Raw genomic sequence first — 69,811 nt, 5'->3', positions numbered from 1 at the left:
AGAAGAGCGACAAGAATGATTAAAGGTTTAGAGAACATGACCTATGAAGCCAGGCTTCATGAACTGGGCTTGTTTAGTTTGGAAAAAAGAAGATTAAGGGGGGACATGATAGCGGTTTTCAAATATCTAAAAGGGTGTCACAAGGAGGAAGGAGAAAATTTGTTCCTCTTGGTTTCTGAGGACAGGACAAGGAGTAATGGGCTTAAAGTGCAGCAGGGGAGGTTTAGATTGGACATTAGGAAAAAATTCCTAACTGTCAGGGTGGTCAAATATTGGAATAAATTGCCAAGGGAGGTGGTGGAATCTCCCTCTCTGGAGATATTTAAGAACAGGTTAGATAGACATCTGTCAGGGATGGTGTAGACGGAGCTTGATCCTGCCTTGAGGGCGGGGGGCTGGACTCGATGACCTCTCGAGGTCCCTTCCAGTCCTATTATTCTATGATTCTATGATTCCCTTTGGGATTCCCTCCCCTGCTGTCTCTAGTGCCAGTGCAGCTGGGCAACTTCTAGACTGGCAGGATTTTCCGCAAATGCTTTTAACAGAAACATTTTCCGTTAAAAGCATTTGCAGAAAAGAGCATCTAGATTGGCACGGACACTTGTGCAAAAGCACTTTTTGTGGAAAAGCGTCCGTGCCAATCTAGACGCGGTTTTGCGCAAGAAAGCCCCGATCGCCATTTTCGCCATCGGGGCTTTTTTGCGCAAAACAATACACTGGCTACACTGGCCCTCTTGCGCAAAGCATTTGGGCAACAGGGCTTTTGCCCGAGCGGGAGCAGCATAGCATTTCCGCAAGAAGCACTGACAATCTTCCATGAGATCGTCAGTGTTCTTGCGGAAATTCAAGCGGCCAGTGTAGACAGCTGGCAAGTGGAAAAACTTGCCAGTCTAGATGCAGCCCTGGAGTTGGATCCCCTCACTGTGTAACCAGGAGGCTTTTAAAGGCCTCCGGCAGGTCTGAAGTGGCATCAGCTGGCCCAAGTTTGCCTGGGCCAGCTCCCTGCCAGCTGCTCCTAATTGTCCTGTAGCCCTCAGCCCCTACTTGGCAGGCCTCTTACCCATTCTGGGCACCTTCCTCCCACGCTGCAGCAGCCCTCTGGCCTGACCGTGTCACACTAGAGAGAATAGATAGTTATAAAAACTGACTCTCGGGATCGCTGCTCCAGCGAGGGCAGGCGAGGCAGCTGAGAACTCACTGCTCAAAGCAGAAGAGAGAAATAAAAATTGCAAAATGCACAGACCCATCACCAAGCTAAAGAAGTGCCGTGATTTGTGTGACCCCTTGAAGAATGCTGATCGCATTCTCTGGGGAGATGGGCTACAAGGGTGGAGGGGGGCAGACCCACCCGACCTGGGCAGCAGGCAGGAGGTTCCTAGGAGGAGCAGCTCTAAGGCAGAGGGCAGGAGCAGCACAGCAGCGGGGGAGAGATGAAATGCCAGCGCTTGATCGTCTCCCAGCCAAGCCAGACAGGATCCCCTGCCAGAGGCTCCAAGATTGACTGGTAGATCCCGATCGACTGGCTGGAGACCACTGGCTTACGTGGCTTACGTGGCTGCAGAACATAACGAGGGGTGTCCAAGGCAAAAAGCAAGAGAAGAGCCCAGGTATCCTACCTCCCAGGGCTCTGCGTTGGCTGCTGTATCTAGCCAGCTCCTACCTGCTCCAAGTAAGGCCCTTCACTTGTTCTGCATTACACCAACTTTGAGGGGCAGCTCATGTGTTTGTTTAACTCGCTGCTGTAATTAGCACTGGGGACGAGAGACGGGGCATGTTGGGCCATGGCTCCGGGCAATAATGCACCACAGCATGAGTGTCCTGGGGCCCGGCACGAGGCCTTTGCAACGTGTTCACAACGAGCAACGCGGTCAGAGCCTCGGGCTTGGCGTGTCATTGCAGGGGACTGAATAGGAGACATTATACGGCAAAGCCAGGACGGTTCTCGTGTTCCACTTGAAAAGGGCCCCCCTCCTTTTTTCTTTGGCAAGGAAACTGGCCCTGTTCATTTCTCCGCTCTGCGTCAGCCACCTCTGCTCCAACTGCGTGGCATCAGTTAGTTCCCTTGCATGCACGTGCTTCCTGTGCCAGCCAGGCTCATGCCATGCTGCTGGAGTTGGCGCAAGTCGCTGAGGTCAGAGAGGACATCTCCCCATTGCTGATGCGAGGCCACACATCATACATGCTCCAGCAAAAGCGCCGCATCCATGAGAAACTGCAGCTACCAGCACCTGGGGGAGACGGGGGAGCTGCAGACTTTTGTCTTGGAAAGGACAGGTGAGGGGGGTGACGGGGGAGGGCCTCAAGTTATGGAAAATCCCGGTTGTTATGGAAATGAATTTAAAAAGCAAAAGCGCCCAAGCATTCCCCCTGACAGCAGGCAGAGGCAGGATGGCATCAGGGCTGCTGATGCTTCCCCCACTGTGCCCTCAATCCAGGCCACCAGCACCCACGCGAGACAGGCAGGGAGCCGGGTTTCCAGCGCCGCTAGCACACGGGCTGTGAGCAGACGGCTGCGGGAGCTGCACGTGGGAAATGCCCTGGGGAGCTCTTGGCAGGTGATGGGGTTGGCCTGCTCCATCTCCCAACGCAGACCAGGGCGGACGGTACGACCTCGCCAGCGGCTGTGGAGAAGGGAACAGGAACCGCCTCAAAGGGGACCCAGAGAGCAGACTCCAGAGCCAGAAGAGCCTGTTACGCTCACCTGCTCTGAGATCCTGTATCCTCGGCCAGAAACCTTCCCACCAAGCCCCAAACCCGGCCCCACACGACTGCGCTTCTCCCCCTGCGGGGCCGCGAGGCTTTGCCTGTCACCCTTTGTACTGGTGGAGCCAATGGTGCAGTTCGGGTGTCAGCGCCCTCCATGTGGTGCAAAATGGCACTGGGCCCAGCCGCATGCCAGGCCTGGGAAAGGAAGCGGGGACCAGCTCAGAACCAGCCCGTGGCCCCGTTCCCAGCAGAGATCCCACGGGGGTGCTTGGACTGCCCCATCCTCAGAGCATCCTGGGGCGTTTACAGAGCGAGCGCCCGGTGTCTAGCGGTCACGGCGCAGCGGAGAGCGGAGGCCATCTCTCCAGCCGCCCCTCGGCCGGGGACAGCGTCGTCGTGGGCAGAGCAGCCTCTGGAGTCCAGGGCTTAGGAACGTGGGTGAACTCGGAGGCAGCAGCACAGGGCTGCACCTCTCGCGCAGGGTCTGAGAGGGGTTCTCCGGAAGTGGAGCCGTGCAGCTACCGCCTCAGAAGCTGCTGGGACTGCGGGCAGGGAAGCTGAGCGGTGCTATTTGCAGGGCAGGGGTAGCTGTGTGTGAAGAAAAGGCCCTGGGGCAGGCGAGCCTGGGGAGCTGAGGGGTGGCATCGGAGGACCAGTGGCCTTCGACTGTTGTGTCGTGTTGCTAGCCTGCACACACGATCAGGCAGCGGCTCTCAGGGGAAGCGACACAGCACAAGGGTTGGTGTGTGTGGATGGGGCTCGAAGTGAGGGGAGTGCTCGAGCAGCAACGTTCTGTGAATTCGCTGGAGACGGAAGTCCCCTTCGTTCGGCTGCCTTGTCCGTTCGGGTGGCTCAGCAGAAACGTCCGTCTGTATTCCACAGCCATCTTAGGCAGGCAGGACATGGGGACGCTTCATCGCAAGATCACCTTGCTAAGCAATCACCGGCCAAGCACAGACCACCTGCCGCTTTTGAACGGACCCTGACACCTTTTTATGTCCATTACTACCATGGCTGTTGGGTTTAATTATTTTCTCTGTAATCGGGACCTTGACTAAGTCGGGAGCAAGACATTGGGCCCATGACAAAAAAAAATTGACCGCCTCATCTGACTTGCCATAGGAGAGAGGCCAGAAAACTTCCACAAACTTCCCCCAAATCAGCCCTGACAGGGACAAGAAAAACTGAGCTGTGAACAACAGCTGGAAGAATTATTTCTCTTTAAAAAAGAAGGCTCTTTTCAGAAAGCGTCTGTGAAGCTGCAGCCACCTGTGTGTGTCACAGGAGCATGTGCAGGAACGAGGTTGGCTCGCCTGCCTCAGGGAGCTGGTGAAGATACAGTCTGTTCCCACTCGGATCAGCTGTTATTTATAGGCACAGATGTTCCTCTACCCAGGTCCCAGTTTGTATTTTTTTACAGCTAGGCTGAAGGTAGAATCCGCTGCCTAGGAAGCAGGCAGAGAGAGATCAGCAGCTCCTTACAGTGGGTGTCAAAGCAGGTCATGTTTGAGTGCCAGTTCCATTGGCTCTTCTCTTTTGTGCGACAGTATTGTGGTAGCACCTACTGGCTGCAAAGTGAACTCAGGGTCCCATGCGCAGAATAACTTTTTTATGTGCACCAAGGCAAGTGTGAATGTGCACCACCAGCAGAAACAAAACCGAGCGGTGGGTGCTCTGCTAATCAACTGGGCGGCATCAGACTCTCCTGAGTGGCCACACCAGCACCCAGCTCGCAGAGACACTGCTGGCCACAGTGGGGACTGGGACCTGAGACGGTAAATGATTTGCCCATGGCATGCAGTACCCAGCTCCACTGACCTCCACAGGCCGGCCTGCCTCGCCTGGAGTCCGTGGAGCTGCCCTGTGCTCCTAAAAAGGGAAATTCCAGACCATCCACAGGTCCCACGTCCAGGACAAACCTGCCCTGAATGTCAGCGCCAAGCCAGGCGATGGAGCAGGCCACTGCACGGGCTCAGATCGCTGCCGCTCTGCGTAACGAATGTCTGACATCGCGATAAAACCAACTGGCGAGTAGCATGGCAGAGCGGTATTGGCCCAGTGGCCGGTGCCGCGGCTCGGTGGTGGGCTGGCCGGGTGATGTGCGGTTTGATTCGTGTTTGCGGCGGGAACACCTGTGCAGGAGCGTGCTCGTTTCGGGTGTTTGCACTGTTTTTAGAATAACGGGTCTAGGTCTCGCTTACTGAACCAGGCTTCTCCCGTTGCTGTGAAGCAATAACACGGCGCACGTCCAGCGCTCCGCTCAGCATCGGGTCCCAAAGCACCTCGCTCTCGTGGCCCTGTTACTTATGCTTTATGACACCTAGAGAATGCGGGTCGGTGTGACTGCCTGGCGGCCGCCAGGGATAACTGAGGCACGCCGAGATCGGCTGCTCTCCCAGAACAGGCAAACAGGCTCCTCCTAACACTGGAAAGCCTGGCGGGTCCTAGAAGCAGCCAGATACCAGAAGTGGACTCTGAGCAGGGAGCGTCTGTCGTTTGCTGGCCTGCGCCCTTGCAGTGCTGCACTGACTCACATTGGCGGCTGGGCCGGGCCTGGTTAGCTCAGCCCTGCGTCCCCCGCAAGCCAGCCCTCGGCTCTCACGGCTGCAGGCGCCAGACGTGTCCGGGACCCGCACTGGGATCCGACTCTGCTACTAAAGTGCAGCTGCGGCAGAGCCTGGGTGTGCATTCAACCCGGGCTCGTGACACCCCATCTCTGGGCCTGGAGATGTTTGTCTAACTCCTCTCCTTGGCCCCAGGAGGTGATTTCAGAGGCAAGGTCAGCTTCTCCAGCCCAGTGCTCCTGCCAGCTCCCCCAGCACGTCCGCGCCGGCTCTGGCCTCCTCCCCACTGCCAGCTAACGAGCAGCCTTGTGCTACAGCAAGGGGCAGAGGGCCCCGCTAGGGTGTGGTTGCAGGGGGCTCAGCACTGTACCCGAGAATAGTCCCTGCCCCTCGTGGCTTGGAGGTGACAGGAGTCCCGGCCCCTCCCCGCTGCTGCAGACCACGGTGGAGAGACGGGAAAGGGCCCGAGGCGGGGAAGTGGCTCCACGTTTCGAAGGGAGCCACGTGTGGCAGCGTTCGGAACCAGCCTGGCTCTAAATGCGCCGCTTGGACGCTGCCTTTCCCCGGAGAGCTCTCGGCATTTTAGGGGGGCGTGAAGGGGGACACGTCACTGGCCCCAGCTCCTAGCAAGCCGCAGAAGCCCCCCTCTCTCATTGCTGTGAGACGGGGCAAAGGTACCGTGCCGGGACGGCTTCAGGCCCCAGACAGGTCGCTCTTGTCAGCTTCCCCCCTCGGCATGTCCTGTGGGGAAACCCCTCCGCTCTGGCACTGCCCCATACTCCGGGCCCTACCTGCATCAGGGCAGTACATGCAGCTGCCAGCCTGCATTTTCTGGGGCCCGCCTGGGTTACCTTCCACAGCCTCCCCCCCCCACCCCGGAGCCAAGCCCATTCCCACAACAGGGGTTGGCTTCCACCCCAGGCTACTGCCCCCAGCTCCTACACATCTCCAGGCTCCTTAGTTTCCCCCTTCCCAGCAGGTAGGGTTCCCAGATGATTGAAACACCCCCCCAAAAAAAGGGGGAAAAAAGGGGGGGAGACCAAAGTTGTTGAGAAAAAAAAACGAGCGTGTGCAGGGATAGGAACAGGGGAGTAGTTGAGCACTAAGACCCAGGGAAAGCATTGCTTCCCCTAGGTCTTTTGGCCAGCAGCCATTTTGTGCCGGCAGCCTTGGGGAACCAGGTAAGCATGGGGGCTGGGGTCGGGGGGTTGGGGGTCAGAGGGAGGTTGGGGGGAGGCCAGGCATTGAGTGTTTTTAGGGTTGCCCAGTGCCCGGCATTTTCTCCTACTGGCTGGGGAAAAACTCAGAAAATACCAAACATCTCAGGTGTCCGGTATTCTCTGCATTTTTTTACCGGACAGGAGGCGAAAATACCGGCCTGTCCTGGTGGATACCGGACACCTGGCAACCCTACGCAGCAGGTGGTTTGGCCCAGCTTTCCCAGCCGCTGAAGGCAATACCTCCCCTTGCTTATGTTACTGCTGCCCACGAGGTGCTCCTGACAGCCGCTCTCCACCCCGGCCACTGACCCCGGGATCTCCAGAGCAAAAAGCACAAGCTGCTAAACTTGGGCCACAGAGCCAGGCCTGTGGAGCAGGGGCTGGGCCAACTCACAGCCTCTGCACATTAGTGCCGCGGGGCCCCTGTCACACACGCTGCTGAGAACAGTACACAACAGCCAAAGAAAGACAGGGACCCTGCAAGATGCTGCAATCACCCTGAAATGATTTTTTCCTGCTGCTTTATCAGCTCTGATCCCCCCCCCCACACACATACTCCAAAAACAACAAGAAGTCCGGTGGCACCTTATAGACTAACAGATTTATTGGAGCATGAGCTTTCGTGGGCAAAGACCCACTTCGACAGATGCATGTAGCGGAAATTCCAGAGGCAGGTATAAATATACAGGCGTAAGAAAAGAGTTCCAATCGAGAGTAAGGTTAGAAATAATGAGTCAGTCAAGGAGGATGAGGCCTCCTTCTAGGAGCTGATGTGGAGGTGTGAACACCAAAGTAGGAGAAACAGGTTTTGTAGTGAGTTAGCCATTCACAGTCTTTGTTTAATCCTAAACCAATAGTGTCAAATTTGCTGATGAATTGTAGCGCTGCAATTTCTCTTTGAAGTCTCTAAATATTTGTTGAACAACCAGCTGCCCGGAGGTAATACCCACTGCCCATTACAAACACACACCCTTGGGCGTCAGCTTTCTGGCTCCAGTGTAGATGTATGAGGTCAGGTTTTAGCTTAGATGTAAACGTAGCAAAAACAGGTCCAGGAGAAGCCAGGCCGGATGCATGCCAACCCCCATGGGGCTAAGTCAGCCAAAGGAACTGCCACTTTGTCTGTGAAGGGAAGCATTTGCTTTGAAGCCTGGCCAGTGACTTTGCTCCGTAATTAATTATACCTGCTCCAAAGTCCGTCTGGGAGATGTTGAATGGCTCCAGATGCTGCTCGCGAGGCTCTGTGTGGTGCTGAAAACATGATCCCGTCCAATTTGGACTTCTCCTGGTGCCTAATTTCAATGAACTCTGTAAAATTCCTCCCCTCCTCTTTCAAGAGAAAGCGTCCCCATCACTGCAGGTCTGCCTTTCGCACAATCCGGCGCCACCTGTCGGGGGGCTAGGCGCACGCAGCCGGTCCTTGTGAGGACACGGTTTCCTATCTCACGCAGCCTTTCAGCCCATCTCGGCATGCCTGGCTGCAGCACGTTTCCCTTACGGTGTCATCTGCCTTTGTGTGGGAGGGTCATGCGCTGGGGGAATAGCTAGATCAAGGCTCGACCGCAAGCAACTCCCCATTCTGGGAAGTTGCCGCATGGCTCCCAGCTGGCCAGGGGATTTCTTCATCTCATCCTGTTTATAGATGACAGGATGCTTGGCTGAGGGGAGCCAAGCATGTGCATTGTATTTACTTATAAGCAGGACTTGCCGAACCGCGGCAAGCCCCGCGGCGAACCCCGCTCATCAGCCGCGCTGTCCGGCGAGCTGCGCATGTGCAGATCACCCGAACCCGGCTCTTCCGGGTTACAATCTACGCGCCATGGACAAGTAGATTGTATTATTTGTTGAGCCCTGCTTATAAGCAATTGCAGGCACACAGGACCCCAACTGGGGACAACTCAGTTAAAAGCTGTAGCCTGGCCTGAGCAAAAGTGAACTTTATTCTGCTGCGGTGGATTTGAGATACCTGGTCCCGAGGCTGATCAACCTTAGTCCCATTTACCTTTTCTATGTGGCACCTTTTGCTGTCACTTTGTTTTTCCACAGTTGCATGGTTGAAATGCACTAGCGGGAATTCCAGCAGGAGCCTAGCCTCTTCATTGCCCTAAACCCACACTCGGGGTGATGGCAGACTGTAGCCACGGAAACATACAGGTGACACATTAACCCCCAGAGGATTTCTCTGTAGTTCCCCAAGTACAACAGACCTATCTGGAGAACTGCAAGGATGTGGAGTTTGGGCTTCTGATCAGAGCTAGGGTTGCCAGATGGTTTCAACAAAAATACTGGACACACTTGACATTGCATCACCATCCACATTCCATCGCATGTCGAAAATACCGGACATTTCTGTTTTCTCATTTCTATTTTCTCAATTTGTTTCCCGAACAGAAAGCTCAAATACTGGCCTGTTCGGTTCAAAACCGGACACCTGGCAACCCTGTTCAGAGCACAGGGCTGGCGCAGGAGGCATGGGCCTGTAGGTCTGAGTCTGCCTCGGAAAGTCACTTCGGTTCCTTGTGACACGGGAATGACACTAAAATACTGAGTGGCCTTTGCAAAGCCCTGTGAAACCCCGCCGGGAGGAGTGCGCTGCTTCATCCGATAGTAAGGTGTACAGACTAGGGAGTTCAAATAAGGCCTGTTCCCTAGATCAGGCCACGGTCTCATGCGAATCAGCCGCCATACACAGTGGGTGCGTCTAGACTGGCAAGATTTTGTGCAAAAGCCCTGCCCCCACCCGGAAGCCCTTTGGTGCAGCTGTCACTGTGGTGGGGGATTCCTACTCCCGGCTAACTACTGTTAACCCCTTCTCTGCCAGGCTGCCTGCCAGCTGGGTAGACGCTCCATTCAGAAGAGAAGCAAAATGCCAGTGGCAGCGAAAGCAGCCTGCAGTGAAATCCCGGCTGCATTTGGGCTCTCATAAGAGAAAGTGAAAAAATAAGGCCGCTCCCTGCGGGACTGTTGCACTCGGAGCCCCCTACCGAGAATAAACCCACGAGGGCTCTTGCAGCAGCGCTGCGACGCCGCACACCGCTATTTCTTAGACGGCAGAATGAGAACGCAGAGCCCAAACCGGAGAGTGACTGCGGGCGGCTCCCGGAAACTGGGGCTACCAGGCCCAACCCCTCTTCCCGTGGGCTGAGGTTCTGCAGGCAGAGGTCGAGATAGCACATTGCCCTCCAGAGCCCCGACCAGCCTGCCGGCTGCCTCCGAAAAGCCCTGCGTCTTTAAAGGGACCACGCAGGCCCCATGGTCTCTTTTACAGGGCCTGCTTATTTAGAGCGGCGTCTCACGGCTTCCATGCAGCTTTCAGCTCGGCCCCAGGGCACCACGCCCACGTGGGAAGGGACAATCGGATTGTATTGACCGAAGCGTCCCACGTGGGTGGGCGGCTCAGGAGGGAACAAACGGCTCATTCTGCCCCTGGAGGCACAGCAGAAGGCTCCATCTGTGTAGGGCTAGGTGGCACCTCCCGGCGGGGGTGAGAGCCTCCCCCTTTCCATTAACCAGTGGGGCTGGGCAGCTCCCCGCCTGCCACGAGCAGGGGCTGCTCTAGCCCCACAGCAGGGTGGGGGGAGGCCCACAGAGAGGGGCTGCTGCAGCCCCATGGCGGGGTGGGGGGAGGCCCACAGACAGGGGCTGCTGCAGCCCCATGGCGGGGTGGGGGGAGGCCCACAGACAGGGGCTGCTGCAGCCCCACGGGGGGAGGGAGGCCCACAGACAGGGGCTGCTGCAGCCCCATGGCGGGGTGGGGGGAGGCCCACAGAGAGGGGCTGCTGCAGCCCCATGGCGGGGTGGGGGGAGGCCCACAGACAGGGGCTGCTGCAGCCCCACGGCGGGAGGGAGGCCCACAGACAGGGGCTGCTCCAGCACAGCCTGGGCCTGCGGCGGGAAGGCCATAAGCAGGGACTGCTCAGGCCAGGCTGGAGCAACTCCTGACTGGGGCAAGGGAGGGAGACGTTCCAGCCCAGCGGAGGCAGGGGGGCCACTCTAGCCGGGCTGGAGCAGCGCCCCCCCTTCAGCCCCCTTTAAGTGGTCGAACAATATGTGTAACCAGTTAGCCAATGAACTGGGATTTTACATCTCCCACAGCCGGGGCAGTTGGCAAGGGCATTTCCACGACTCAGCAGGTCGGACAGTTCTGAGTCTGGGGGCCCCAGGCAGCGCACGAAAGAGCTGGGGGGCTCCAGGCTGCAGCCAGAGATCAGCAGCAGTGTCCTTAAACGCCCGCCCGCTGCCAGGGGAGGCAGCCAGCAGTCGGGAGGCTCTGGCCAGTGGTTAGGACAGAGCGGGGAGGGGGGGGGGTCTAGGTGCTGGGCCCTCAGGCAGGGCTGGGCGCAAACCATCAGGGTTCCTGACCGATGCCGGGCTGGGTGGGGGGTGGCAGGGATGCAGCCCTCCCGACTCCACCGCATCCAGCCCTGCGTCTGCAAGGAAATGCTGCTGGCCAGCTGCCAGTCAGCAGCACAGCGAATTATATGCAGCTCCCGTGGGTACTTCCTCTGCTCCTGTTTGCGGGGGCAGGAGGGGTCCCTGGGTCGTCGTCCTTCTCGCGGGGCCAGACAGCTCATGGCAGCCCCAGCGCCCCTCGGAGTCGCTGGTTGGGGTTGCCAGATGGTTTCGACAATATACCGGACTCACCTGACATCGCAATCCACGTTCCATCGCATGTCGAAAATCCCGGACAGTGATATTGTCTCATTTCGATTTTCTCAATTTGTTTCCTGAACAGAAGCTCAAATACTGGTCTGGCAACCCTACCTCTGGCGACCGGCCGGTGGCTCTGGCAATCCTTCCCTCCCACGGCTCCTCTCCTGCTGAGCAGGAGGGCCACCTTCTACACTGCTGGTCCTGTCCCGCCCCCTGCTGCCACCTGGGCAGATGTGGGGATCCCAGCTCTGCCCACCAGGGGGTGGTCACAGCCGTCCCTCCATCTGTCTGCCATGCGCCTCCCTATGCAGAGCCACAAAATCACCAGGAACACAAAGCTCAGCCAGGGTCTCCTTGAACCCCAGGCCTCCCTTTGCAGCCCCCAGGCCAGTAAAGAGCAGCAGGAGAGAAGGACGCATTGCATACAAGCTGGAAGAAACCCTGCCCACCGTGAGACCAGCCAGACCATCTCCACACTCCTTGGGGGCTGGGTTTGATCTCGGTCACACCGAGTGTGACAGGCCGTCTGCCCCACACTGGCCCTTTGAAGGTTAAAACCCAGCTCTGGGAGTGTGTGGTGGGGGTGGGGGGCCATTAGCTGAGGCCGAGACAGCCAATTAGGGCCCAGCTGAGGGCAGTATAAATAAGGCTCGTAGGTCTGAGGAAAGTCTGACACGCACTCTTGCTCCAGCTGTGGAGCAGGATTGGCCTAGCTACCAGGGAAGCTAGAGGCTTCCTGATGCAGGGCACTGCTGGGGAAAGGCAGGCACAGCTGGGCTGTGTCTAGACTGGCCAGTTTTTCCGGAAAATCAGCTGCTTTTCCGGAAAAACTTGCCAGCAGTCTACACTGGCCGCTTGAATTTCCGCAAAAGCACTGACTTCCTCCGGTAAGAAATCAGTGCTTTGTGCGGAAATACTGTGCTGCTCCCGTTCAGGCAAACGTTTTGCACAAAAGGGCCAGTGTAGACAGCTGAGATTTGTTTTGCACAAAAAAGCCCCAATCGCAAAAATGGCGATCGGGGCTTTTTTGCGGAAAAGCGCATCTAGATTGGCCACGGACACTTTTCCTCAAAAAGTGCTTTTGTGGAAAAGCGTCCTGCCAATCTAGACGCTCTTCCGAAAATGCTTTTAACGGAAAACTTTTCCGTTAAAAGCATTTGCAGAAAATCATGCCAGTCTAGACGTAGCCCTGGAGAGCTCTGGCCAGGCAAGTTTCCAGGCTGCAGGGCCTGAAGCAAGGCAGCCAGGGCAGTAGAAGGCAGCAGGTCCACACCCCTGCCAATGCTGAGTGGCCATGTCAGACTTCAGTGTGCCCTGGGGGCAGGGGCTAGATTGAAGACTGGCAGCAGGTCACTGAGGCATGGGGAGCATGGGGGCTGGAGGTTCCCTGAGGGGGAGGTGTGACGGACCGGGCCGGGTCTGGGCATAGCTAAGGGGCTATGTCTACACTTGTGGCTTCTTGCGCAAGAATCTGCAGAGCGTCCACACTGCCCGCCCGCTCTTGTGCAAGGAAGTGTACAGTAGGACGTAGTAAGAGACGGCTTCTTGCACAAGCGCTACGCTCTTTTTTATCAGGCGTAGGCCCTCGTGCGCAAGAGGCCAGTGTAGACAGGCAACATGAATTTCTTGCGCAAGAAAGCCCGATGGCTAAAATGGTCATTGGCACTTTCTTGTGCAAGAGAGCGTCTACACTGCCACAGATGCTCTTGCGCAAAGGCACATGCCAGTGTAGACGCTCTCTTGTGCAAATACTTTAACACAAGAACTCTTGCATTAAAGAGTATTTGCACAAGATCTTGCCAATGTAGATGCAGCCTCCATGTATCGAATCACCCAGTTCTCGATGCAGACTCTTAGCAGAGATGTTATAAACGGCTATCTTAAAAGTCTCCGGTGTACATCCTATGTCAGGATGGGTCCACGGTTCTTTCTGGCTCACAGTTCTCTGCAAGGCTGCATCTGGGATCAGGAGCAAAACTGAAGACAAGATGGAGGGTGCCACATGGCACATATATACCTCCCCTGGCATCTTCCAAGCTGCAGGTCACATGGTCCATCGACCTATCCTTGTGTCCCAAGTCAGTCACATTCCTGAGGTGCAAATTGGCACCTAGAGATTCATTGTCTCCTTGGTAATTAGCATAGCCACTGGCTGAGCATTCTTTTCCATTGCTCTGCCTCAGACAGAGAATCTTCCAGCATCAACACAGAGTCCATAATTATAACTCCACATACAGACATTATACAAGTACATGAATAGCATATGTAGAATCGGTAGAACATACGCTTTCGCTTGACACCTCACATGGCCACCTTTGTCCCAACTTTTGGGGCAACCCTCCTGTGACGGACCGGGCCGTGTCTGGGCACAGCTGAGGGCGTCCGCTCAGGGCGAATTGCTCAAATCCGGGGCTCCTTACTGCCCCCAGACTGGTGACCTCTCCAAACAGGCCACACACCAGTCCCACAGAGCGCTTCAGCTGCCTGCCTGAAGCCCCACGAGCAAAACCCCTCCGACACCCCAGCAATATCCGTGTCCCAGATGGCCCCAGACCTCATACACCGGTGGGGGTCCTAGCACCCAATCCCATTTACCCCAAAAAAGTTCTGTCCAGTCCCAAGAAATCAGCCACAGATCCCTGGTCAATTTACCCTCTGGACCTTACCCACAAATCATGCTGGGCCAATCCTTTAGCACCTGGAGTGCCTCTCGACACCAGCGGGGTGCAGGAGCTCGGCCCTTCTGACAAGCAGGTTCCGTTGGGCTGGTACCCGTGTCTCTCAGAAAGCTGGGGGGGACAGCCACCCGCTCCCCGCTCTGCAGCGGAGTCTGGGAACATATCGAGCAGGCCCCTGAGTTCGTGTCTAGCACCACGGGTCCGTCGGGGGCTGGGCCTGAAAGGCGCCCACAGGCTGCAAAGCTTCTGGGTTTGAACCTGCATCCTGAGGTAGAACTCATGGCATCCACGGCCAGGCGGCCCCCTCCAGCCGTCAGCACCCCGGGAGACAGGCCCGGCGATGGGGGCGTTCTCTGGCCTGTGCTGTGCCGGGTCAGACTAGGTGGGCTCAACCGTCCCTTCTGGCCAAAAGCAGCGGGGATAGAGGCCAGTGAAGGGCCAACCCAGCACCAAGCATCAGGGCTGGGGTGGCCTCATCTCTTCCCCTCGCTGCTTTGCCCTTCCCCGCTGTCCCTCTGCCACCTGGTGAGCCCTCCTCGCCGCCCTCTCGGAGCCCGGCGGCTCCCCCCGCCTGCAGGGGGGAAGCAGCAGCAGCAGGCGGGGGTCTTGTGCCGGGCGGGGGGTGGGGAGGGACAGGAGGCGCGGGACGGGCCCTGGAGCAGAGGGGTGGAGCATGTGCGGGTCACGGGCTGAGGAGGTGGCGTCGGGAGCTGGCCTCCCCTGTGGAAGCGTCACCTCCCATCCGTGCTTCTGGCCTTGGAGTCCATGTCTCTGCCAGCCGCTGCCTGGTGGCTTCTCTGAGCATCTGCCGGGGGAGGGGGTAGCAGTTCTGTGCACCCCACACTCCCCAGGCCAACTGTCGAGCAGGAAGAGGGGCCCCGCAACACGGTGTCTCCCCGGGGTGCAGCCAGGGGCCTCTGAGGGCAGAGAAGCAGCTGGAGGGTTGTGTGTCCATTGAGCTGATGGGAGCTAATGCACTGGGCCCTGCTGAGTTCTCAGTGGAGACCGCTCGGGCCTGGGAGCCTATTGCACCTCACTGTGGCCCCGGTGGCGTAAAGGACAGGGCCCCTTAGCCCCCAGCGAACCAACCCGCTGCCAAGCCAGGGCGTCGTGTCTGCTTGCGACTGCCAGCAGGGTTCTGTGTGGAAATCAGCGCTTCAAACCCCAGCAGATAACCCGTCTGGCGCTCACCCTGCCTGGCCCCTGGGCACCCCAGGCTGGCCTGCACTCCTGCTGGCTCTGTGGTATGCACGCGCACACACAGAGTGGCACTGTGGTACACACGTGCGCGTGCACACAGAATGGTACTGTAGAACGCATGCATGCATGCACACACATAATGGCACTGTGGTACATGCACACACACGCACAGTGGCACTGTGGTACACACACACACACAGAGTGGCACTGTAGTACTCACACACACACACACACACACAGTTAAATGTAGTGCCTTGCATGTAGAATAGTGATAGAAATGTAACACACACACATGAAGTGGCACTGTGGTACGCACGTGCACACGGACAGAGTGGCACTGTGGTACGCACGTGCACACGGACAGAGTGGCACTGTGGTACGCACGTGCACACGGACAGAGTGGCACTGTGGTACGCACGTGCACACGGACAGAGTGGCACTGTGGTACGCACGTGCACGGCTGGCCGTGTGGTGCACACTCCTGCATAGACCTGCCACATCTGGCTGTTGTGCCCATTCCTGGACAGCATTTTGGTGCTCTTGCACCACAGCTCCCTTCCTCCAGGCTGCAGCCCGGCCCGTTCCCAGCTGGCACTGCCGTGTGGCTGGGCGTGTGGGGTACTGCCCAGGGCATGCGCCCTCGTGGCAGTTGGTCCATGCGCAGCCTCCTGCAAACAAAAAGGTGCCGCTGTTTTCCTGTGCCCCTCCCAGCCCTGCTCCCAGCCTGTGCAAAGTGCATTTGCCTCTCCATTTAAAAGCTTCCTGCAAAAGGAAGCGGGGCTTGAGGGCAAGGAGCGCGGAGCCATCGCCAGCACAATTAGCATTTCCTCTGCCCTCCTTAGCGAGCCCACGTACAATTACAGCAGCATTCCGCCCGCAAAGCCCCCCCAGAGCCTCTGGCCGCCCCCTCTCGTCACTCAGAGCCCCTCTCGGCAGGAAGGAAAACAGCCCTTGTGCTCCGGGACAAGGGATTTGCCATCCAGAGGGTTCCCGCAGCCAGAAACTCAGGGAGCTATTCCAGCCAGTGTCTGTCCCTCTTCCTCCCGCTCGCCCCCGGCCGGTGTCTGTCCCTCTCCCTCCCGCTCGCCCCCCTGGCCGTTGTCTGTCCCTCTTCCTCTTGCTCGCCCCCGGCCGGTGTCTGTCCCTCTTCCTCTCGCTCGCCCCCGGCCGTTGTCTGTCCCTCTTCCTCCCGCTCGCCCCCGGCCGGTGTCTGTCCCTCTTCCTCTTGCTCGCCCCCTGGCCGTTGTCTGTCCCTCTCCCTCCCGCTCGCCCCCGGCCGGGGCCAGTCCATCTTCCTCCCACTCGCCCCCCTGGCCGGTGTCTGTCCCTCTTCCACCCGCTCGCCCCCGGCCGGTGTCTGTCCCTCTTCCTCTTGCTCACCCCCGGCCGGTGTCTGTCCCTCTCTCTCCCGCTCGCCCCCCTGGCCGGTGTCTGTCCCTCTTCCACCCGCTCGCCCCCGGCCGGTGTCTGTCCCTCTCTCTCCCGCTCGCCCCCAGCCGGTGTCTGTCCCTCTTCCTCTCGCTCACCCCCGGCCGGTGTCTGTCCCTCTTTCTCCCGCTCGCCCCCCTGGCCGGTGTCTGTCCCTCTTCCTCCCGCTCGCCCCCGGCCGGTGTCTGTCCCTCTCCCTCCCGCTCGCCCCCCTGGCCGGTGTCTGTCCCTCTCTCTCCCGCTCGCCCCCCTGGCCGGTGTTTGTCCCTCTCTCTCCCGCTCGCCCCCCTGGCCGGTGTCTGTCCCTCTCTCTCCCGCTCGCCCCCCTGGCCGGTGTTTGTCCCTCTTCCTCTTGCTCACCCCCGGCCGGTGTCTGTCCCTCTCTCTCCCGCTCGCCCCCCTGGCCGGTGTCTGTCCCTCTCTCTCCCGCTCGCCCCCCTGGCCGGTGTTTGTCCCTCTTCCTCTCGCTCACCCCCGGCCGGTGTCTGTCCCTCTTTCTCCCGCTCGCCCCCCTGGCCGGTGTCTGTCCCTCTCTCTCCCGCTCGCCCCCAGCCGGTGTCTGTCCCTCTCTCTCCCGCTCGCCCCCCTGGCCGGTGTCTGTCCCTCTTCCTCTCGCTCGCCCCCCTGGCCGGTGTCTGTCCCTCTTCCTCTCGCTCACCCCCGGCCGGTGTCTGTCCCTCTCTCTCCCGCTCGCCCCCCTGGCCGGTGTCTGTCCCTCTCTCTCCCGCTCGCCCCCGGCCGGTGTCTGTCCCTCTCTCTCCCGCTCGCCCCCCTGGCCGGTGTCTGTCCCTCTCTCTCCCGCTCGCCCCCCCGGCCGGTGTCTGTCCCTCTCTCTCCCGCTCGCCCCCCTGGCCGGTGTCTGTCCCTCTCTCTCCCGCTCGCCCCCCCGGCCGGTGTCTGTCCCTCTCTCTCCCGCTCGCCCCCCTGGCCGGTGTCTGTCCCTCTTCCACCCGCTCGCCCCCGGCCGGTGTCTGTCCCTCTCTCTCCCGCTCGCCCCCCTGGCCGGTGTCTGTCCCTCTCTCTCCCGCTCGCCCCCCCGGCCGGTGTCTGTCCCTCTCTCTCCCGCTCGCCCCCCTGGCCGGTGTCTGTCCCTCTCCCTCCCGCTCGCCCCCGGCCGGTGTCTGTCCCTCTTCCACCCGCTCGCCCCCGGCCGGTGTCTGTCCCTCTCTCTCCCGCTCGCCCCCCTGGCCGGTGTCTGTCCCTCTTCCTCCCGCTCGCCCCCGGCCGGTGTCTGTCCCTCTTCCTCCCGCTCGCCCCCCTGGCCGGTGTCTGTCCCTCTCTCTCCCGCTCGCCCCCCTGGCCGGTGTTTGTCCCTCTCTCTCCCGCTCGCCCCCCTGGCCGGTGTCTGTCCCTCTCTCTCCCGCTCGCCCCCCTGGCCGGTGTTTGTCCCTCTTCCTCTCGCTCACCCCCGGCCGGTGTCTGTCCCTCTCTCTCCCGCTCGCCCCCCTGGCCGGTGTTTGTCCCTCTTCCTCTCGCTCACCCCCGGCCGGTGTCTGTCCCTCTTTCTCCCGCTCGCCCCCCTGGCCGGTGTCTGTCCCTCTCTCTCCCGCTCGCCCCCAGCCGGTGTCTGTCCCTCTCTCTCCCGCTCGCCCCCCTGGCCGGTGTCTGTCCCTCTCTCTCCCGCTCGCCCCCCTGGCCGGTGTCTGTCCCTCTCTCTCCCGCTCGCCCCCAGCCGGTGTCTGTCCCTCTCTCTCCCGCTCGCCCCCCTGGCCGGTGTCTGTCCCTCTTCCTCTCGCTCGCCCCCCTGGCCGGTGTCTGTCCCTCTTCCTCTCGCTCACCCCCGGCCGGTGTCTGTCCCTCTCTCTCCCGCTCGCCCCCCTGGCCGGTGTCTGTCCCTCTCTCTCCCGCTCGCCCCCCTGGCCGGTGTCTGTCCCTCTCTCTCCCGCTCGCCCCCGGCCGGTGTCTGTCCCTCTCTCTCCCGCTCGCCCCCCTGGCCGGTGTCTGTCCCTCTCTCTCCCGCTCGCCCCCCTGGCCGGTGTCTGTCCCTCTCTCTCCCGCTCGCCCCCGGCCGGTGTCTGTCCCTCTTCCTCTCGCTCGCCCCCGGCCAGGGTCTGTCCCTCTTCCTCTCGCTCGCCCCCCCCGGCCGGTGTCTGTCCCTCTTCCTCTCGCTCGCCCCCTCGGCCAGGGTCTGTCCCTCTTCCTCTCGCTCGCCCCCCCGGCCAGGGTCTGTCCCTCTTCCTCTCGCTCGCCCCCCCGGCCAGGGTTTGTCCCTCTTCCTCTCGCTCGCCCCCAGCCAGGGTCTGTCCCTCTTTCTGCTGCTCGCCCCCGGCCGGTGTCTGTCCCTCTCTCTCCCGCTCGCCCCCGGCCGGTGTCTGTCCCTCTCCCTCCCGCTCGCCCCCGGCATGTGGCTAGGACACGAGAAGCGGGTTTGTCAGACAGGCTCGTTTCATGCTCTGGTCTGTTTCAGGCCAAGGGGACCGAAAACCAAACCTGCCAAAGAGTTGGGCGCCAACGCGCGCAAAGGGCCCTTTTAGCCCAGGGGGCTGGGAAATCACGTTTCAAAAGAGCCGGCATCTTTCTAACAAGGTGTGAGGCAGTGGGGATACCTTGCTGGTTGCTAGGCTTGGGCTGTGGGTGACTCCCACTGGTTACTGTCTGTACCACGGCCCAGCCAAGTAGCTGATGGGACAGGGAGGTGCCTGTTCTACCAGCTACCCCCCAGGGAGAGGAACAAAGGAAGGTGGATGCTGCCCCTGGCTGGGGGGCAGGGCTGGAAGGGACGGTTTTTAGTTTCGGTCTGGGAAGCAGGGGAGAAGGAGCTAGGGAGGGGGCTGGGATTGTAGGGCCCAGCCACCCCCCATCTCCAGGGGGGCACTGAGGCCTGCTAGCCCCAGTTCCTGGAACCAGATTCCATCTGTGCTGTGCTGTATCCTGGAGAAGCAATAAACTCCCTCTGTTCTACTGGCTGGTGGAGTCTATTCGGGCCACTACGGGGGTGCAGGAGGCGGGGGACCACGACGTGGCGCCACACAAGGCTTCCCGCTTCCAGCCAAGGCTGCACGCCGTGGCCTGGCGGAAGGCAGCAAATGGCACTTGTCACTCACAGGGCTTGTGCGCGCTGCAAAGACCCCCAACAGCCCGGCTGCACGTCCCACACGCTGGGTCTACAGGTGGCGCTAAAAATCCGGGGGCGGAACAGCTGCTCCTGCTGGAGCTCAGGCTCTGACACCCCTCCCCCAGCGGTAGGGTTAGCGCCACGGCATGGTCTGGAAACCCAGTGTCTGAGACTTGCCACTGGGAGGTTTTTTTTGCAGTGTAGACAAACTCCTAATCTAGTCCGATTTCCCAAGTGCACCAGCCCTGCTCAGCCTTGGAGACCAGGCCTCTTCGGGGTCGCTGACTCAAGCAGCGAGCCTGTTTGAGCGCCGCTGCCATGTGCTTGGGAAAGAATAGCCCCTTCGGGAGCAGGGCTTGGGGCTTGGCTGAGGGGTCTGCCTGGGTGCCCGTGGTGGAGGTCTGTCCAGCACTATTGTGGACGTGCAGCTAAAGCAAGTTGCATCCAAAAGGGCCCAGAATCCACAGCTAGACCTGGGCAAAATCATTTTGACCATTTTATTTTGGGTTAAAATCTGCATTTTTGGTGGCCCAGAATTATTTGGGTCAAATTCAGCACATAATTGTGGACGAGGCATTGTTCTGAAAGACGGGGGGAGGAGGAATTCGTTTTGCCTCTGAAACAGCGTTTTGATTTCAAGTGTGCCCTGTGAACAAAGCCCACAAGCCAGGAGGCAAGGCGCCCGAGCCAGCTGAATCAAACCGCAAACCTCTGAAAATAGGTCATAGGGCAGCGCAAGGGGACTGGAACATCGCGCCTGAGTCAGGCTTTTGTGTCAGTGTCAACAAAGTCAAACACATTGATTTGGGTTGGAATCAAACCTGGCGCCCCACCCCACCCTTCTCCAGATTCCAGAGGCCAGCTTCTCCCTCCTCCCCCCACGGGAAGCGCCCTTCTTTGCCCCGCTCTAGTCCTGTGGCTGCTGCAGTGGAAGGCTGAGGTCCCGTGTCTCTGCCATTAACAGGCACGCTCTGTAATTACAAGCAGGTAGCTGAGAATGCAGTTTGAGCCATATTGAGCATAATTTCACCCCAAGTGCCTTGCACATGACAACAAAGTTGTGCAAGCCCCAGCAGTGGCACCAAGGGTACAGCCCTGCGCTAGGGCTCAGGAAACTTGGGTCCGATTCCTGGTTGTGCTACGTGATGGTGGGCAAATCGTCTCGCCTAGTTGTGCCTCAGTTTCTGCACCTGTAAAATGGGCTAATGATTGTGGCCTCCTTTGTGAGCTATGGAGAAAAACAGGCTATAGAAGACCTGGCATTGTACACTCAGTCAATGAAGTATAAGACTGTTGCTCAAGAAGCAATGGAAATGAATGCCAGAGTCGGGGGAAGAATGCAAGACTACTAGACTCCAATCACCTGCAGGTACCACAAGGCTCTGCCTTTGGCTGCTAGACCCATCCCCCAAGAGCAACCAGGCACTTTTGGTGAAAATAGCTTATTTTATATTAAGTAAACAACAAGAAAGAACAAAAGTAAAGTCACCAGGGGCAAGCGCCGTGTGCGACTCCCACACGTCAGTCTTCAGCAACTAGGTGAATCAAATGGCTGTTGTCTCTGCACACTGGGAGGATGTTTAGAAAGCGAACGGTCCAGTAGACAGAAAACAAAAGGAGTCCCCGTTTCCCTGAGCCATACCCCCCCGGTGGAACTCACTAGACACTGTGTACAGGGAAGTCCCCTGGTGGCCGACACCTCGTCGAAGAGTCCTACTGCACATCCAGGGGCTTGGGATAATACAGATGAACCTGGGGGCCATTTTCAGCAGCTTCCCAGCCTCCCCTCAAGAAGTAAAGTAGCCACTAGCAAGCCCTGCCACCCCCCACGCTGTCCCTAAGGGCATGTTACACTGGGAATAACGAAAATCAAAATAACGAAAACCGATGTGATAACTCCCAAAATAACGAAATCGAAATAGCGTGTCCACACTACGGGGAAGCCTCGGAATGAGGCCGAGGCCGGCTCCGTTAACGTGGAGGCGCTGCCTCCACTTAGAGCCCCAGGGAGCTGAGGCCGAAGGTCTCGCTCCCCGTGTTAGGCTCAGCCTTTCCAGTCGGCTGTACCCTTGCGGGCGCCTGATTCCTCTGGCGCACGTCCCAGCGACGCCTCACTTGAAAACGACTTGCTTACAAACTCCGACGTAAACAGACGAAAGTGTCACAGCGCCCGGTTACTGGGAAACGACTTGGCTTTCGCAGCTCTCCCCTACGTTGTAAAATAGATGGAGTGGGATATAAATATTGTACCCCCATGTCACGCTGCAGCAAGGAGCAGCACGCACACGTCAGCGGCCGTATGGAACTGTCCTTCGTACGGACGTCGCTGCTGCCTTGTATGTAGCCTGTGAACCTCGGCAAAGCTCCAGGTGAGCTGCTGGACTCCCTGGAAGACCTCGGTGTCCCCTGGATGAGAACTGCTGGCCTGGGGCCATCTCACTGCAATTCTGGGCCCTCGGAGGGTGAGATGCAGGATCCATGGAGAGCACCGGAGCCTCACAAACTGCCAGGAATCTTCTGAATGCTGGTGTGATGGGCCTCGCCTAAGGCAGGACCCCACCCAATCAGAGGTGCCCACGGGACTGTCGGGCCACTGGGCAATGGGGGGCAGCTCCAGGCCCCTGGAAGCAATGGGGCTTGGCCGAAGCAGGCAGCCAGAGGCGCGCCTCCCCCAGCCAGCCCTTCCGCACTGCCTGGCAAACCCGCCCAGGGCTCCAGTGGGGATTTAAAGGGCCCGGGGCTCTGGCCGCTGCCACAGCCAAGGTAGCACCGGGGTGGCTGCCCCCTGCCCCCTCCCCATCTGCGGCTCTGGACCCAATCCAGACGCCGTCTGGGGGCCTGATCAGGAAGCCACGTTTTAACCATCTCTGGCCACAGCAGGGCCCGCAGGGCTTGGGCGCGCGCCGGGCCTGTGTGATGGAGAGACGGACGGACGGACAGACAGCTCTCTCCGGGACCGGGGCCTGCTGCTCGGGCTTTGTCCAAATTCTACTTCCCACAAGCCCGTAGGCCCCAGAGCAGTGACAAGGCCCGTCTCATCTGGGCACCCGGCCGTGACTCGCAGCACTAAGGAGAGCCCCTCTGCTCCCCGCCTGCTCCCTTCCCGGGCCAGGGAACTAGCGTCCCACGGCTGGCATGGTGCTGGCGCCCACGCACCTGGGTTCAGAGCAGTCAGCGAATGTCGCAAGGAGTCCCCCAGGCCTTCCCCTTTCCCCTGATTCCAGCTGCCTTTCCCGCAGGCGAGCATGGCTGCTCTGGGGCTGTCCTATGCCCAGCGAGCAGTAATTACTGCCTGTCAGTCAGCCCCCAGGAGTCGGGGGCCCTGGGCTGGCGGCGGCAGAGCCTGGAGAGCAGGGCAGGAGTCGCTTGGCTCTTACAGGCAGAGTCTGTTGTGGCAAGGCCAGGACTAAGGAGGGGATTTCATCCCGCCAGGAGGATCCGACTCAGCAGATTTCTCGGGCTGAGACTGTCACCGGAGCATGGTTCACGGCTGGCTTGCGGAGCCGGGATTATTTGACCGCGGTGACTGCTCCTGGCAGAGGCGAGGAAGAGAGTCAGGGTCCCTGGGGCATAGGCCCGACTCTCCCGCTGACTTGCTGTTTTCCGTTAAAAGCATTTTCGGAAAAGCGCATCTAGATTGGCAGGATGCTTTTCCGCAAAAGTACTTTTTGCAGAAAAGCGTCCATGGCCAATCTAGATGCGCTTTTCCACAAAAAAGCCCCGATCGCCATTTTTGCAATCGGGGCTTTTTTGAGGAAAACAAATCTCAGCTGTCTACACTGGCCCTCTTGCGCAAAAGTTTTTCGGAAAAGGACTTTTGCCCAAACGGGAGCGGCGTAGTATTTCCAGAAAAGCACTGACAATCTTACATGAGATCGGCAGTGTTCTTGCGGAAATTCAAGCGGCCAGTGTAGACAGCTGGCAAGTTTTTCCGCAAAAGCAGATGATTTTGCGGAAAAACGTGCCAGTCTAGACACAGTCCTGGTGTTTTGCAATGGGATCTAGGTTAGCAACAGGCCTCCAAGCATTTGCATACATGCTAATGCAAGAGAGGCTGCCCCCTTTGTCTGCTCTGTGCCCCCTCCCCTAGCACTCCCCGGCCCTCTGCCCTCCCCTTGCCCATCTCCTTTCACTTGCGGTGGCATCTCTCCCCCACCTCCCAATTGCCCTGCAGGCTCCTTCTTCCAGTTCACTCCAGGATCCCACCGATCTCGGTTGCTCGCCCTGTGCCCGCTCTGCCCAGGAGTCAGCAAAGCGCTTCCCTGTGCCTGCCAGGCTGGCTTCTGTGCTCTGTCACCTTACGTTTGCCACCCCTGCACCTGGGCAAGTCCCTGGCCTTGTGCCCCAAGACGGCCCTGCCTTCTCGGACTCGGGTCTCTCCTTAAATCCCATAGCTCCCGAGACACAGGCCTCTCTCCTGGACAGGCCCATTGGCCTCGGGCAAAGCCCTCCAGGGCAGAGAGCGCGGGGGTGGGGGAGGCAGAACACGTACATTAGGGGCTGAGACCAATGAATTGCTCTGGGGGCGTTTGTGTGATTCACAGCCGGCTGGTTCCCTGCCCTCTGCCACGGGGTGCAAGGCTCCCGCTCCTTTCCATTGTAGACCACGACAAGTAATTGTGCCGGGTGGGAAAAGGGCAGCACAAATTCAAAAGCCAGCAAAGGAACTGCGATGCGACTGGCAGGACCACGTGCAAGTGCCAGAGAAGCGGAGCATCCGGCCTGGTGTGTGGAGTGCAAAGCCCCCTGGCTCTCCAGTGGCCGCACCACTTCCACGGCGGGGGCGCGGAAGGCGTGGCTGCAAAGGCCAGTCACATGCCAACAGATGGATGCAAATGCACACGCAGAGCAGGGGCAGCCAGGGTGCGGCCACACAGCACAGTTATTTCAAAATAACCATGCGAGCGTCTACCCAGCAATTCCGTTATTTCGAAATAACGGGCGGCTTCTTCCGACTTCCGTAAACCTCATTCCACGAGGAATAACGCCTGAGGGTGGAGTGGACGCTGCAGTGCTGCTATTTCGAAATAGCCCCTCCCAAGGGCCAGTCAGTGCATCCCGGGGCTCTGCGTCGGGATTGTGCATCCACGTCAGGGGAGCCTGCTTCCCACTAATGTCGAGGCTTCCCTGTAGTGTAGACGCGCTATTTCAAAATGAGCTATTTTGGAGTATTTCTTCCGGACTAGCTTATCCCCAGCTAAGCGTGCTGTGTAGACATTCGCCAACGCGCTGACCGACAAACCACAGACCAGCCAGACATGAACACACGCGCTGCCCCACACGCACGCACAACCAGCGCTAATGCAGGGACACCCAGCCACATGCAAATACATTCACAGACTCACAGCGCTGTCCAAGCGCAGCGCCCCAAATGCAGAGTTCTAGGCCCACGCACAAAGCTCTCTGTCCTGTTGTGACACTTTAGTGTCATGGCACGTTCTGCCAGTGACGCCCACGAGTAAGAAAGCGAGAGGCCTCCCTAGTCACAGTCTGGGCGGCACCTGAACCCCCCCCCCCAACAGTGCCTCTGGGCTGTGCTTGGTGGCGTCTCTGTGATCCCTGACAGTCCTCCCTGGACTTTGGGGACAGTGCAACAGACAGTCCTGTGGTGCCTCCATCCCTCCTCTGCCCTGCTGGTCCCAGCGTCGCCCTCCCCTGGTTTCTGCTCACCGCTTCTGTATCTGGTGGCAACCCCCGTCCACTTCTCCCATGTGCACGCACACACGTGTGCACACACACACACACACACGTGTGCACACACACGCACACACAGATGCAGAGCTGCCAGCTTGCAATAACAGCTCGTCACGGGGGCACTGCACGCTGGGCGCTAACGCCCTTTCCACGAGCTTGCCCTGCTTGTGGGCGCTGGACCCGTGAGCATCTGCCCCTGGGGCCTTTGGAAGAGCTGGCCCCGTGCCAGCCCTGTGGGGCTGGGCTCAGGGGAGGGTGCTCCGGCCCGTGCTTTCCTCCTGCGCTCTCCAGACCTGCCCCCGCCCCTGCCGAGCACTTTACCTCTGAGCCACTTCCAGCTTGCGGGCCAGGCTGGTGCTGCAGGTCCATTTCCTGGGGCCTCGCTAATTGCTCCTGCTGCCCTTCCCCCAAAGGGGACAAACGTTCAAAACTCCTTGGAGTGTAAACGCCCCCCCCCCCCCCGCGGCCCTTCTCCCCCGCCCCCCTCCCACTTGAGTCATCAAAAGCTCCCAAAACCCAAGCAAGTAGATTAAGACCAATTAGTGGGAAATGCACATGATGTCACCATGCCGGCTTGATCCACTTACTGCCTTTTACAGCAATCCGCTCCGGAGAACACGTCCTTACCCAGCGCCTGGTAAATAATCGCCCTTGGAGCCTGTCAATGCTCTTAAGCCTTGTCTCAGCGCGGAGGAGACTCCGCAGAGCGAGTCCCCCCACCGGGCATTGCCGGCTGCGAGCGGCTGAGCGGGGCAGGCAGCTGATCAGTCTCTCCAAGGCCTGGCGCAGCCTTGCGAGGCCTTCAGGGAAGCAGGGAGAGCTGTGACGAAGGCAGGGCCAGGAACCAGGTGGCGTCCCTCTAAGCAGCTTCTGAGCCTTCTCGTGATGCTCAGGGTCTCAGAAGGCACCAGGCTCCCCCTCCCCCTGGCACAGCTCCGTGCAGCCGTCGCTGGGCCGGAGTTAAAACGGTGGCTTGGCCCCCTTGTGCCTTCTTCACATTGTGTTTGCTGGGTGCAGGTGTCACTCGCCGTTAGCGCCAGAGAGCTCCGAGGAGAGCCGGGCACTAGGAGTCAGAGGCCGCTGTTCGAGGCCGGATCCTGGGCAGATGGCCCCTGCTCTGAGGAGCTAGCCACACTCAGGGACTGCGGAGTTTAGTGCTGGTCCGACAGCCCTGGAGTCCGAAGTCCCTCTGAACAGGTACAGCCCCCACACGGCAGCCACGTGAGCGTCCTCCACCCGGCTGTGCTGAAGGCCTCCTTGCTGCCTTGCAGTCCCCGGCTGGCCTGTGGCTGCTGGCTGTCTCCCGCCTCAGGCTAGGATTGGCGGCTCTTGGGAGCAGGGACCAGCCTGTGCTGTGTGTGTACAGCACCTAGCCCAGGGCCGTCCCCACACGGCAAGAAGTGGGGGAAGGAGGCAATGGGGACGGTGCGGCTGACCCCCCGAGGGGCCGTGAGGCTGGACGGGCGCGTTACCGGCACCGCGTTCCGGGCGAGCGGGCGCCTCTGCGCTGGCAACAGCAGCGATGAGCTCGTGTGGGGTGCAGCCCGGCTGGAACAAGAACCTCCAGGCCTCTGCCCGGTCGAGGCCCCAGCCCCCAGCCCGGCCCACCTCCATGGCACAGCCCCTGGCTATTCCGGATGGAGCATCCACATGGCTGGGGGAGCGTCCTGCCACCGCTTCTTCGAGGCCAGGCGCTGGGGGCAGGGCGGCGCACACAGCGCCGGAGCCCGAAGCCCGGCCCTCGAAAGACCCCTGCCGGAGCGACTCCGCCCCTTGGGCTCTGCTGAGACTCCCCGCACGGGGCACGGTTCATGCCACCCGCCTGGGGCCGGGCCCCCGGCCCATTTCACACCAGTCACCAAGCAGCCCACAGCATGGCAGCGTTCGGCAGGGGCTGGCTGTGGAGTGACGCTCTGGAGCGGGGTGGGCAAGAGTGTTTGGCTGGGGGCCTCGTCAGACATTTTTGCACAAAGTCTTTGCCCCCTCCCCTTCCCCTAGAGACGCTTCAGCTGTTGTGAACGGTGGGAGGAGACTCCCCCAGCCCCCGTCAATCAGGGCCTGGGGAGGGGGCGTGCGAAGTCGGCCCCCGCCCTGCAAGGGAGCGCCCCGCGCAGAGTCCCGCTTAGTGACTAAGGGTATGTCTACACTACCCCGCTAGTGCGAACTAGCAGGGCAATGTATGCATACCGAACGTGCAAATGAAGCCCGGGATTTGAATTTCCCGGGCTTTATTTGCATAAGCCGGCCGGCGCCATTTTTAAATGCCGGCTTGTTTGAACCCCGTGCCGCGCGGCTACACGCGGCACGGGCTAGATAGTTCGGACTAGTAAGCCATTCCAAACTATCTGTACGCCTCGTGTAGCCGCGCGGCACGGGGTTCGAACAAGTCAGCATTTAAAAATGGCGCCGGCCGGCTTATGCAAATAAAGCCCGGGAAATTCAAATCCCGGGCTTCATTTGCACGTTCGGTATGCATACATTACCCTGCTAGTTCGCACTAGCAGGGTAGTGTAGACATACCCTAAGTGCCGAGCCCTGCAGGGCGGGAGACTTGGCGCACTCTGACCTGGCCACAAGGACGGGGAGCGCGACGTCCCCTCCCGCCTGCCCTCGGCGCAGTGCAGAGCCAACGCCAGGTCGACTAAGTGCCGCACGCTCCCCCGCCCCTGAGCCCTGATTGGCCTGCGGGCGGCAGGATCTCGGCGGGCCGGATCCGGCCCATGGAGGCCCTTTTGCCCACCCCTCTAGAAGCAAGAGGCACTGCAGTCTACTGCCTACTGTGCGTGAGCGCTGGTGGCTGGCCTCGCCCTCCGGAGTACGCTACCACCGCGCGGCCGAAGGAGAATCCCTCGGCTGGCTGCTGCGGGCTAAGCGTGCCGGCTCAGAGTGCTGCTGCCGCCTGGACTGGGCTGGCTGTCGGCATGGAGCCCTGGCCCCTCACCGTGGCGCTACCCTACCCGTCCCCCGTTGCATGGAATGTAGAGCTGGGCGCACGCTCTCCGGTGCGGCGCCATTCCTGTTCAAAGCAGAGCCCAGCAGCTGTGAACTCCCGCTGCCCGTGCCTGGTTCCCACTGGAATGGTGGCTCCAGACCAAGCTGCTGCCCTCAGGATACGCCTGTGCAAGGAGCGCTGAGCGCTGCCGAGCGGCACAGAGCCGGCAGGGTGCCCGGACTGCCTGGCGTACGCCAGTGAACCAGACCGTTCCTCAAGGGCGGGGAGCAGAGGGAGCTGGACCTGAGTGTGGGCCTCATCGACTGTGCCAGACAGCCGAGCCGGGTGACGCTGTTCATCGACAGTTCCGGCTGCAGTGCCCTTTGGACTGTGCCAGCCAGCGCCTTGCAGGAAGTCAGGAGCGATGGCATCTCCTCAGGGCCGGCCCACGACATGTTGGCACCTGAGGCGGGGAGCTCAAATGACGCCCCCATGCCCCTCGCTTGGGCCAAAACTTTGAAAGGTCCAATTCTGCCTCCTTCCTGTTCTTCTCCTCTCCTGGCGCTGCTCTGCTCCCTACATCTGCACCAGCAGCAGACACAATTTTCCACACTCTGGGTCCTAGGGCTCCCCCTCCCCCCCCCAGTCTGGCACCTGAGGCAGTTGCCTCAGTTCGCTGCATGGTAAGGCCGGCCCTGCATCTCCTCGTATAAACGCTTGTGCCACCGCACAGATGAGAACGGTCATTCACTGGGTTGCAATCTACGCCAGTCCTGGCCAGCTGATCGGCACAGAAGGGGAGTGCCGGGCCCGCCGCACGGAACAGTTCAGCCAGCTGCTAAATGCCCCCCAATAATTGGACACCGACATGCACGTTGTTGCTGCATTGACCCATTCTGCACAACATGCTTCTGGTCAATTCACTGCTGACACAATCCGCAGAGCGGTAAAGGTGCTGATGGGAAAGACGGTGGCAGGGATCTAGACATCGCGCGTAACGCAGGCTGGAGCCGCTGTTCTCTCAGCGCGTCGCTGTTCATTGTCCGCTGGGGAGCAGGCTGGCCCCACCCATTGGCAAGGCGTTCTTTTACTGCTTTGCAAATGGCAAGGGAGCAAGTGGGGCTGCTGTACCGATTGTGCCATCACTCCCTTCTCTGTCCAGGGGGACGTTTTGTGGGTCCACACTGCTGCTCTCAGAAGACCACAACAAGCTGGCTGATCTCCCAGCCGTTCCGCAATAGAGCAAATCCTCAGCGCCCACCAGCTTTCTGAGAAGGTGCAAGAATCCAAGTGCCCTGTTCACACTGCATTTGTGGATATCGAGGGTGTGTTACTCGGTTGACAGGACTTTGCTTTGGCTCACAGGCCTCCCTGACAAGCTCCATGGGACACTGGGTCTGGAGGCTGCTCAAGCTGTGCTCTTGCACCCGGAACAGTCCTGCCTCCTTCTGAATTAGGCTGAGTGTCCAACAAGGATGTGCTGTGCCCCCCCCCCCCCCGTGCTAGTTCAGGCACTAAGGGAGTGGAGTCCAGGCATGCGCCAGGGCGACGTTGATTCTGCTAGTGACATGGCAGCAAGTGTTGAATCAATGGCAGAGCTACATGTGCCCCTGAAAAGCCTGGAAAGCTCAGCAGCAAATTTGGCCTGAAAATTATCCTCCCATGTGGCGATTTTGAACGTCCTTCAGGCTTTAGCCACGCGTGGCCACCAATCGAGGCTGGCAGTGACGTCACCCGCCTCAGCTCTTTTGTTGAGAACATGGGTGGCATCAAGAAAAAGCTTGAAGGCTGCACGACAAAAGCAGCTTCGGTAGTGGGAGGCCTCCTTAAGAACGTGCTTGAGAAGTCGAGACGGTGCTTTCGTGGTCAGTATTCCGAGTGAGGAGAGCGAAACACGGCCCCTCGCGGTGCAGACTGGAGAGGGGACGGACGCCAGCCAAATGCAGCATCTGACTAGACAGTGGTGTGAATGCACCACGTCAGGCTGAAAGAAGAGGTCCCCTTCCTGACTAAACAGGTCCTGCTCTCTCCAAAGGTCTCTCCGAGGTGGCACAGACACCCGTGCCGAACGCCCACCGACCGCCCCAGCAAAATCGTCTTCAGCTTTCACCCACAGAAAGCAGGATGGGAAAGAACCCCTCCCCCCCCCGCAAAGACCTGAAACGCAACGGCTGGGTGGCGCCAGCCCGCACATCCCTCACAGGGACGTCCCTCCTAACAGGCCAGACTGGCTTGAGGACAGACTGTCGTGGAGGCGGGAAAAGCACTGGGTGGCTGTCCAGCCAATGGCATGGCTACGTCTACACTGCAGCCTTTTGTCGGCAGAGACAATGCAAATGAAGTGCTCATTTGCATATTCTCTGAGGATGCTTTTTTGCGGAAGAGGTTTTTGCACAAAAACAAGCCGTGTAGACGGGGCCTTGTTGCGCAAAATCCCCCTTTTGCGCAGGACCCTGTACACCTCCTTTTTTGAGGCATAAGGGATCTTGCGCAAAAGGGGCTTTTCGCGCAAAACGGCCCCGTCTACACTGCATGTTTCTGCACAAAAAGCTCTTCTGCAAAAAGCATCGTCAGAGAATATGCAAATGACAGCACGACAAATGCTAATGAGCGCTTCACTTGCATTGTCTCTGCTGGCAAAACATTGCAGTGTAGACGTAGCATGAACTAGCCTAACCCGACCTATTAGGCTCAGGCTGTAAATTGAACACCCAGGGGCTCGGAGGGACATGCTGTGCCTGGCGCGCTGGCTCGTGGGGTCAGGGCAGGGGGCTTGTGCTTGCTGTGGAGCGTGGGCGCTGTGGACAGATGCTGCCCTGAATGCCCAAGTGCAGAAAATCCCAGGGATGCAAACGCCCCTTGGCGCCCTGGGAAGACGGGTTGGATTCGCAACTGGAGGCAGCTCTGGTTGGCTTTGGCTAAGTCTGCCCCTGCTGGGACGGTTCTTAGCTGCAAAACCCGTTGTGATGGCTTTGAGCAGGGATGGTGTCACGTTGCTGAATTGGAGGGAAGCAGCCAGATCGCTGCTGCACCCCTAGGTGGGGGTGTTGGCCCCAGAAATTGGGGTGGGGGGAGCCATGTAGGGTATTGAATGGGAGCTTATTGTTTGTTAATCTTATGTACACTATTTATGTGAGTATATAATGTCTGTGTGTGTAGGTAGGAAACTGTAATCTGTGTGGAAGCTGAATATTTCTGTGAATGTGGTTAAGCATGGCTATGGACAGGCTGAGTAGCAAAGCCCTGTGGAACAATGGCTCTCAATAGGCTATGGACACACCCAAAGAATGGGATTTGTCACCTGAGGGCAGCCAGCAGGAAACATAGAGATTGGCCTCTGACCAGGTGACCTGCTGCATACCAGAAGAGGCCAGGAAGGAGTATAAAGAGGCCATGTGGTCGATGCCATTTTGTTCTCAGCTCAGCACTTCATCCCAGAGGCAGCACTGCAGGGATTGAAGAGCCCGGAAGACCTGTGAACCCATCCTGATCGTAGGATGTGCAATAAGGACTTTTAACCAGCAGCTGCAACATCTCTGCTAGAGCCTGCATCGAGGACTGGGAGATTCGGTGCATGTAACGTACTGTACTTTAATAACCTTACTCTCAGGCTTTTCTTTCTTGTAATAATAAACCTTTAGATATAGATTCTAAAGGATTGGCCCAGCGTGATTTGTGGGTAAGGTCCAGAGGGTAAATTGACCAGGGATCTGTGGCTGGTTTCTTGGAACCGGACAGGACTTGTTCGGGGTAGGTGGGATTGGGTGCTAGGACCCCCCACCTGTGTATAGGCCCGGGGCCATCTGGGGCACAGATATTGCTGGGGTGCCGGAGGGGTTTTGCTCAGGAGGCTTCAGGCAGGCAGCTGAAGCGCTCTGTGGGACTGGTTTGTGGCCTGTGTGGAGAGGTCGCCAGTCGGGGGCTGTAAGGAGCCCCGGATTTGAGCAATTCACCCTGAGCGGACGCACTCAGCTGTGCCCAGACACGGCCTGGTCCGTCACAGATGGAGCAGGGCTGCATGCGACCCCGCAGGCCCTCCCAAGGCAAAGGCGTGTTCTCCAGTGAGTTCTGCCAGGGCTGTCCTCAGGCTCCTCGGCGGGCCCAGCTCCTCACAGCCCGCCCGAGCCCCGCCTGTACCGCCCATCGGCCTGGCTCTCCGAGCGGAGGTTGGCGCGGGGGCGCTACGGGTCTGCTCCGGCTAATTGCAGGAAAGGCTGCAAAGTGGCTGTGATTTGTGGGGAGGTGGAGAAAGCCTCCGCGCTGCGCGGGGCAGTGATCAATACGGGGAGAGGCCCCGCTCCTAGCGAAGCCAGCACAGCAGTCTGGACCGCAGGCTCTGAGCCTTCCTGTGTTCCGGCCGCCTGGCCTCGCTGGCCTGTTAGCAGCGCCTCTGGCTTGCTGCAAATGGCTTTTTACAGGAATGCGCCTCCTGGGGGTGTTCTTGCAGGGATTGCAGGGCGCTCCGCTGCATTCTCGGAGCGTGGCCGCCGCCCTAGCGCATCCCAGGCAGCAGGCGGCTGCGGCGGTGGTGTGCCCGGGAAGAGGAGGAACCCGGAGAGAGCTTTCAGCCAGGGGGACCCAGGAGGAGGAGGAGTTGGCACTGGGAGCAATCTGGAAGAGAAGCCAAGCCATTTGATCCAGCCCATGGCTCATGGCCCTCCCTGCACCCCCCGGCCAGTCGAGACCCAGAGGCGGGGAAGTGCACAAAGTCATTCACTGCTCAAAGCAGCTGGCAGCTCCCCCCCCCCCCCCCCCTCCGGGGTGCACGGCGCCTAGAGGGAACTTCCAGCTGTTCAAATTGTCGCCCGTCAGGGTGGGGGTGGGGGTGGGGGCGGGGGTGAGAGGCTTCGGCCTGGGGGGGCGTGAAGTCGCTGTTGAAAATGGCTGGTCTGCCCTTGCCACTCGCCCGGCTCTCCTGCCCGCTCAGTATTTAGAACATGTAGGTGCAAGAGCTGGCTTGGTGAGGCAGCGTGGCCTAGTGGTCAGGAGACCTGAGCTCTGTTCCCAGCTGTCACAGCTCTGTGGGGCCTTGGGTCCATCAAGTCCCCTTGCTGGGGCTGTTTCCCCTCCCTCGCCTACTCGGGCTGTGAACTCACTAACCCAAGGGCTCCTCTCTCTCCCCATCTTGCACAAAGGGGCCTGATCTTGCTTGGAGCTACTTTTATCCCAGTACTACTAGTCCCAGCTCACTGGAACCAGCCCTGGGCAAGTCAGTCAAAGCCCAGGGTCACTGGGTTGTTGGGGTCGCCAGCAGGGGCCATCTCCTGACCCCTGCTAATTGCTCTGAGAGCCTGACCTCCAAGCTGCCGTCTCTCCACTTGAGATTCAACAGTTTTCACCACAGGAGTCCCATCCTGCCTGTCAGCTAACCCTAGCAGAGGGGAATTATGCGCCCCTCCCCCCAAGAGCATGTGGGGCAAGAGGGATAGACCCAGATCCTCCCGCTCCAAAAGCGCCAACCCTGCTGTTGGCAGTAACTGGCGATTTCTATCATCACATTGCAGTATAGGGCATATGACACAGAGCTCCAGATTCCACCCTTAGGTTCTGCATCATGGAAGTCCCCTACCACTGGATTCAGCTCCCCATCTCCACCCATTGGGTTCTCCAGCCAGGCACATGGGCTGGCAGGCAGAGGCACTGTAGCAATGGGTCTGTGGAATGAGGAGTACAGCTAGTTCGGACTAGGAAGCCCAATCCGAACTAGCTACTCCGTGCCGCGTGTAGTCGCGGGGCACGGGGTTCGAACTGCCGGCATTTAAAAATGGCGCCGGCCGGCTTTATGCAAATGAAGCCCGGGAAATTCAAATCCCGGGCTTCATTTGCAATTGCGGATGACTACATTACTCCTGCTAGTTGGAACTAGCGGGGTAGTGTAGACATACCCTGAGGCACTGAGCAGGTCAGTAATTTTCCTGCAGGCACACAAAGATGAGGCAGAGCAACAACTTGAAGCCAGCTCCCTACCAGCCTAGGCTAGTGCTCTAACCACTGCACCATCCTTCCTCTCGCTAGAGCAGTCACTTGCTTCTGCTTCGTGTGGTCGCAGTGAACCCGCAGCGGTGCCAAGAGCAGGCCCCCCACGAGACACTGGAATTTGTTCAAGTTTTGCTCTGTGCCCACCTGAGGTTCTGGTCTCACCTGATGCCGGCAGGAAGGTGCCCTCTCTAGAGGCTGCCAAAGATGATAGTTGCCTCCATCGCCCAGCCTCTGGCTCACCGGCTCAGTTTTCTCTCTGCCCCGGCAGGCAGCGGTGCCCCTGCTCCCCAGAGCGGCTGTGGGGTTTCTTGGAGGGTAAGGGCATAGGCAGGTGCGCCTGGCTCTTTCAATGGGCAGCCGGCGCTTCTTTAGCCAGACAGCCCAGGAAGCTGGGCAGCTGACGAGAGCACCCAGAGGTGCCAGCCAAGTTTGTGCCAAGAGGACACAGCCAGTCTGCCACCCAAACACCTGAGCCGCAAGCAAATCAAGCATCACGTGTGCACCCAGCCCCCAGGGATCTGCGCCGCTTCTCTCCCATCCACGCACTCAGGCTGCGTCCAGGCAGCGGCGCTATGTCGAGATACTTCCGGTGTCCCGCCAGCCATTCTGCGCCTTTTCAACAAGCCCATTATGTCCGAATGGCTATTCCGACGTCCCCGTGACCCTCGTCCCACAAGGGGCGTTTCGCAATCGCCGCTTATTTCGAAATTACAAAATAAGCTCTTTTGAAATTCACTCGAAATGAGCTACGCACCCTCGGGGCAGAGCTCCTCAGCAAGCCTCGCCGGAAGGGAAACAACAGCTACGTTCCACCGTAACCGTGTGCTGCCCTCTACGGCCTCGACCTGCTGGAGACCGTGAAAGTGACTGACCCGAACGTTCTCCAGGTGGCCCACAGCAACACAAAGCCCTGCTCTGGGAGGGGGCAGAGTGCTCAATACAGGAGCCCATGTGGCCAGCACGGAGGGAATTTGTTATGCATCACTGAAGCGTGTTGCAGAAAACATCTGCCGTGATTCCAGCCGGCCTTGGAATTAGCAGATTGCTGGGGGCGCTGACAGATGCTCACAAAGGTGGCTTGACAGCATCACCTAGTGGCAAGAACGTGGAATTTAGAGTTGCCTATAACTGGCTCCTCCCATTCCCTGGCCTCTGTTTAATAACAAATTCTGGATTAGCTGACGGAATTGTAAAAAGCCCAGATCCCAAAGGCTACATCTACAAGGCAGCGCTATTTCGGGACACCGGAGTATCCCCAAATAGCTAATAGGCATCTTCACAGCAAGCCCGTTATTTTGAAATATCATAGAACCCTCAGGAGTCATCAAGTCCAGCCCCCTGCCCAAAGCAGGACCAACCCAACTAAATCAACCCAGCCAGGGGATGGTCAAGCTGGGACTTAAAAACCTCTAGGGATGGAGATGCCACCCCCTCCCTCGGTAACCCATCCCAGTGCTTCACCACCGTCCTAGGGAAATAGTTTTTCCTAATATCCAACCTAGACCTCCCCCACTGCAACTTGATATACAATCTCAAATAGAACAGGCTCGCCGTTCCGAGATCCCTGTAAACCTCATTCTGTGAGGAGTAAGGGATGTTTCGGATTAGCGGGTTATTTCAAAATTTAGTGCTGACAAATTAGGAAATAAGCCATTTTGAAATAAGATCGAAATAAGGTTCACAGTTTGCAGTAGCTCAAATTATGCATCTTATATTAGACACACCCTAATACCTCCTTAAATAAAAACACGGATTCTGGTCACTCTGATTCAGAGGCTAATGCGATTCAGTGATGCATAATCACATTTATTACACAAGTGACCATCCGAGATCAGGGCTCCCCTGTGCCGGGCGCTGCACAGACCCAGAGCAGTAGACAGTCTTCACTAAACGGAAGGTCGACGCTGCCTCGACCAATCTTCCAGAGTTCACTGGAGTGAGTCTAGTTAAGACTCGCTAAATTGAACTCAGAGGGCGCCCCCGCCAGCTGCCAGTATCCTGCTTCTGCGAGGAGCAAGGGAACCCGGCTTGGGCCTTGTGTGCCCCACAGCCTCCCAAGCAGCGTACCACACAGAAGCAGAACTTTCATCAGCTCTCAGAGCACTCGACAAAGGTGGGCGTCCCTCTTCCTTCAGATGGGGAAGGTCGCGCTCCGGGCTGCAAGGTCACACAGCAGGTCGGGAGCAAAGCTGGCAGAAGACGCCAGGTCTCTTGGCTCCCAGGGACTAGAGCTGGTCTGCACAGACAACTTATATCAGCACAGCTACATCTCCCAGAGGGGTAAGACCTGAACCCATGCATGCCCTAACCAGCAGGTGACTGGCTATTCCGGGGGGGGAGGGGCTTGCTCCAGCTCTCTGCCCCCCTCCTGCCTGTCAAACAGCATTGAAAGGAAACATTTCTGAACTCTTTCCCACCCTGCTCTACTACTGAGCTACCAAAAGGCCTTTGCCTGCCTCCTGGGAACTCACCTGCTGCACAAAGCAGTCCACACTGACCGTGCCTCCGTTTGCTTGTATAGCCAGTCAGCTGCTACCTGTACCCATCACAGCCTTAGTGTCAGTTCTCCCATGGACACCGTGCGGGGACAGGCTGCCAGGCACCAACACTGCTGTACACGTCACATGCTGACGGACAAAGGGATTTACAAAAAGGAAATCTAAACCTGTCTGTTATAGGCAGCACAATCGCCCTTTTTAAACAACAAACCCAACAAGTGAAGATGCTTCACAGCCGAAAGGAAACCTGGCCCCAGATGACGCAGGAGGCAGGACTTAGGCCCACCCTGCCATCAGACAGGAGGCGGATCCTTGCACCTACATGGATTCCCACTGGAGCACCACACCGGGTGCAGGCTGCTCCTGCCCAGATCCAGTCACAGGATCGGGGCCTTCAGGTGTCAGGGGGCTGAAGAGGGAGGCAAGGCTCTTCCAGTCACAGACCAACCACTCTCATTTCTGCACCTAGTTCTGCTGAAGCGTCCCATCCTAGAACACGCCTGGGTGGGTTTCTGCATGTCATTTCCCCCTTTGTCCTGGCATAAGCAGCGCAGGGGAGCTACGCAGGGTAAGGTGAGAGCCGAGAGCACTGTGTGGCAGGGAGAGTTCAGAATGACACTTACACCATAAATCTCTCTTGTTCCCCGACGTTATCGCTTGTGAGCGCCAGAGAATCCCCTGCAGGGGCCATTGCTGCCAGTCCGGCGTCCAGCTGGAGGGGCTACGGAATGCACCGACTGCTCATGGGAGGGCCTGTGTGGAGAAAGGGATGCGACTGGATGGTGGAAGTCAGGTGCAATTTGTGAAAGGGTTCCCTTATGTTTCAAGGCTGCAAATGGCCTCAGCCACGTGCCTGGAGACGCGGAACAGCGAGAAGCTTTGCTCCGTCGAAACCTGGTTTGTGAAGCTGGGCTCTTCCCTCGTGGCGCTGCCGATTACAGGAGACGGCGGATACCAGTGGATGCCGACTGACCCGGAATTCTGGCCATTTATTGAAAGCTTTGCAGGCCCATAGACAGGTAATGGGCTGTGCAAGAATTATACAAAATATCCCTCGGGTAAGGTGAGGCAAACAAAGAATGCACTGTACATGCATCTTAAAACAAAAATTCTCAAAGGTGAGTCACCTGCCTCCTTGCAAAAGCGCGTCCGGGTGGTCACGCTGAAATGCCAAGCCAATCTGGAGATTTACAAGAGTAAAACAAACCCCAAACAGCCAAGAAGCCCAGCAACGTTTCCTCAGGTGCTTCCAACTTCATACACAAGCTACATTCTTTCCCTACTTGGCACTTCTCCCCATTTAAAACAAAAGACAAAGAAAGGCACTATTCCAAGGAACTGGTCTTGGTGCAGAAACAGGAGCCCAGGGACCCATCCAGAGCTAGGACTTTCCCCAAGATACAGGCATAGGCACAGTGACAGGCCTTTGGCAACAGGGCGTCTGGCTGGGAGAGTCTGAACTGTCCAGCATTAGCTGTCTGCGTGTCCTTTTCAGCTGAAGTCTCGGTCAGGGAGGATGACGGGGGCCACCAAGGTCCAGAGGTAGAGGAGGAGACCAGCCCAGCTGGAAGAGATCTTTACCCAGACTGCAGTCCACGGACTCGTCATTTCCTGGGAATCTTCACTGGGCCTGAAACACCAAACAGAAGTGCCTCACAGTAAGGTACTTACTGGATAGGCCACGTCCCACGGGTCCCTCCTGTCCCCTCCCCTCCCCGTGCCACGCACCATGGCTGGGAGAGAAATGAGGAATCGAAGTCCTGTACCCAAGGGGATCAGCTGATTGCCAGGTCACTCCTGCATGGGGTGAGGAGTGGGGGCCATTTCAATTCACACTGTTAAGCCGGAGCTACCGGGCCTACACAAGCCACGTCAGCCACGTTACTGACAAGCCAAACTGCCTGCTCCCACATGCGCTGGCAGAACCGGGCTGCCCTGCGGCGAGCCGGAGCCAGACGTGGCCCCAGCCAAGGGGAGCGTGGGCTGCCGGGGGAAGCTGCGCCGTGGGTCTTGGCCACGTGGCTGCCCAGCGAAGAGCTCAGGCAGTCTCACTGCAGACAGGCCACGTGGAGCTTTATAAATAGCAAAGCGGAGGGAGGGGCGGGATGGGGGCCGCGACAGACACTAGGTCTCTGGGTCCCAGAGAAAGGGGGCAGGGAAGTGTCTCCGAGCCTGCAGAGCCCCATCAGCCCCCCAGAGGGGACGCTCCAGCGCGAGCTCCCTGCTGGCAGAGTTCAGCTGAGGACATCTCCGAAGGGACCCAGCCTGCCTGGATGCTGCTGCTGCTCTGCGCTGGTTACCAAGGCAACCCCGCTACCGTGGCAGCAAAGTGGAGGGGGAGGCCTGCCATATGCCACATGCCCCCAGCAAGCCAGCACCTAGGGCTTGCTGATTGGCTGGGAAAGCTGTCAGTCACCCCAAGCCAAGAACGCCTAGCCCAGGTCTGCCTCTCCCCGCCGGTGCTGCACGGGCCTGCTGGGGGCAGGGACAGGGGGCCTAGGGCCATAGCAGCAGCCAACGGCACTAGCCAGCCGGGGGGCTCTCTCCCAGGGCAGAGGACCAGCACTGGAGCCTCCCGGTACCTGCCTGGCGTGAGTTTCACCGTCAGCGCGCTCTCGCCGCGGCGACACAGATGGAGGGTTAGTCCCCGGGCTAGCTACAAGGTGAGCTCAATGGCACATCTACAACACAGACTGTATCTGGGGGAGCATTCCCGGCCATCCACGTCACGGCCGTTTCTGAGGGGGGCCCAGGGGCATCACTGCTGTGTTACTGATGGGGAAACTGAGGCACGCAATGATGAAGCATTTTTCTTGCAATGCACATCCAGGAAGAGACCCCCCCCCCCCAAGTGTCCTAATCTGCAGCCACCAACCCATCAAACCCAGCACACGAGATTACACGGCTTCAGAGAAAAGCCGGTTGCCTCAAAACAGGCCTGACCTTTCCTGTAAGCAATATCCAGGGCTCTGACCCTTCCTTAGCCCTGTTCGAGTGGGAGGGAGAACAAGAGCCACACCACAGCGCGATACCATGGAGCCACGCAAGCCCGACTGCCAGGTTCTGATCCCAGGCCGGCACTGCCCCCGTTTCGGCCCTACCAGTGCTCTTCAGCCCCGGCCAGAAGCACCAGGCTGTGGCTCTCTGGGACCCCAGCGTGGCCGTGGCAGGCAGCATCTGGAGAGCACCTACCTATACCAGTTTGTGAGCGTCATCATGATGTAGAGGGAAGCCAGGACGAGGCAGAGGTGGAAGAAGCTGTAGTTGTAGGCCACGCCGTCCTGCTCGTTGTCATAGGCCTGACGCACCCCATCTTCCCCGCCGGGATCCCCGCTGCCCAGTGCGGCCGGGCTCTCCTCCGTCAGCATCAGCTTGTTCACTTGGCTGTGGCCCGAGGAGCGGAGGCTGAGAGCAGAGACCCCAGGGGGAAGGTGAGCCCACCGGAGAGCCTTGGTGTGCCGTGCTCAGGCTGGCTTTGGGCGCTGTGCACGGGTGAGTTCCCCTCCCCGCCTCACCCGCCCCCAGGGGCACTCATGATGGACGGGGGAGCCAAATGCTCCGCATGACCCTCAGGAGAAAAGCCCCGTGTCCCTGCACGGCGGGCGCTGCCGGAACGCCTCACGCGGGTGTCCAGGGTCCCCCGCCTGGGCTGCTCCACGGCAGCAGACTGGGCGCCGCTGGGGAGGAGGAAGAGCAGCCGCGGGCACACGCTCTCCAGGCGGCCGTGGCGGCTCAGCCATACCTGATGAAGAGTGTGCACAGGAGGAAGATGATCAATCCCATGATGCTCGGCGCATCCCACCACTGAGTCACCTGCCCGTCAGCCGGCTGGCCGGCCGTGCTGTTCCTCACCAGGAGGGTGGGATTACAGGACTTGTCTGCAAGGGAATCCAAAAGCCTTGTAAGCAGCAAGAAACCGCCCCCTCTGGCCCGCACGGCTGGCAGCTCTGGAGCCTGGAGAAAAGGCACAGCCAGCAGCACCACAACAGCCCATGCCTCCTCCGCCCCCAGCGAACCCTGCCCTGGGACAGTGATGGCCTGGTTAGATGAACTGGCTAATGGGATAGTCGATGCAATTTGCCCGCACACTGGAGCAGGGCAGCATCCTCCCACGACTGACAACTCCCACCCTCCCAAGACACTGACGTGCACCCCGTCCTCTCCGCTCCGGGCTGGGCCTGGCACACATCACAGTGCCCGGCCAGCGGGGCTCAGAGCGACCCCCCGCCTGCTGCAGGGTTGGCGCTGGGCGCGGCCACAGCTCGTGGGACTCCCTGGCTTCGGTTCTAGTTTGTAACCGGCAACAGTCGCCAGGGCAGGGACCGGGGCGCGTGGGGACAAGGAAGCCAAGGGGATGCCGGACAGTAAAAGGTCCCAGCCTTCGGGAGGGGCACAAGCGGGGAGAGGACCTGCTGGGGGGAGGGATGTCAGGAGAGACAGCCCCTGAAACAGGCCTTTCTGGTGGGGATGCGCTGGCCCGGGGCTGCTCCAAGGCCACTTGCACCCTCTGCCGCCCAGCAACCTGCTGCCACCCGGCTGGCCAGCCGCTGGCTTGCTGAGCTAGCGGGAAGGGTCCCCCGGAGGCTGAGGCAGGACTCGAGTCACGGCCGAGCGCCAGCGTCACTCACTGGGTACGTTCGCCAGGGCCGACCAGGTGATGAACAAGGTGTAGAGGGTGATGATGGAGGCCTGCAGCAGGCCCGAGTGAGGCTGAGCATCCTGCAAAGGGGAGGAGCAGCCGTTCAAACCCGGCACCAGCCCCGGCACAACCAACCACCGGCTCCCTGCTGGCAGGACACAGCCCCTGGCAACGCCAGCCTGGGGAGCTGGAGGGAGAGAAAACACCCTCCTCCCGGGCCTGCCGCTGAGATGCCCGGGCACAGCCAGCCCGAGGCTGCCCCTGCCCCACACCCTGCGCAACAGGCCTGGCAGGCCTGACTCCATGGCCAGCGAGTCTGCAGGCGCCGGCTGCGGCAGAGGGAGGAGGCATCCTGCTGCGGCAGTCTGGGATCACTTCCTGACCGAGCGGCCGGCCTGTGCAGGCTCCTCCCCCCAGAGCTGTAACCCGCGGGGAACGCGGCTGGGCGCTGGGCCCTGGGGCAGCAAATTCCACAGGTGACTTTTATGCCGGGTTATTAGAAGCAGGCGACAACCCTGCTAGACCTGGGCCCGCTCCCGACGGGCTGCTCGCCTGGCCGGGGGGACCCAAAAGCACCAGGGGAGCTCGTACCCCGGTACCAACGCCAGCGTATGGCAGTGACTCCCAGCACCCCAGCCCTCAGCTCCCCGAGGTGGCTGCCAGGAGGCTCCCTTCTCCTCACGCTTCTGGCTGTGAGAAGGAGTAAGAGGCTCCCCCAGCAGGACCCTGCCTTACAGGCCCTCACGCTGCGCTCCCCGCTCCAGGCAGTGCTCAGCCCAGGCCACCCTGCTGGAGCGGCCCCATGCAGCTAGGGAGCCAGGGCCTGAGCCTGCTGGCTACAGCCCACGGCTCCCCTGCGAACTCTGCTCCCAGGAGTCCATCGCGTCAGCAGGGACGGGAGTCCAGCCTCAGCTGACAGCCAGCCCAGGGGTGGGTACCGGAGGAGCCGGCTCCAACGTCCCCCATGAAGGCAGGCTCAGAGCACGCGGACGAGCGCCGACTGCAGACACGGTGGAGCCAAGGCCCGCGGCTCAGCCGGCACTCCCAGCTCAGCCCCCAGACGGCGCGAGAGCGGCAGAGGCCTGGCAGCGGCTTCGCGGCTCCCCCCTCACCTGGATTTTGGGCAGGACCGACACGACCGAGGCGACGACGCAGAAGATCAGGTTGAGGCTGATCAGCACCTTGTTCACCGTGCAGTCATCAGGCTTGGTGTAGTAGACGTAGAGCAGCACCAGGGCTGCGATGGACACCGCGTAGAGGATGAAGGTGACGACGATGAGGGCTGGGGGCGGGGGGAGAGGGTGGAACTGGGTGTGATGCTCCCCAGAAGCCTGGGCTCACACGCCAGTGCCCCGGTAAATGGCCCGTGCCCGCTGTAGGTTTCACGCCCTGTAAAGTTTTGCCCTGCTGTTGGCACCGGCCACCCCGAGATCCTGCAACTCAGAGAGGCGAGGCTGCTTTTACAGCTTGTGCGGAGTCATCTCACTGGCCTCCCGCCGGGACCCACAGCTGCAGGGAGGGAAACGCTCCCAGGAGGGACACGTGATCCTTAAACCACCACCGCAAGCAGGAGCAGGGGCTCGTACAACTCACTGCCTGGATTTTAACCCTCCCCGTTTCAGGAAGGGGCAGGGTCGTACTTGGGTGGGCCTACCAGGACGCGCTCCATACAGACCTGCGTACCAGCCCTTGGCGTTGCCTTCGTCGGCATTCCGAAGCCAGCTCTGACTCCAGGAGTGGGCAAAGTCAATCAGAAGGATGAGCTGGATGAGGATGAAGAGGAAGGAGCCCACCACGCCGAAGTAGAACCACACTGAGCGGGAGGGAGCAGAGGGAGGAGGAGGGGTCAATGCTGGGAACGTTTATAAGTTCTCGATGACACCAGTGAGACTTCTTCCTAGCCTCTCTGCTCAGGCGCTGAGCTGCTAAGGGGACATCAAGTCATGCATGTCAGAGATGCCTCCTCCTTGCATCCCATCGGACAGCTCTGCACTCAGTTGCACTCCAGGGGTACGTCTAGACTACATGCCTGTGGCGACAAAGGCATGTAGATTAGGCTACCCGGCATAGGAAAACGAAGCGGCGATTTAAATAATTGCCGCTTCATTTAAATTTAAATGGCTGCCGCGCTGAGCCGATCAGCTGTTTGTCAGCTCAGCGCGGTAGCCTGGATGTTCCGCGGTCGACATCAAAGGCATTTGTCGACCACCCAGGTATGCCTCCTGGGATGAGGTTTACCTGGCAGGTCGACAAATGCCTTTGATGTCGACCGCGGAGCGTCCAGACTACCGTGCTGAGTCGACAAACAGCTGATCGGCTCAGCGCGGCAGCCATTTAAATTTAAATGAAGCGGCAATTATTTAAATCGCCGCTTCGTTTTCCTATGCCGGGTAGCCTAATCTACATGCCTCTGTCGCCACAGGCATGTAGTCTAGAAGTACCCCAGCAGCGCTTACAGGCGGCTGTCCGTCTCCTGGGAGGCCCACGAAGTTCCTATTGCAGAGGAGGAGCTTACGTGTTCATCGTTCATTTTTATGCCAGTTTCTCTTCTCCCTCAGCCCCCACCCTGACGCTGGCTCACGCTGGGCCCTTGGCTATCCCACAGCACCAGGGTGCTCTTACCGAGGGGTTAAATAGCAGTGACGACACAAAAGCTTGGCTCCTAGCTCAGGATACAGCCTACAGGGAGCAGGAGCGGAGCCCACGCTGCTAGCCGGAGACACGCAGAATTTCGGCATTGCTGCTCTTTTAGCCAGAGGTAGCGACCCGGAGTGAAGGACACGACCTGTCCGGGGCGCGCCGACACCCCAGCCGCGGTGAACGCGCCAAACGAGGCACTCCCCAGACAGCCGTGGGTCCCCTGGGGTCAGCCTAGAGCATTCACTCGTATTTGTTGCGTAGCGATTAGCGCCTCTGGGGGCCAGCTCGGAGCAAGGCACGGCACCAACAGAGAAAGAAAGTTAGCCCACCCACCCCACCCCACCCCCGAGCTCGTGCCCTGGAACAAGGGCTCCAGGCGGGCTGGGGCCGGGTAGTTAACATGGCCGGAAAGGCCTGGGTTAGTCAGCAACATCGAACCTAAAACCTGGGCCCAGCACAGAGGTGAGGCAGGATCTGGAAGGGTCGGGGGAGGGTGGGACCGGTCTGGGGGACGCCTCACACTGTTCGCCTGGGGTTTGAAGCACTGGCCTGAATTTGGGACTCTGCTGCCCTGTAACCGGAACCCAGCCCCAAGGGAGAGTCCCCAGCGACCCACGTGTCTCCAGCCAGGGCAGCCGGTCTCCCTCCCCACGCTTCTCGGCAGGATTTTTACCGCTCTACCAGAAGGGCCTCCAGCTAGCGCTCCGGGTGCCTCCTCCATGAGCACACGGCAGCAGACAGCGGCCTGCCAGCCCGAGAGCAGAGCCCAGCCACGGAGCCCCTCACCAGGCCACAATATCCCACGCAACCGAGCTCTCACCATCCCTGCTCCTTGTACTCAGCCTCCCCGCACGGAGCTCGGCTCCCCGGTCGCTTTTCTGCCGGATGTTCCTTCCTCCCCCGCCCCCTCAAATCTCTGCTCCTTGTCTCCATCTCACCCACCCCCAGCACAGAGGAACGAGATGGGGAAACACACAGATCCCTCTGCCCGGGTTGGAGAGGCACCTTCTCCCGTCGCCCTGCTGCCAGCCTGGCCACGTGATCAGACACAGCGTATCGACCCTGGTACATCCCGGGCTGCTCCCGCCGGCTGCTTAGATTTGCCTCCTCAAATGGGAATTTGGCTTTGGCAGAGAAATACTTTGCTCTGGTGGCGCTAATGGACGTTCTGTCCCCGCCCCAGCTAGCGGAGGGATTTGGGTTTATATTTAGATCATCCCCTGCTGACTCACAACGCAACCAACGACAGCTAATCACAGAACCACGGACTCCCACAACTGGCAGGGGCCCAGAGAGGTCATCGGGTCCAGGCCCCTGCCCTCAGGGCAGGACCAAGCCCCATCTCAATCATCCCGGATAGACGTCTGTCCAACCTGCTCTTAATCTCCAGTGATGGGGATTCTGCAACCTCCCTTGGAAATTTATTCCCCCTGACAGGTAGGAACGAGCGGACGAGCTATTCCAGAAACCGCCCATCGGGCATCTGCCCCAGAATAGCTCCAGTATGACAAGCCCAGACTCTGGCTTAGCCCCCCTGGGTAGACCAGCCCCAACGCAAACAAGCTGGGACAGAACACAGCCATGCTGGATTAAAGCAGCATCACTCCTGGGTTTGCTTCCTAGCGTAGTGCTTGCTGTTCGTTAACTCGCCAGGCCTAAACCCGCGCGAGCCCCTCGGAGAGGCCGTTCCCCTGGCACCCTGGCCTGGCTCTGCAAGGTGCACAGCCACCAGCAGCGACTCCCCTATCCCTGCTAGGCCGGTGCGGGAGCCGTTAATAAGGCAGCAGCGCCAGCTTCTGCAGCTGGCCTGCCCCCTTGCGTGTACACCAGCTGGGGGAAAGGGGCATTGCTCACAGGTACGCAAGGACTTGGCCGCTGTGGTGCCCAAGGGCATGACAACCCTGCTCCTGTTCTGGCTCTGCTCCAGGGGCCTGTGCTGCGTCCGGAGCCGCTGGCCAGCAGAGCTGCTCCCTGCGCAGAGCAGGGACACTGTCTGGACGCACGAGTAACAGCTTCCCGGCCGCGCCGAGACGCAGGCTTTGCACACAAGCCTGCCCTGGGCAGACCTGGGCACGGACCCTCTTATTTCAGCGTCATTTAAACCGGCTCCCAATCAACTTAAACCAAACGGAACAAGCCTGGGTTAACCCCAGACCCGAGCACGGCGCCCGTTCCATCGCACTGGCGGAGCCCCAGACCTGGGAACCGGAGACGTTCCGTGCAGCGACAAGCCTGGAGGACGTGACGATTGGGATGGTGATTTGCCAGTTAAATTACCTCCCTTGCTTCCCCTCTAGCAGGCCATGGGCTTTCCCTTCCCTGCGCCAGCGAGCCCTCCGCCCCAGAACTCCCCAGCGGGTTACCTCTCTGGAGACCAAACGCAGGGGGAAAGACAGTTGTAAATGTTCTGCCGGGCATCGGACCATCCAGAGCGCACGGCACATCCGGGCGCGGGCCAGGGGCGGGGGTTCGTTAGCCATTTCTGTGGGTCATCACCTGGGAGGCTGCCATCCAATTAACAGCATCGACTGGCTCAGCTGAGGTGACTGGCTCTTGTATGTGTCCAACGACAGGCACCCGCCCCAGGTGCAAGTGAACCAGCACTGTGCCAGGGCCCGAGCTAAGGCCGGGCTCCAGCAGGCCACGAGCAAAGGGGCTCTGAGAGGCCAGGGAACCTGCCCCTCATCCCAAGTCTCCAGGGAGCAGCAGCGGGAGCAGCCTGTGAGCACTGAGCGCTCAGGCTGCCTGTGGCCTGCAGCCTGGCCGTGTGTCCGTGTGCTTACCTGACGTGAACGCTCCATTGGGAATGTAGAACGCCCCCACCGTGATTCCAATCAAAATCAGGAATTTGAGGAACCAAAACCTGGGTGGGAAGACAAGCGGTTAGAAAAGCCACCTGAGACGGAGGAAGGGAAGACGCAGGAAGGCCGAGCTGGGCAGAATGCTGCACCCCGCCACGCTCTTCAATGCGGGGCTCTCAAGATCAGGCCACCTACGGCCGGAGCATCTTCACAATCCAGTCCAGCGGGCTGGGGATGGGTGGGGGGAGTCTGTTCTCCTCCTCCAAGCCCCGCCCCTTCCTGCCACTGCCCCACCCTCTTTCCCCCATTGCACGTTGGCCCTAAAGAGACTCAGCCTAGGGAATTACCGCGGGAGGTCTGACATGGGGCAGCGGCAGCAGTCACGGCCCCCCCACCCCTCCCCGTGCATGGGGAAGCAGAGCGAGTGCCCTTGCCAGATGTGCTCCGCTTTGACGCAGTGACTGCGGGGGGGCCCTTCCGCCCTGCACCAGCCCACCCAGGCTATGTCTAGACTGCAGGCTTCTTTCGAAAGAGCCTCTTTCAAAAGATCGCGTCTAGACTGCAGGCGGATCTTTCGAAAGAGAAATCCGCTTTTTCGAAAGGGAGCACCCAGCGAGTCTGGATGCTCTCTTTCGAAGACGGCCTCTTTACATTGAAGAACGCCTTCTTTCGAAAGCGGAACTTTCGAAAGAAGGCGTTCTTCCTCGTGAAACGAGGTTTACCGCCATCGAAAGAAAAGCCGCGTTCTTTCGAAATAATTTCGAAAGAACGCGGCTTGAGTCTGGACGCAGGGGAAGTTTTTTCGGGAAAAGGCTACTTTTCCCGAAAAAAACCCTGAGTCTGGACACGGCCCTGGTGATCTCAGAGGCTGCATTCCCTGGGGGATGGGGTGCAGTGGGGGGGAGGGCGGTGGCAGGAAGGGGAAGGCTTGGAGGACAGGGACAGAGACACGTCCCGGGCCAGACTGCAAAATGCTCTGTCCGGAGAGGGCCCGCAGGCCAGGAGTTTGAGAGCCCTGCGTTAACGCTCCTTGGAGCTGAACCCGAGAACAGGAGTGCAGCTGGCTCATGCTATTTATAGTGAGTGCATGGAATCTATGGCAAGTGCTGGCGGGCTGCCCCGGTTCCAGTCAAAAATAAGTCCCACTTCTCTCGGGTCAGGGAAAGTGTCACCTTTAAAACAAAACCTGCTTCTATAGCTAGATGCTCTGTGATGGGCTTTGAAAAACAGACTGTTTCTATGTGGCAGCCAAGCAGAATACAGCTATTAAATAACAGTAGGCTGAAGAACTGTCCCCTTCTTGCACCAACATCCACCAGGGGAAATAATTAAAGCAGCATTTTATGTAACAGAGCAGCCATAGATCAGTGAGTCCTGCTCAAAAACGAGTAGGAACTGCCGTATTTATCTAGCAGCAGGAGGCTATTACCTTGCAATTACATCGGCTGTGACTATGGGGGCTGCAGGTAGTCCAGGGCCAACATGTGAAGTGTTTGGTTTATTTTGAGAGATGTCACACACCTGCCATTACTAGATTTACCAGTTCTCCTGCAGGGTTTGCAAACAAAATAATGCAGGACGGGGCTAGAGCACTGTGCAGGGGGTCAGACGAGATGATCATAATGGTCCCTTCTGACCTTAAAGTCTATGAGTCTAAAAGAAAAAAGCAAAACTGGAGCACTGCCCAGTTACTGGACTCGATAGTCTCCCTGAAATCTTCACTGCCTCCATTGCAGGAAACCCTGGGTGAGGTTCTGAGATCTGCATAGTCAGGAGGCCAGACCAGATGATCAGAAATGATCCACATAAAGTGGAAATGGCTTCCTTACTTTGGTTTTCACCAACAAGCTTAGTGGTGACTGGATGCCCAACATAGTGAATGCCAGGGAAAATAGGGGTGGGTTCCGAAACTAAAATAGGGAAAGAGCAAGTTTAAAATCACTTAGAAAGAGCAAGTTTAATGTCATTAAGTCACCCGGGTCTGATGAAATGCATCCTAGAATCCTCAAGAAGCTGACTGAAGAGGATCTGAGCCATTAGCGGTTATCTTTGAAAGTCATGGAAGAAGGGAGAGATTCCAGAAGCCTGGGAAAGGGCAAATCTAGCGCCCATCTATGAAAAAGGGAAATAAAGGCAACCCAGGGAATTACAGACCAGTCAGTTTAACTGCTGCATCAACAAAGATAATGGAGGAAATAATTAAGGGACCCATCTGCAAACAAGGGGGGAAGGGATAGCTCAGTGGTTTGAGCATTGGCCTGCTAAACCCACAGTTGTAAGCTCAATCCTTGAGGAGGCCATTTAGGGAGCTGGGGCAAAAATCTGTCAGGGATGGTATTTGGTCCTGCTGTAAAGGCAGGGGACTGGACTCAATGACCTTTCAAAGTCTCTTCCAGTTCTAGGAGATAGGCATCTCCATTCATTTTTTTTAAAACATCTGGAATATAATAAGGTCATAAGTAACAGTCAGTATCAAAGAACAGATCCTGGCAAACCATCCTGATGGCTTTTTTTGACAGGATACCAAGCCTTGGGGATGGGGGGAAGGAGTAGATGTGGTATATCTAGACTTTAGTAAAGTTTTTGATACAGTCTTGCATAACCTCCTTAGCAAATTAGGGAAATACAAACTAAATGGAGCTACTACTTGGTGGGTACATAACAGGTTGGATAACTGTTCCCAGAGAGTCATGCTGGAAGGGCATAACGAATAGGGTTTCCCAGGGGTCAATTCTGGGGCCGGTTCTTTTCAATTTCTTCATCAATTATTTAGATAAAGGCATAGAAAGTTTGCAAATGATACCAAGCAGGGAGGGGCTGCAAGTGCTTTCCAGAATAAGATGAAAATTAACAATGATCTGGACAAATTGGAGAAATGGTCTGAGGTAAACAGGATGAAGTTCAATAAGAACAAATGCAAAGTGCTCCACTTAGGAAGGAACAATCAGTTGCACATGTACAAAACGGGAAGTGACTGTCTAGGAAGGAGTCCTGCAGAAAAGGGTCTTGGGGTCATAGCTGATCACAAGCCAAATATGTGACAACAGTGTGACACTGTTGCAAAAAGGCAAACATCATTCTGGGACGCATTAATGGGAGTGTTGTGAGCAAGACACGAGAACTCATTCTTCTGCTCTACTCTGTGCTGATTAGGTCTCAACTGGAGTATTGTGTCCAGTTCTGGGCACCCATTTCAGGAAAGATATGGAGAAATCGGAGAAAGTCCAGAGAAGGTCAGCAAAAATTATTAAAGATCCAGAAAACATGAGAAAAAAAGACTGAAAGAATTGGGTTTGTTTAGTCTGGAAGAGAAGACTGAGAGGGCACATGATAACAGTTTTCAAGTATCTAAAAGGCTGTTAAAAGGCGAAGGGAGAAAAACTATTCTCCTTAATCTTTAATGTTAGGACAAGAAGCAGTGGGCTTAAAAACTTCCTGTCAAGGTGGCTAACCCCTGGAATAAATTGTGTAGGGATGTTGTGGAATCTCCATCACTGGAGGTATTTAAGAGCAGGTTAGACAGACATCTACCAGGGACGGTTTAGGTGGTGTGTGGCCCTGCTATGAGGGTAGAGGACTGGACTTGATAACCTCGCGAGGTCCCTTCCAATTCTGTTTCACAAATATTTGTGACTTAAGTAATGTGACTCTTGGGGACACTGCTGAGGTGAGATACGTTGCAGTAGCCTCACCCGTTCTGAATTGCTGCTCTTGGGTCCTTGCTGCTCCTCACGCAGATCATGATCAAGGCGAAGAGGAAGAAGAAAGCAGCCGTTGCAAAGCACATGCGGTATACAGACTTGTGACCCAGGAAGGACTTGCAGTTGACATGGCCTTGGATCACTGCACTCGAATCTCCTCCTTCACAAAAGCCAGGAAGCTGGTACAGGAGAGACGGAGAGAACACTCTTATATAAGCACCTTAGAGCGTTATCTCAGAGCAGTGCCTAGACTCTGCCAAGCTCAGGGCCATTGTGTTAGGCACCCTTCAATGATTCCAGAACAAATGTGTGGATGCTCCAAATGAGTTTAAAGAGAAGCTAGATAATTTCATGGAGGTTAGGTCCATAAAAGGCTATTAGCCAGGGGATGGAAATGGTGTCCTTGGCCTCTGTTTGTCAGAGGCTGGAGAGGGATGGCAGGAGACAAATCGCTTGATCATTGTCTTCAGTCCACCCTCTCTGGGGCACCTGGTGCTGGCCACTGTCGGTAGACAGGCTACTGGGCTAGATGGACCTTTGGTCTGACCCAGTACGGCCGTTCTTATGTTCTTACGTCCTACAAATTAGCTTAACTAACTTCCAAAAACTAAGAAACTTCTAAAGTGTATTCAGACAATTCTGGAACCAAGTTAATCGGGAGTAGCTATCCTGGAGTCACTCCCCATGTAGACAAACCCAGAATAAGAGTTAGTCCACGCCCTGAGCTAAGAGGCAAAACAAGTGAGGGGAGCAGGGAAACAGAGGTGAAGTGACTTGGCCAAGGTCACATAGCAGGCCAGTTGCAGAACTGAGAATAGAACCCCTGCTGCTAACAGCCCAGACTAGCAGCCTAGCCACTACACCACACTAAGGAGCCTTTTTTTCCCTTCAGGGATTTCAGGGGGAGCAGGTCACAGTGCTGCAAACAGCTCCACGCTGGCAAATCCCTTACGGACACAGTTATTCACAGGACCCGGGACCTTAATTCTCTCTGCGGTTAGGCAAAGGGAGCTGGCAGCCAGAGTCGGACTGGCTGCACAATGGCCCTTCATGCCTGGGACAGAAGGACTGCTGAGAATTCCCAAAGTTCACCCGAAAGGGAGCTCTTCCTCTCTGTGCCGCTGGCGAGGCAGCCTGGCAGTGCTGGCGGGTGCAGTGCACTAGCCAGACAGGGCTCTGGCCTGTGGTACCATCCCCCTCCCGTGAGCCTCAGCCTGAATGTGGAGTGACCACTTCTAGCAATGGGGGGAGTGCACATTTTTAACAGCGAGGGTGATCAGCCCCTGGAACATCTCCCCTGGGGTGTGGTGGCTCCCCCTTCACTGGACACCTGTCTGCAAAGCCAGGCCAGGAGATGTTGTGAAGACCAGGATTTTAACAGGGTTTTAAAAAACCGAGATACATCCATGGCGGTTGGGTCCATCAATGGCTGTCAGCCTGCCTGGGTAGGAATGGTGTCCCTGCCTCTGTTTGTCTGGAAATGGGTCACAGGGGGGAATCACGTGAGGATTTTCTGTTCTGTTCCGCCCTCTGGGGCATCTGGCATTGGCCACAGTAGGCAGACAGGACACTGGGCTAGATGGGCCTTTGGTCTCACCCACTCTGGCCGCTCTTGTCCTGAATACGCCTCCTCATTTAACCACAAGCTACTGGGTTCCAGGCAGGAATTGCCAGGCGACCTAAGAGCTGCGTAACACAGGTCAAACTAGCTGAGCGTAACTTAGACTTAATCTATTCAATTCAGGCTTTAGGGCCTGTTAGTAAATCAGCTGCAGTGCAAGGACGGGACTGAGGCCAGGTCTACACTGGGGGAGAAATTCGATTTACGATATGCAACTCCAGCTACGAGAATTGTGTAGCTGGTGTCAACACACCGTAAGTCGAATTTCCACAGAGACCCTACTGCAGGAGATTGACGGGAGAAACTCTCCCATCTACTTCCCTCGACCCCACAGAGTACCAGGAGGGCCATCAGCATTTGATTTAGCGGGTCTTTACTAGGGCCACTAAATCGAACCCCAGGAGATCAATTGCCAGAGTGTCGAACTCCGGGGAAGTGTAGACAAGGCCTGAGGCAGCATGGCCCAATGGACAGCAAGCTGGGAAAACTGAGTGATAGGTCACTTTGTTTCATTGTGCCTCAGTTACCCAGTGGAAAGGAAAGTTGTTAACACCTCTCTGTATAAAGCATGTTAGGATCTATGAGAGGCAGGACAGGAACACTAAGTGCCAAGAATTAAAATCATTTGAACCTTCTTCAATGTGTCAGAGGGTTTCAAGAGATAAATCCTCTTTCCCCTGGTATGTTTTCTGACACCTACACCCTCCTCCCCAACGTGAGGTCACTCTTTGCTTCTCCCTTTGCTAATGGGTCCCACGTCAGTGGGTTCTCAGGAAACGCTTCTTACCTTGTGCAGCTGCTCTTCCACTCCGGGTATGATCATGATAATGGATACCAGTGTGCCCAGGAAGAGGAAGAAGGTGAAGAGGAGGCGGGAGATGGTGGAGTTCCTTGTGGAGGGGCAGCAACCGCACAGAAGGCAGGGAGCTGAGCCGCACAGACATGACACCTGGCAAAGGAAACAGCACAGAACAAGAGATGGGGCTGGGTGCTGCGGCCAATTCACTTCCCCCCCATGGGAACAGAACCTGGACTCCCCCTTCCCTGCCCCCAGGAGGAAACAGCCCCGGGCTGCTGAAAAGAAGAAGGCTTCTCTCTGTCACCCCAAAGCTAACCACGGGGGGCCTGTGACGGACCTCCCCCTCCCATGCTTTATGAAATGGACTTATGGACATGAACATACATCATTCAAAGGTGCTTGGAGCAAATTATTTCATGTAACCCCTCAATCTTCATGTCATGAGCCGCTGGGTCTGCTCATCTTACTTAGATGTGTGGATCATTCTTCTGTGTCAAGTTAGACATATGGAGTGGGGAAGACTTTGTGGGTTTTAAATATGTGAATGAGAGACATGAGGGTGTTACTCTCAGTCTTGGTGAGCAGCTGTTAAACTATCTCTTGTCCTCAAGTCTGAGCAGTGCTTGGTAGGGAGTGGCCTCAATTCCTTAAAGAAGAATAGGAAAGCAGAGGCCTTGGTCTTTTGGCTGGGCTGCCCCTGAAGGAAAGGAGCAGAAGACCCCAGGGACACAGCCCTGGTTTGGAGGGGCAGCAGGTAAAGAGGTTTGAGGGGGAGTTTGAAAAGTCTGTGCTGAGGTTTCAGTGAAGAATTCGCCAAGCGCTTTGTTTCTTTTGATTTGTAACTTACTTTGCTCTGCCCGTTCTCACCTATCAGCACTTCAGTCCTACTGCTTCTACTCCGTAAAATCGCTTATTTTCTATCAAGCCCGGTGTAAATAATTGTTACCTGGGGGGCAGCCAGTGGGCACATTCCCCCTTTCGTTGCTAAAGGGGGCTTGTCTAATTCTTTGGGGTTTGATCCCGTCTGGGGAGGGGTATCCCAGGAATCTGGGCCTTAAACTGCATTATCCTTGGACCTGAAGAGGTTCCGGGCTATTGCTTCTCGGGGGCAGGGATCTCAGCTCAGGGCCTTGGGGACCAGGCAGTGAGGAGCCCCAGGGAGCAGGAAAGCGAGTGGCAGTGGCCGTGTCAGCACCCCGGGAGTCACCCCCGAGGGGTGGAGGCCCTTGTACAAAGGGGAAGGTGCAGGCTGGACAAGGCTGTGAGTGACCCCAGGTAGGACACGCTTTGCCTGACAAGCGGGGGGATGGGCAGGGCCCAGGGTGATAGGCGAGAGGTACCACTGTGCTCATCCGGTCTGACCTGCAGAGCACAGCCCCAGGGGCCTCCCTGAATGAAGCCCTGTGCGAACGGAGCAGACCTTAGACAAACAGCCAGCCCTGCTCGTACAGCTGCCAGTGGCGGAGAGCCCAGCACTGCCCTGGCAGGGCGTCCGACCGTTCATTACCCTTTACACTGCCGAGTCCCAGTCCCTTTTGGAACACCAGCCCTGGAGCAACCGCCGCCCCCGTCGGCAGGCCTGCTGCACAAAACGTCACACCAAGCGACACTGCCAAAGCCAGGCTAGGGCAGCAGCACAACGCAAATAGCCCTGCTATGTCCAAGAGAGGGCAACAGCTGGACTAGGGATCTAAGCAACTGGTCGAGTAACTACTCACTTCCCCGCCCTTACAGCCTCTATCAGAAGCAGCCGGGGTCGGGGGGGAGAACAGGAGCCAGTGCTGGGGGGGGGGGGGGGGGGGCAGGGAGGCAGAGGCGCAGCGGGGCACCGGGTGTGAGCTGGGACAGCTGACTCCTGGCTCGCACTCAGTCCCCCGCTGTGTGTCTGCCTTTTAAACGTAGTAAGAGCCACCATTTCAAAAGGCAGAGCTGCACGAGGGTTCGCTCCCCCTTATCGACTACTCGAGTAGATAACATCCCTAAGCTGGGCTGCACATCAGTAAGGACAATGTCAAAAGGACCTAAAATTGAAAGATTAGGGCTCGTGTCCTTTTTTACAATGAGGTAGGGTATGTCTACGCTAGCCCCCTAGTTCGAACTAGGGTGGCTAGTAGGCATTTCAACTTGCAAATGAAGCCCAGGATTAAAATATCTCTTCGTTCGGATTAACTGTTACACCTCATTGCAGGAGGAGTAACAGGGAATCCGAACCAAGGACTTAGTTCAGATTAACTTCTGGCTGCTGCATGTAGCCGCAGGCAATGAGTTCGAACTAAGGGGATTTAAAAATGGCACCTGCCCGGGAACATGCAAATGAAGCCCGGGATATTCAATGAAGCCCAGGCTTCCTTTGCAAGTTGGAATGCCTACATTAGCCACCCTAGTTCGAAGCAGGGGCTAGTGTAGACAGACCCATACAGAGTTTCAGAGGGGCAGCTGTGTTAGTCTATAGCTTCAGAAATAACGAGTTGTCCTGTGGCACCTTAAGAGACTAACAAACACAGAGACAGTATCATGAGCGTTCGTGGGCAAACCAGCTCTCGTTTCATTTTCTTGGCATTAGTGATGTAATAATGCTGAGGATCCCAAGGGCATCTGCCGAGTCAAACAGGAAAAACAAGATTGACATCATCGGAATTTCTAATGTAACAACCAAGCAGAAACACTCTCCACACACACACAAAGAAAGAAACACATTTCAGACATTTTTATATGTAATTAAAAAATAAAAAGAGAATAAACTCCACTTCATGGGTCACCCTAATTAAAAATTATGCAACTGTCAGAGAATCATCTAATATTGCCCTAGATCTTACGACAATTGACCATATAGTCTGCCTGCTCACTGAGGCTACGTCTACACTGGCCCCTCTTCCGGAAGGGGCATGTAAATTTCACGAGTCGTCGTAGGGAAATCCGCGGGGGATTTAAATATCCCCCGTGGCATTTAAATAAAAATGTCCGCCGCTTTTTTCCGGCTTTTAAAAAAGCCGGAAAAGAGCGTCTAGACTGGCCCCGATCCTCCGGAAAAAGTGCCCTTTTCCGGAGGCTCTTATTCTTACTTCAAAGTAAGAATAAGAGCCTCCGGAAAAGTAAGAATAAGAGCCTCCGGAAAAGGGCACTTTTTCCGGAGGATCGGGGCCAGTCTAGACGCTCTTTTCCGGCTTTTTTAAAAGCCGGAAAAAAGCGGCGGACATTTTTATTTAAATGCCGCGGGGGATATTTAAATCCCCCGCGGATTTCCCTACGACGACTCGTGAAATTTACATGCCCCTTCCGGAAGAGGGGCCAGTGTAGACGTAGCCTGAGAGTTTACTTACTAGGCCATGTCTCCACTTGCCCCAACAGAGATTGATCTTCTAGCATTCAATTCAGCAGGGGGCGCAGGGTGCCGGGGGGCAGGTTTCTGCAGAGTCGAGGGGGGGCAGGGAGACAGGGGACAGGTTTGGGACAGGGAAGAGGGAACAAGGTTGGGGGCAGGGAGTTCCCTACACCAGCCAAGGAGGGAAGCCTCCGACCCGCGCTCCCTCCAGGCTGAGTGCAGGGCAGTCGGGCTGGAGCGAAGAGAAGCGGCTGCCCGGCCAGCTGGCCATGGCGCTCAGCCAGGGTGCACCACGCTCCACGTGGGCTGGTTCAGAGGGGAAGCTGCCTGGCCAGCTGGCTGTGGTGTCAAGCCCGGAGGAGGCTGAACCGCGCTCCAGCTGATCGGGCGACTTCTCCTCTGTGCCTGCCCACGAAGCGTGATACACCCTGGACCAGCTGGCCATGGCTCTCAGCCAGGGTGCCCCATGCTCCACGTGGACAGGCGCAGAGGAGAAGCCGCCAATCAGCTGGAGCGCGGGGCAGCCTCTTTCAGCTGAAAGCCACAGCCAGCTGGCAGGGGTGTTTCAGCCCTCCCGGCCTCCCAGCTCCCACCATTCCGCGCAGCTACTCACCTGTGTTGTTGCTCGGTGAGTAGCTGCTCCTCAAATGAGGAAATCAAATTTAAATGTACTGTGCAGGCGCGCAGCTCAGAGAGGGCTCAAGAGCTACTCTTAGAACCCCTTGATCGACCGGTAGATCGCGATCTACCAGTTGGTGACCATGGGCTTAAGATAAGGTGACTTCAGCTATGTATTTTATGGAGCTGGAATTGCAGACCTTAAGCCACGCTGCCAGGTCTAGTGTAGACTTGGCCTAAGACACACAAAGGCCTCAGTTCTCAGAAGAAAAGGGATTTTGGGTGCCAGCCACCTTAGAAGGGGCAAGTTTTTCAGAAGGCAAAGTCTCAGCATTTTCTGAACATGAGCTCTCCTTAAGGTGTCGAGTGGAGCACCCACGGTTGTTAGTCAGTTTGGAACAGGAAGGCCAGAGTTTATTCTGAGTCCACAGTATTTTTAATCTGATCCCTACAACCAGCCAAGGAGAAGGAGCTCACGTTAGCTAAAGGGAATGACAGCATCACGCCACTCAACATGTAAACGGTATGTTCAGTTCAGCTCAGCTCGGTGGGGCCACGTGAGTGGGAGAAAGATGCAAATTAATGTTTGCTGATCTGAAATGGGGAGGGAGGGGGGGGAATTAATTGCTTCCAATTATTAAAAAGCTATTCTTTGGGTCTGATGATGCAAACATTGGGAAAGTTACTAATTATGTCTGGGGGGGGAGGTGCTGGTGATACTAAGCAGATTTTATACAGGGGTGAAGGAGCCGCCACTTAAGTAAAAGCCAGTGGATACAAGCATCAGAATTTAGTGGATCTGCTCCAGAGAGAGCAGCAGCTGAATAAGTTGTTTCTTGAGTGAAACCAAATGCAAAGTCACCGGCTTTGTGCATCACCAGAGCAGGCTGAGACTTTGCAGGCGTTAAAGCCGGGACGTCTAGAGATTTGTTATTTTAAAATAGACTCTCTACCCCATCAAGCTTTACCTCCGCGCTCAGCTCGCTTCCCCCACACTAGCAGGGCAAAAGTAACAAAATAAACACAGCTGGTATCTGACGGCTTCATTTCAGCAGCCCGCCCACAGAGCCTGCCTGGTGGTGGTGGGGGGGGGGGGAAGTCTCTAGCTAGAAAGCTATTGTCTGTGGGGGAAGGGGAGTCACCTCCAATATGAACAGTCTGTGGCGTGCTGAGCAGCCCTCTTCCCAGACAAAGGTCCCAATCCTGCTCACTTCCCTCCCACAAGCAGCCCAGCTGACGTCCAGCAGGATCCAACTCCAAGGTCTCACCTCCACTGCATTAGCCACCCGGCTGGGAATGCTGGTGGAGCCCGACCGCAAGGTCACCCCCAGGCCAGGTACAACCAGTGCGGAGCCTGCACTAGGCTTTCACAGCAGGAGGGCTGACACAGTGACGCAGCCTTTAGTGGAAGACAAGCCTGAGTATGGAGCAGCTCAGAGTCCAGCTTTCGATCAGCACCAGGCTGCAGGGCGCTGCCACCATACGCCCCGGGAGACAATCCCCCTTACAGCAAAGCTCCATGCCCAGCCGAGACTGTACTTTCATTGCCCCCTTTCCCAGTGGAGCCGTTCCAAACAAAATAACTTTGGGGCCGAAAGTTTACGTAGCTGTTTCTGACTCTCGGATCACCAGAAATAGAGATTTCCAGTCAAAAATGTTACTCCCAGGCCTCGCGCTGCAGAACGCATGAGCTGCTAAGCTTGGAAACAAAAAGTTGCTTGAACAAAAGAGCTGCACAAAGGAAGGTAACGTGCAACATGTGGCAGAGGTTACATTCCTCACCCACCAAAATGTGCTCCGAGCTATAAGCATTTATTTCAGTGACCAGCTGTGTGTTTCCTTTTCAAAACCCCTAAAGAATTAAGTTACCCTTCTTCTCCCCCAAAATGTTTCATTACAGCCAAGAATCAACAGGCTAAAAAGCCAGGAAGCTCAAGTTATCGGTCTCCTACGGAACGTAAAAGGGGACCTGCAAAATATTAACAGTGGTTGGCAAAGGCGTCACGAGGAGACGAGGCTGCAGAGGCTGAGTAGAGCAGAACTTTGCATATGCTGAATAGCGTCTCTGCCAGACTGTTCTCTGCCTATTGATTCAACCCTAGGTGCTCCATAGTGGGGCATTAACAGGGTTTTTGTATTAAATATCATTAATCAGGGCAGTACTGGCTGTGTTCCCTTCGATACCCCCCCAGCTCGTCAGTTCTCAGAGCAGGCCGCTACGCCCCCTCCCACCCTCGTCCTTTCTCCCATTCTTCACCGCTCCCCCGCCCGCCTCCCAAGCCTGGGGAAACTGGAGAAAGTTTCGCTTGGAGACAACCAAAATAAAACTGAGCAGCTAACATCATTTGTCATATTCCGGCACAGGGGGCCGGGGGTCAGAGTCTGGTGCACTGTGTAAATCAGGGGTGGGCAAAAGGGCCTCGATGGGCCGGATCCGACCCGCCAAGCAAGTTGATCCGGCCCACGGAAGCCCTGCTACTCCCCTGGCCCCCACTTGGCCAATCAGGTCCTAGGGGCGGGGCACAGTGCGCAGTCTCCTCCTGCCCTGTAAGGGGCACGGCTCTCGTAAGCACCGCGCACTCCTTGTAGGACAGAGGCAGGGTGGGAGGAGACGTCGCGCTCGCCCACCCCCAGGCCAATCAGGTTTGGGGGAGGGGAGGGGCACGGCACTTAAAGTCAACCACCAGCTGCTGCAAATCTGGCAGCTCCCTTCAGGGGCATCCTGGGGCCGCTTCAAAAATGTATGAAGTGGCCCCCAGTCAAAAATGATTGCCCACCTCTGGTGTAAATGGTTCCAAACGGGCTCACAGCTGTGTGCTCAGCTAGCACAGGATGGAACTAGATCCGAGCAGCCAGGGGGTCTCCCCACACCTGGATCATTCCCACCAGAAGCACAGATAATCTGTGCCAGGGCGGCTCATCGTTCCTGGCACTTGGTGGGGGGCCAGCATGAATAACCGTACGAGAACCCATCCTCAGCGGGTGTCAGCTGCCACCGTTCCACTGAAGTCAACGGAAATGGCCACTTATGCCAGCTGTGGATCTGCGCCAGTGACTGCAGGTTGCCCCCTAAAATGACCCTCTGGCTTTTGGGGGGAGAAAACCAGATTTGGGGTTGCAAGCTGCCAACAAACGTTCCCAAATTACTGAGTACCTGGCACGTATGCGCACACACAATTTGTGCAGCAGGAGTCGGAGTCTGATATGTGGCTCATGTCCGAAGCCTTCACATAGTATTTGAAATCGGACAATCGGTAAGCTTTAAACATCCCAAAGCAACAGGCTACAGCCCGCTTGTGGCAACTGTCTTTCCCTTGTGTCAGGTTGTGAAACTGTCTCTGTTTCAGCCGGTATCAGTTGCCTGCTACTGCTTTCAGTCGTGTCACAACAATTACCCGACACAGCAGAGGTACATCCCGCCGCGCCTGTTCTGAACAATTCACACTGGCCTCCGTCCAACAGGTAAGAGGTGTGTTTGGAGGAAAACAACCTGGTGTTTAAACTTCCCTCTTAGATGGGTAGCTCTGTGCTTTACCCGCAAGGAGGGTATGACAGTGAATCACATGTGCCTTTGCAAGAAAAGTCAGCACGCACACGCCCTGGATTAGCTCAGAGTGCTCTGTCTCAACTCCCAATCATACGGACATGTTGGGGGAGGAGTTGTTTTCAAGCTCCTGTTCATTTCCACACAACTACCGTGTGCCTAACATGGACAGGTCTGAAGCACTGGAAAAGTTTGACTGAGAAGACAGGACACATGAAAGTTGGGTCAGACGACATTACCCCAGAAGTTTAGTAGGTTTTCCCACACATTAAAATTATGCATGGCACAGTCTGAATGAAAACTAAAACCAATAAAACCCAGGTATTTAATAGACACACATTACTTACTAAAATATCTACATTAAAGAAAAAATACTAATGTTCAGGGAGCTCTTTTTGGTTTTTATTTTGTAGGTATTAATGGTAGTGCCACATTTACCAATTTTGAGTCTGATCCTTGAAACCCAAGGTCAAGGGTAGGGCCCTGTGCAGATACAAAATGAGAATCTGCACCCGCAAAAATGATCTACAGATATCTGCAATTTTGCAGGATTCTAGACATAAATTTTGTATCTGCATCCAAATCCACAAAAATGGGCAGCCAAGGAAATAGATGTGGCTATCTGTGGATATAAAAGTGGATTAGGGATATAAAATCCCATTTAAAAGATTAACCTGTCCACTGGAGCAGCCCCCTGTTGTGTGCCACAGCGGATATAGCTGGGCTACTCTGGCCAGGCAAGGCCAGAGGGCTGCTCCTGCCCAGCACCAGTTAACCGTTTACATCACTAAAGCAGATTCTGCGGATTTGCAGGGCTCTAGTCATGAGAACACTGGTTCTTATGCTCACAGGGTTGGGTCCTGACTCCTTACACCTCAACGGTTTCTCTTAACATCTGCAACTTTGTTTGAAAATGTCAACACATACAAACTGTTTCTGAGAGCCACAAAACCAGGCAGACTTTCTAAATAAACCAAAAGGAAGTTCTTTGTCCTATAAATAGTCACAAAAGTTGTAGTCCACAAATGCAAGTAGTTTGTGGCTTTGAAAGAACAAGAATCAGATCTCGTGCAAATTACTCTAGTTCAGTGTTTCTCAACCAGTGGTCTGAGTACCCTCAGGGGTACTCAAGAGAAGTCTGGGGGAGGGGGGGGACACGTCAACACAACTGAAATTTGGAGAAAACTGATTTTGTGTGTTACGTTTTACAGCATTTTATTATTTTTGTACATTGTACACCCAAAAATGTCATCGTCCACCCAGCTACAATTAAGTTGTTTAAACAAATGTGTTGCAGTGGTAGAAAAAAAAGTGGTGTGTCTGAAAACTGAAGGTACTTACAATTTTTTAAATGGGGTACTTTATGACAAAAAAAAAAAAGGTTGAGAAACACTGCTCTAGTTGGCTATACAAGCCTCTCTCATTTTAAAACCGAGTGTGTGTGAGCGCCACTCTGAGGAACAATTAACCAGCCATCTGACCAATACGCCATGGACAGTTCTGGGCTCTCTCATCCGCTCCAGTTTACATTTAGGGAGATCAGAGAATTTGAAGACAGGAAATAAACTATGACCAAGCTGTGAAATAAAGACCATAAAGACCTTCACAAATATCAGAAACACGCAAAGGCTCCCTCTACGGCGTACGTCGCACCACACAAGGCGATACACTGACCTACCCAACTCGCCTCCCCTCCGAAGCGCCTGCCGCCCGGCTCGCTTTGTGTGGGTTCCCGGAGGCTGGACGGCAGGGCAGGGCAGCGGCTGCCTCCCAGAGAAGCGGGGAACTCGCTCAGCTCTTCCAAACAAACTTGGGCAAACTTGCACCTGACTCTACGGGCAGCGCGAAAGGCCCCTCGGGGAGGTTTCCAGAGAGCGACGCGCAGGTGGCCGGGCTAAGGGAAGGACAAGGCTGAGCCCGGGCAAGGAGGGGAGCGCAGACGGGGAAGGGGACCCGGGGGAGGGCGAGGCGCAGGGAGCAGCCGGGGCACTCACGCAGCTGAGCAGGGAGCAGACCCCCAGGCAGGCCCCCATGGCGCAGGACGCTCCGGCCGGCTCCCGGGTTGCACTGGTCCTCGCGCTGGGCTCGGTCGCGCCTCGGCGCCTTCCGCCGCCTGCGCTCGGCTCGTTCCGCCGGCCCGGGCGGAGTCACGCGTGGGCGCGGCCGGGCTGGGCGCGGCCCGGGCTCCAGGGTCCCCGGCGCCCGGTGCGCCCCTGCCGCGTTCCAGCCCCGTGCGCTCAGGGCAGCTGCCCCAGGCCAGGCGGCGGGGCAGTGAACGTGGGTGACCGGCCTTGCTTCCGCTCACACGCGTCTCCCTCCTACAGCCTCGCCCCACAGCCCCCCTGTGCCTCAGTTTCCCCCCGCGCGCAGTGAGGACAGTCCCTCAGAGTGGTGGTATCGGGCTGGGCTGGTTCCTGTTTCCAACGTGCTGCTGTGCCGATGCCGTGTCCTGAGCGGGTCGGTGGGCAGAGCAGCTGCTGCCTTCCCTCTGGCAGAAATGCCAGATGCAACAGGTAGCGCCAGTACTAGGGGCCCCTGCCCAGAACAAAGCCACGGGCAAGGCTAGATTAGGAGGCAGGGGCTTGCTGGAGGGAGCAGTGTGTCTGTGAAGAGACAGGAACAAGGGTAGAGAGGCGGCCCTGTTAGTCTGTATCTGCAAAGCAAGGAGCAGTCCTGTGACTCCTCAAGACTATCAGATTTATTATATAATGGGGACTAATTTAGCTACAGCTGATGGGCTAGGTCTACACTACTCGTTTTTGTGGCAGAAAATATGCTCATGAGGGACTCATTAGCATAAGGAGTGACACATTAGCATATTTTCTGCTGTTTCTTTTTGCGCAAAAAGAAGCAGTGTGGACGTTTCCTTTTTGTGCAAAACCCCTGTTTTGCGCACGATCCTTATGCCTCTCCGGGACAGACATGGGGGCTACGTCTACACTGGCCCCTTTTCCGAAAGGGGCATGCTAATTTTCAACTTCAGAATAGGGAAATCCGCGCGGGATTTAAATAAAGATGTCCGCCGCTTTTTTCCGGCTTGGGGAAAAGCCAGAAAAAAGCGTCTAGACTGGCCCGATCCTCCGGAATAAAGCCCTATTCCGGAGGATCTCTTAGTAGTACTTCAAAGTAAGAATAAGAGATCCTCCGGAATAGGGCTTTATTCCGGAGGATCGGGCCAGTCTAGACGCTTTTTTCCGGCTTTTCCCCAAGCTGGAAAAAAGCGGCGGACATCTTTATTTAAATCCCGCGGGGGATATTTAAATCCCCCGTGGATTTCCCTATTCTGAAGTTGAAAATTAGCATGCCCCTTTCAGAATAGGGGCCAGTGTAGACGTAGCCGGGCAGTTTCAGAGGCTGTGGCAGTTGGCCTGACCTTTTGTTCCCTTAATTGCTCTCTTGATTGCATCCAGTCAGCCTTCCCAGTGTGACTCACAGGGGGCAGGTCTGGCCTGGGCAAACAGGCTTTAAAAGCCAGAGGCAGAGCGTCCAGGGGACTGCAGACAGGGGAGTTTGACAGATGGAGGCCTACTATGGAGACCCTCATTATCATATTTTCTGCAGCAAAAACTTGTAATGTAGACATAGCACTGGAGAGAGAGAGAGAGATCATAGAATCCTAGAGCTGAAAGAGACCTCAGAAGGTCGTTCAGTCCAGCCCCCTGTCCAAGGCAGGACCAATCCCAACTAAACCATCCCAGCCAGGGCTGTGTCAAGCCAAGACTTAAAAACCTCTAGGGATAGAGACTCCACCCCCTCCCTAGGGAATCCAGCCCAGTGCTTCATCACCCTCCTAGGGAAATAGTTTTTCCTAATATCCAAACTAGACCTCCCCCACTGTAACTTGAGACCATTGCTCCTTGTTCCACCATCTGTCACTACTGAGAACAGCCTCTCTCCATCCTCTTTGGAACCTCCCTTCAGGACGTTGAAGGCTGCTCTCAAATCCCCCCTCACTCTTCGCTTCTGCAGACTAAACAAACCCAAATCCCTCAGTCTCTCCTCAGAGGTCATGAGCTCCAGCCCCCTAATCATTTTGGTCGCCCTCCGCTGGACCCTCTCCAATGTGTCCACATCCTTTCTATAGTGGGGGGGCCAGAACTGGACACAATACTCCAGATGTGGCCTCACCAGAGCTGAATAAAGGGGAATAATCACTTCTCTGGATCTACTGGCAATGCTCCTCCTAATGCACCCTAATACGCCATTAGCCTTCTTGGCTACAAGGGCACACTGTTGACTCATATCCAGCTTCTCATCCACTGTAATCCCCAGGTCCTTTTCTTCAGAGCTGCTACTTAGACATTCAGTCCCCAGCCTGTAACAATGCTTGGGATTCTTCCATCCCAGGTGCAGGACTCTACACTTGTCCTTGTTGAACCTCATCAGATTTCTTTTGGCCCAATCCTCTAATCTGTCCAGGTCACTCCAGGACCCTCTCCCTGCCCTTCAGTGTATCTACCTCTCCCCCTAGCTTCATCCAGATCATTAATAAAGATGTTGAATAAAACTGGTCCAAGAACAGATCAGTGTGGCACTCTGCTTGAAACCGACCGCCAACCTGACATCGAGCCGTTGATCACTACCCGTTGGGCCCTACAGTCTAGCCAGCTTTCTATTCATCTTACAGTCCATGTATCCAAACCATATTCCCTTAACTTGCTGGCAAGAATATTGTGGGAGATCAAAAGCTTTGCTAAAGTCAAGGTCTATCACATCCACCGACTTCCCCACATCCACAGAGCCAGTTACCTCATCATAGAAGCTAATCAGATTGGTCAGACACGACTTGCCCTTTGTGACTCCATGTTGACTATTCCTGATCACCAGGGCTCGACAAATAATGTAATCTACTTGCCACGGGCGAGTAGATTACAACCTGGAGACAGAGCGTGGAGAGTGGGGAACAGAGCGCGGAACCTCACGAAACCGCGCAGCTGGCGAGCCTTGCTGATCACTTTCCCCTCTTCCAAGTGCTTCAAAATGGATTCCTTAAGGATCCCTTCCATGATTTTTCTGGGGACTGAGGTGAGGCTGACTGCTCTGTAGTTCCCTGGATTGTCCTTCTTCCTTTTTTAAAGATGGGCCCTACATTTGCCTTTTTCCAATCACTCGGAATCTCTCCCGATCTCCACGAGTTTTCAAAGATAATGGCCAAAGGCTCCACAGTGACATTTGCCAGCTCCCTCAGTACCCTCGGATGCCTTAAATCCGGGCCCAGGTATTTGTGTATGTTTAGCTTTTCTAAATATTTCATAACTTGTTCTTTCCCCACCAAGGCTGTCCACCTCCTTCCCATACTGTCGCTTAGAGCATTTGTCTGGGAGCTGACCTTGTCCGTGAAGACAGAGGCAAAAAAAGCATTGAGTACCTCAGCTTTTCCCACATCATCTGTCACTAGGTTACCTCCCTCATCCTATAAGGGCCCCACCCCCTCTCTGATCACCCTCTTATTGCTAACATGCCTGTAGAAACCTTTCTTGTTCCCCTTCACATCTCTTGCTAGCTGCAATTCCAATTGCGCTTTTGCCTTCCTGATAACTCCCCTGCATTATCAAGCAATATATTTATACTTCTCCCTAGTCATCTGTCCAAGTGTGATGGCGTGTTGGGGTTTTTCCGTCTCCTGCACCCCCGTAATGGCACGAACAGACTCCGCCAGCCAGTAGAATAGAGGGTATTTATTGCTTCTCCAGGATACAGCATAGCACAGATGTAATCTGGTTCCAGGGCAGGCCTGGGATGCCTCAGCCCCCCTTGAGATGGGGGAGACTGGGCCCCTAAATCCCAGCCCTTTTCCCTAGGCTGTCTCCTCCATGCTGCCAGACCAAAACTAACTCTCTTCCAGCCCTGCCCCCCAGCCAGAGGCGGCATTCCACCTTCCTTTGTTTCTCTCCATGGGGGGTAGCTGGTCAGACAGGTTGAGAGACCCTTGCCTAGTGACTCATCCCCTGTCCTGCTGGGCCATGCTACAGACAGCAGCCAGTGGGGGTCACCCACAGCCCCAGCATAGCAACCAGCAAGGTACCAACACTACGTCACACCAAGTTTCCGCTTCTTGTAAGCTTCCTTTTTGTGTTTAAGCTCACCAAGAATGTCCCCGGTAAACCAATCTGATCACCTACCATATTTGCTTTTCTTGCTGCGTATAGGGGTGGTTTCTTCCTGTGCCTTCAATAAGGCTTCTTTAAAATACTGCCAGCTGTCCTGGACTCCTTTCCGCTTCATGTTAGCATCCCAGGGAATCCTGCCCATCAGTTCTCTGAGGGAATCAAAGTCTGCTTTTCTGAAGGCCAGGGTGTGTATTTTACTACTCTCCTTTCTTCCTTTGGTCAGGATCCTGAAATCTACCATCTCATGATCACTGCTTCCCAGGTTGTCACCCACCTCCACTTCCCCTACTAGTTCCTCCTTGTTTGTGAGCAGCAGATCAGGCTGTGCATGGTCCCTTGTCGGTTCCTTCTGCACTTGTACCAAGAAGTTATCCCCAACATTCTCCAAAAACTTCCTGGATTGTCTGTGTACTGCTGTATTGGTCTCCCAACAGATGGCAGGATGATTATAGTCGCCCATGAGCACCAGGGCCTGCGATCTGGAAGCTGCTCTCAGTTGTCCAAAGAAAGCCTCGTCTGCCTCATCCACCTGATCCGGTGATCTATAGCAGACACCAACCACAACATCACCCCTGTCGCTTCCACCTCTAAACTTAACCCATAGACTCTCAACAGGCTTTGCTCCCTCTATATACTGGAGCGCTGAGCAATCATACTGCTCTCTTACATACATACAGTGCAACTCCTCCTCCTTTTCTCCCCCGCCTGTTCTTCCTGAACAGTTTATACCCTTCCATGACAGTGCTCCAGTCATACGAGTCATCCCACCAAGTCTCCGTTATTCCAATCAAATCATAGTTCTTCGACGGGGCCAGGGTTTCTAATTCTTCCTGTTTGTTTCCCAGGCTTCTCCCATTACTCAAGACTTACCCACATTAAATTTCATTTTCCATTTTGTTGCCTAATCACTCCGTTTGGTGAGATCTTTTTGAAGTTCTTCGCAGTCTGCTTTGATCTTGACTATCTTGAACAATTTAGTATCATCCACAAATTTTGCCACCTCACTGCTTACCCCTTTCTCTAGATCATTTATGATTAGTGGTGAGGGAGAGAAAAGGAGGAGGAGTTGCATTGTATGTAAGAGAACAGTATGATTGCTCGGAGCTCCAGTATTTAGAGAGATTAAGCATATCAAGACAGGTTAAAAAGACTTGGACTCTGCAGTTTAGAAAACAGGAGACTGAGTGGGGTTATCATAGAGGTCTATAATATCACGACTGGTATGAAGAAAGTGAATAAGGAAAAGTTATTTACTTGTTCCTATAAGAACTAGGGGGTCACCAAATGAAATTAATAGGCAGCAGGTTTAAAACAAACAGAAGGAACTTTTTCTTCACACAGCGCACAGCCAACCTGTGGAACTCCTTGCCAGAGGGTGTGGTGAAGACTAGGACTTTAACAGGGTTCAAAAAAGAGCTAGATAGATTCATGGAAGATAGGTCCATCAATGGCTATTAGCAGGGCTCGCCAAGTGGCGGCAAGCCCCACTCGCCAGTCGCACGGACGTGCATGCTGCACAGCCCCACTGGCTTAAAATCTATTTGCCACGGGCGAGTAGATTGAATCATTTGTCGAGCCCTGGCTATTAGCCAGGATGGCTAATGGTGTCCCTAGCCTCTGTTTGTGAGAAGCTGGAAATGGATGAGAGGAGAGGGATCATGTGAGGATGACCTGTTGTGTTTCCTCCCTCTGGGACATCTGGGATTGGCCATGTCAGTAGACGGGATACTGGGCTAAATGGACCTTTGGTCTAACCCAGTAGGGCCGGTCTGATGTTCTTATGTTATTTGGGCATAAACTTTGTGGGCAAAAGCTTTTCGTGTGGTCTTTGCCCACAAAAACCTTATGCCCAAATAAACGTCTTAGCAAATGATCAGAATGCTAAGGAATAAACAGAACAAGTGCTGGGAATATGGCTTATAGATACAAACTTAGGGTACGTCTACACTACAGCACTAATTCGAACTAACTTAGTTCAAATTAGTTAATTCGAACTAAGCTAATTTGAATTAGCGCATCTAGACCTAAAAACTAGTTCGAATTAGCGTTTTGCTAATTCGAACTAGCATGTCCACACACAGTGGACCCTGAACCGGGGTTAAGGCTGGCCGGAAGCCGTGCCGGCAGGGCATCAGATTAGGACTTAGAGCGTGGAGCTGCTGTCTCAGGCTAGCTGAGGGCTGTGCTTAAAGGGACCCGACCCCCACCCCGGACAGACAGTTCTCAGGGGTTCCCCGCTTGCAAAGCAGTCCTGGCTTGGAGTGCTCTGAGTGCCCACACCGGGCACATCACAGCACTCGGCCATCAGCCCGGCTGCACTTGCCGCAGGCTGCCATCTGGAGGGTGGGGGGTCAATCGAGGGGCTTCAGAAGAGCTTCCACCCGAGGAGCCCGCAGAGCTACCCCAGTCCTCCCCATCGGGGGCTCGTACCCCATTCCTCTTTCACCTCCTTCCACTTACCCCTCCCTAGCCCCCCTTCCTGATATACAAAATAAAGGACACGTGTGGTCAAAAATAGAAACTCTCTTTATTGAACAAAACTCGGGGAGACTGGGAAAAGTAGGTGGGAGAGGGGAAGAGAGAGGGTGGGAGAGGGGAGGACAACTAAAATGATCAGGGGTTTGGAACAGGTCCCATATGAAGAGAGGCTAAAGAGACTGGGACTTTTCAGCTTAGAAAAGAGGAGACTGAGGGGGGATAGGATAGAGGTCTATAAAAGCAAGAGTGGCGTTGAGAGGGTGCATAAAGAAAAGTTCTTCATTAGTTCCCATAATAGAAGGACTAGAGGACACCAAATGAAAGGAATAGGTAGCAGGCTTCAAACTAACAACAGAAAGTTGTTCTTCACAAAGCAAATAGTCAACCTGTGGAACTCCTTGCTGCAGGAGGCTGTGAAGGCTAGAACTAGAACAGAGTTTAAAGAGAAGTGAGAGAAAATCATGGAGGATGGGTACATGGAGTGCTATTAGCCAGGGGGTAGAAAGGGTGTCCCTGGCCTCTGTTTGTGGAAGGCTGGAGATGGATGGCACGAGACAAATGGCTTGGTCATTGTCTTCGGTCCATCCCCTCCAGGGTACTTAGTGTTGGCCGCTGTTGACAGACAGGCTACTGGGGTAGATGGACCTTTGGTCTGACCCAGTACGGCCATTCTAAGCTGAGGGCTCAGGGTCGGGGGTCTCACTGGACCACCTTGATTTTCATGCAAACCTGCTCCTGGGTGGCCAGGCTGGCAGCTCTCCTGCCCTAGATGGCGACTTTCCTGTGCCTAGTGCGGAGGTCATGGATGAGGTCCACGATGTCCGCACTAGACCAGGCGGGCGCCCGCCTCTTGCGGACCCGGGCAGGCTCCCGGGAGCCGCCAGCCTGGTCCCGGGAAGAGGCGGAGGCCTGGGTGGCAGCGGGTGGCTGG

The 69,811-nt window shown here is 56.7% G+C and overlaps 1 protein-coding gene across 1 annotated transcript; it reads right to left on the bottom strand.

Moving 5' to 3' along the window:
• Positions 1–37,565: 37,565 nt before the first annotated feature.
• On the bottom strand, positions 37,566–62,516 carry SERINC2 (serine incorporator 2). Its single transcript, XM_075908601.2, has 10 exons — positions 62,287–62,516; positions 52,797–52,958; positions 50,380–50,567; positions 46,670–46,749; positions 42,922–43,059; positions 42,359–42,528; positions 41,236–41,326; positions 40,350–40,485; positions 39,800–40,012; positions 37,566–38,237 (listed from the first exon to the last, which is right to left on the bottom strand). The coding sequence occupies exons 1-10, from the start codon at positions 62,323–62,325 to the stop codon at positions 38,099–38,101; spliced, it is 1,356 nt and encodes a 451-aa protein (XP_075764716.2). The 5' UTR covers positions 62,326–62,516; the 3' UTR covers positions 37,566–38,098.
• Positions 62,517–69,811: the final 7,295 nt, after the last annotated feature.

The sequence above is a fragment of the Pelodiscus sinensis genome, chromosome 26, assembly GCF_052426305.1.
Source record: "Pelodiscus sinensis isolate ZL-2025 chromosome 26, ASM5242630v1, whole genome shotgun sequence".
In the NCBI taxonomy this organism is placed as follows: domain Eukaryota; kingdom Metazoa; phylum Chordata; order Testudines; family Trionychidae; genus Pelodiscus; species Pelodiscus sinensis.
This window is presented reverse-complemented; position numbering and strand designations above follow the sequence as displayed.

Coding starts and splice junctions, on each gene's coding strand:
- SERINC2 (XM_075908601.2), bottom strand. CDS start 62,325: ATGGGGGCCTGCCTGGGGGTCTGCTCCCTGCTCAGCTGC. Junction 43,060..46,669: donor CAATGGAGCGTTCACGTCAG/GTAAGCACACGG, acceptor CCTCCCGCTCAG/TGTGGTTCTACTTCGGCGTG. Junction 42,529..42,921: donor CGCCAAGGGCTGGTACGCAG/GTCTGTATGGAG, acceptor CCCCGCCCCCAG/CCCTCATCGTCGTCACCTTC.